Here is a 72,089-nt window from a genome sequence, read left to right as displayed (position 1 = left end):
CCAGTTGATGGTTTTATTCAAGGCCCACTGGGGTCTTCCCAATGTATGTGCAGTGGGCATGCCAGTACTGGGGATAATTTTTAATTCAGACTTATGGGCTTAATCCCTTTGAGCCTCCCACTCTTGAAGAATTCTCCCTTTATCTTCCCATCTGATCTTCCAGCTCTGAAATCTGTCTTCCAATACATCATGCCAATAAGCCTCTGTTTTTGTGCCACCTGAAATATGTGCAGGGTGGGGAGTGCCTTCTAGCAGACAGCAGCAGACTCAAAATATTATCCTTACACTTTCTGTCTGTGAAGAATAAAACCCTTCTAGTCCTTCTATCTGGTCATCACTCTCCATGCTTTCAAATACCTTTAAAAAATAGTTTGCTCACATTTTATAATTATCTGTGGGAGGGTTAGTTCTGCCATGACCAGAAGGGAGAACTACTTCCCCTACAGTCTTTTCTACTTACTTTTGATATTCTCTACGGAGGATAGTATAAATGATGCACATATTATTCCATCTTCAAAGAAATGTGTGGTACTCAGTCTAAAGCAATATTGTCCAACCTTAATCTACTATGGAGCGCCACCTCCAGAGATCCTATTTCAGAAGATTTCAAAAATAGTTCTGCTAGACTGATTAACAGACCTAAAATCCAAGTGATTTGTGCAGAAGTCCAAAAGTGTTGAAAATAATCTTAATAAAACTGTACTCTCTTCCCTCTAAATAGGGGGAAACATGAATAGTTTTCCTGGGAAAAAGTTCCTGATTCAAACCCACAATGCTTCTACTTGTTTTAGTAATGGGATGAAAGCAAAAGTACAAGAGGATTATGAAATTCCAAAATTGAAGAAATAATTAATATATTCAACTTCTGTAAATAAATCCAAGTTGTATCCTCTTTTCAATTAGATACATGTCATTGCTTCCTTAGAGTTCAGATAAATGTTATGGTTTTTTATCTTCTTTTCAACTAGATAAGTATCACCACTTCTTTAGAGTTCAGATAAAGGTCCCCTGTTTTTTTAATACAGAGTGAGGTTAAATCATGCCAAGATACCCAAAGGCACAGACCAGGGAGTCCTGGTACTAGTAATGTTTCTAATCCTTTAAAATATTCTGAATGGTAAATTTTTGTTCAAAGATAATTTTCCTGTTGGGTTCTTTTTTATAATTTTTATTTTATATTGAAGTATAGTTGATTTACAATGTTGTGTTAGTTTCAGGTGTACAGCAAAGTAATTCAGTTATACATATACATATATACTTTTTCTTTCTGACTTCATTTAGTATGATAATCTCTTAAGTCCATCCATTTTGCTGCAAGTGGCATTATTTCATTCTTTTTTATGGCTGAGTAATATTCCATTATATATATATATATATATATATATATATATATATATATATATATATATATACCACCTCTTCTTTATCCATTCTTCATCGATGGACATTTATGGAGGTTCCTTAAAAAACTAAACATAGAGCTACCATAGGATCCAGCAACCCCACTTCTGGCATATATCCAGAGAAAACCATAATTCAAAAAGATACATGCACCCCAATGTTCATTGCAGCACTATTTACAATAGCCAAGACATGAATGATAATTCTTTTAACTTCCATTATATAGATGTTAAAACTGTGGATCAGAGAATTTGAGTAATTAATCCAAAATTACACAGATATTCAGGGACAACACTAGTATTAAATTCATCTTTGTACATCCTAAGTCCTTGTTATTTCCAATCTACCATACTAATTTTTACTATCTTCCTTCCTACACCTGATTTTGCTCTCCTATTTTTTATGTTTTTCATATATGGAGTCATAAACCTAGGAACAATAATTGAACTCTCTTTTCCTCCCCCCTCTCTTTTTCCAATCAAATTCCAAATCCTACATTATTTCCCCCCAAAACTTGCCCTGAATCCTATTCATCCCTAGACTCACTATCATCTTTCATGTGGAGTATCAAAACAGCCTGTGCTACCTATCTTTGCATCTTACAGTCTTCTTAGCATAATCTCCTTTTAAAAAAAAACAAACAACAGAATCATTTTTTCTCTTCTAATTAAATATTTTGACTAATTCCCTATTTATACCTGATAATGTCCAAAGTCATTGAAATGGCATTAAATTTCCTTCAAAATCTGCTTCCTCTCTTCCTCTTCTACATTATCTTCGGTTTCTTCTCCTCATAACCCCTTCTTCCCACTAACTGCTTTAAAATTCTGATGATTCTGAAATAGGTCCTCTCACTGCTGAGTGCATTGTTTCAAATTGTTCTTTAACACTGTAATGTATTTTCTCTTTTCAAAGCCACTAATCTGATCCTATTTCAGCTCTCACCTAAACTCCATTTATTTCTGTGATTCTATGATTTTTTTCCACTGATTGTTTTCAGACATTAATAATGGGAATAATTATACCTTTAGAATTTCTACTCATGTTGCCTCTAATTTCCATGTTAAGTGACCATCCTGAGCTTTACATTTCTAGCCTTTCTCTTTTCGCTCATTCGCTTCTACCAAAAGGAGATGAGTAACTTTACTAAACAGTTAATTTAGTAGGAATAAACTAGGCATACTTGGAGAACATTTCTCCTTTCTTTGTGAGCTACCTGTCTATAAGAAGCAAGCATACTGCTCTGTTCCTTCTGTTACCAAACCTGGATTTGGGTCTGCTCACGTGATGCACAGTAAAGCCAATCTACTGACACTGGGTTGTGGTGAAAGAATGCAGGGGTCCAAGCTCATGATCAAAAGACCTGAACTTCCCAATGACTTTCAGGGAAGGGTTTTAAAGGCAGTATGAGGGAGAGGAGCTGCACGGTGCATGGTCAGCTTGTGCTCAATTCTCAGATTGATTGGTATCAAGGTGAAATTTCAAGCATCATCAATATTCCAGTTCAACCCCTCTGGGGTCTATGTGCTTGCAATTGGCAGTTTCATCTGGTGGGATCTGCTTCCTATAAAAACAACTTAAGAATGTGTGTCAGACCTTTATCTGTATCTTTCAGGGAACTGGGAGTTCGGTGACTCTGGTATGTGGCTGATTTATAGTCTAAGTTGTTAACCAGTTTCCCAGCCCAACAGTTACTCTTTTCTTTCTCCATCTTCATGTTTCCTAACCATTAACTCTTGAGCCAGTCTTTTGAGACTCAGGGAACGGCTAGGAGATTTTTACTTCGAAGGACAGCGACACAGGTGCTAGCATATGGTTTCACTTCCTGCTGTAAATTTTGTAAGAAAACTCCCCAGGTATGAAGAGCTGCACATATACAGCCCTGCCTATGATATGTGCAAATTAATGAACAGAAACCTCAATTCAATAGAGATGGGAGACCAGAAAGGGAAGCTGTCATGCCCTGCAAGTATTGCAGAACCCAACAGGAAGAAGAAAGACTCTTCTTTCCTCAAAAGGACTCAGCCAATGAAAAAGTCCATAGGGCTCTATAGCCCTCCCAACTTCCTTTTCCCCTCTATAAAGTGTTCTCCTTCCCTTGCCATGCAGGGACTTGCATGTGGCTAGCCGTGTTTGCAGACCTCAATTTGCAATTCTTTGTTCATCCAAAATAAACCATCTTTGCTGAGGAAATATATGGCAGTCTGCTTGTTTTAGGTCAGTATGTGGATGTTAAGACTTTCATTCTGGAAATCAGTATTAGGGATCCACTGGCACACAAGAGATGCCATATTCTCCAGGAGCAGCTTTACCACTAACAGGGTTGTCACTTTCTTCTTCATCTCTTCCTTTTGTCTCTTTTAATTGGAGAAGGGGTGTTAAGTCTTGGATTTTTTCAACCTCTAAAATAGTCCAGTGTCCACTAGTACCTCCAGTACTTTGGCTTTGTACATTATTTTATTTAATCTCCAAAACAGTTCCAGATGGTAGGTATTATTATTAATATTCTCATTCTACGGGTCATGGAACTGAGGCTTAGAAATGCTAAGTTGCTCAAAATCTCTCATCAAGTAAGTGGTAGATGGAAGATTGAACTCAGGTCTGTCTCTGAGCACTCTTCACTTCTACCCTATTCTGTTCCTAATTTATTTCTTCCTTTGTGCTTCTAGGAAAAAAAAAAAAACTATTCATATTTGCATACTAGTATATACTGTGCTTATTTTAAGGATTATCTGTTAATAATTTTATTCTCAGTCACAGTATAGTGAGTTTAAGGGAATATATCAAATCCTAAGAAGTATAGAATAGTGTTTCAGGAAATTTAACTCTGGAATCAAACTGCATAGCTTTAAATCTTTATACCACTTTTAGTTGTGTGACCTTGGACAAGTCACTTAACTAAGTCTTAGTTTCCATGTGCATAAAGGAACAGGCTCCCAAAACAGTGTTTGACATAAAGAAAAAAAGCAATAGATAAAAGTTAATCAGCACTGGTCCAGGTTCTGTTGTGTGTAGGCATGTAATATATGGTTGTTGAGTGTATAAATGAATTAATGGGACAACCATAAAAAGTCCACAGTGGTTTGTTCACACTAGGTTTTACTGTATATTCTACTGAGAACCTTAATTCAGTGCAGAGACTTACCAAAAAAATGCATTTATTCCAAAGAACTTATACAAAAATTAAATTAGGATCTCCTCTTTTGTTTTTAGTCTCGACTGATAAGCTAAACAAGAAATTGTCTTGATATTTATATATTTTCACAGTGTTTCATTATCTCAAATTATATTATCTGCTTTTATTCTCTGTCATTATCATTCATACTGTAGACACTGAATTTAGCATTTAACACATTGGTACTATTTACAAAATTCAAACAACACTCAACTGTAACAGATAGCCAAATGCTGAAGCCCAGAAAACATTCCTAAAGTGGTTCCTAAAGTGCTGTGAACACTGACAGTGTTACCATGGACAAGGGAAAAGCTTCCCAGGTCACATACTAAGGTAGAAAATATTTAAGTAGTGTTCAATTCTTAAAAGTTTCTTAAGAAGGCAATAAAAATTTATTTACTTTATGCCTATATATGAAGAGTTTCACAGAAATCTAAATTCAATCTGAAGACACAAATGGATTTTTATAAAAGCTAATGAGACTTAACTTTACACAGTTTCTGTTCTTTTTAGACAAACTATCCTCTCCTTTTGTTGCTTTACCTTTTGAATGTCATAAAACAAAGGTAATTAATCTCAAATTAATACTAAGTTTCACTTGTGTCTTACTTCTGTCCCACCAGTGCTACAATCTAGTGTACAATACATACAGGATCTAAGAATGACAAATCTACTTTTAATCAAATTCCCTCTACATTTACCTTTATTAAATATGAATTTTCAATAAACTTTTCTTGAAATAAGAAAATGAACATTTTTACATTTAAAAAGTACTATGTTTTCCAAACTTTGTCCATTAAGCACACACTTCAAAAAAAGAAACAAATGTGAAAGTACATTTGGCATATCATCTTCAATTACCTGAAAGAAACCTAGAGGAATTGATTTTGGAATATCAGCCCTTTGTCACCGATTTGTACCTTTCCTGGCACTCTCTTTCAGATCCTCCACAGGTCATTGTAATACACCAACAATAGTGTCTTTACATTCCTGCCCTGTAACCTGTGGCATATCAGCTAGAAGGCTTGCAGTAGATCAGACGGACTGAGTAAAGGTTCTATCCAGGGCAACCATTACTGTTTAAATCACAACCTTAGGTCTCCATCTAGTAAATGTGAAAAGCAAGTGTTTCCTCCTGTTCTCCCTTTAATCACTACCGTACTCTTAAGTCCTCACTATGTGCTAAGTATTGTGCTAAATGCTAAATTTTTTTATTATTAAATCATTTTGCTTATGGAGAAGAATTAGTGCATATAGTAAGAGATAATGAAGAGCTAATTTTCCTGTTCTCATACTCAGTGCATAGTCCAAATCTTAGAGTAAGCATTATTTATTTTAATAATTTTTTATTTTGTTTATTTTCAAACAAATGCAGGAATAGTACAAAAAGCCAGATGCCCTTCATCCAGATTCACTAATTCTCACACTTTGCAACATTAATTTTGTTTTTGTCTCTACGAATCTATTTGTTCATACACATATTATTTTTTTCTGAACTATTTGGGATTAAGTTGGGGGTATTGTACTCCTTTACTTCTCAATATTTCACAATGTATTTTCTAAGAACAAGCATATTCTCATATATAAGATACAGTGCAACTATCAAAATCCCCAAATTTAAAGTTGTTACACTGTTACTATCTAACCTGCAGTGCAGAGTCTCAAAGTATCCCCATACCCACACACATTACTAATTAATTACAGTGGGAAAAGAGTAATTTGACAGTGGAGACACCTGACATGTATCACACTAAGTGATGAAAATTAACATCATTAATATTGCCACAATTTGTGCACAAATCTGACATTCTGTGCTTTCTGAAATGATGACATAATACAAGTCTTGGAAATCCTGCCAAAAATGCAACCTGAATCCAAATATGAGAATATATCAAACAAATTCAAATTGAGGATTCTGCTAAATAATCTGCTGTATCTGTCAAACATGTCAACATTTAGAAGACAAAGAATAGGTGACAAATTGTTCCAAATTAAACACTTCCTTTTAATGAAGTGGTAATTCTTAGAAGTGCAGCTGTGATACTGCAGTTGTTCCCTTTATTTATCAGTGTATTATTGACTGCCTACCTCCTCCTCTTACTTTTTATTCTGGCACACTTTGTTATTCTTGTTTTTTAAATGGTTATCTTTAATTTGTTTAAATACCATTCTTTCAAATCCATGTCCTGACTTATATAAATGTTAGAGTTATAGATCCTCAAATATAAAGGAGAACATTTGGATAATTAATAGTCCTTCTTTCTCTATGTGTGTCAGTTGTATTGTTTTCTTTTTACCTTTTAAATTTAGATCATAACATTTATATTCTGTTCTCTAGCTATAATTAAGTTTATCAGGGTTTTTCTATATGTTACTTCTAAAAATTAAACATTGATAAATAGCATTTATAGTATTATAATTATATAAACATTATTCATTATAAAAACTAATTAATGTAATTGGATCAACTACCATCTGCCTTCTTCTGGGAGTTTCTCCAAACTTTTTTGTATTTTCTTATTTTTCTATGCTTCGTAGTTTTTATTTACTTATTTCTTCTTTATGTATTTTCTATGACTTCTGTATAACTTTTTAAGAGTGTAGTAGTTATATGTAATGAGTCTTCTGGTTTGAAGGAGAATCTCTCATTTTATATATATTATGCTATTCAATTTTCTCAAAAACTCAGTGATTCAACTATAAAGGAGCAGAAACTTAGATATTATTTACTTACTGTTTCTTGTTTTTCCTTTATAATTCTAGTATGTTCATCAATTAGACCCTACCTGATAATTAAGAAATAAAATAATAATATAATTAGAAATTTATTCACTTAATATGTTTTTAACCAAAAGAAAAATAATATATATATGTATGTCAGATACCTACAAGATGGCTAAAATGTTAAGGAATTTGTTGTTGAATTCCTGATATTGGGTCTAATGTTTCTAACAAAGTCTGTAGATTTTGTCAACTTTTTTTTTTTCATTATCTGATATAGACATGGACTCTATGTCTCTTCCCTCAACTCGTTTTCATCAATTCCTAAAAATTTTCCAATAGAAAAGAGAACCAGAGAGTGAGAAAGTTAAAGAGAGCAATGGAGGGCAGAATAAGAGAAAGCAGGGTGAACAGATAGATAGGTAGATAAATATTTATCAGACGTGGGTCACCACCAGTGGTTCACCACAGCTTTACTCTGATGTTAAACTTCAACATGGGTTTAATGTGAAAGCCAGTGGCACTCCTCCAAGAGTCTTGTAAAAATCTATTGGGCTTATGACTGAATTAACATCACACAGAGTTGGAGACCTTTATATCTTTTGAGGGTGACAGGGTCTTCATTTGTCAGTGAGTCATCGCGTCATGTTAGAAGCATGAAGCTGGTTGGAGGTATAAATATACTCACAAGGCTGGGTATGGACACTGAATAGAGGCGGTGGCCTAGGGCAGTTATTTAGCATTGTCTTTATTTGCTGGGTTATGGTGAGCACTGACTTTCTGTTAGATTTCACCAGTATAAGCCTCTCAGAGTGGAAGCATGAAGAGGAAAGAAGAGCCTTTCTTCTTCCCACTGCCTCTCAGTGTGGTCCCTGCAGTAGCAATCAGGATGCAGCCCTGAACTTATTTTTTTACTCCCACAATCAGCCCCATCATGCCCTCTCAGTTTTGAATGGATGTCAAAGAATTACATTTAAGCTAATAAAAATATCCATAAAAAAAAACAAGAATAACAAAGTGTGCCAAAATTTAAAAATGTGAAGAGGACGCAGTCAATAGTACACTGATAAATAAAGGGAAAAACTGAATTATCATATTGGCATTTATAAGAATTACCACTTAACCAACGGTTGGATAGCACCATGTCCTCAGAGGTCTGAGCCTCAACTCTAGAGACTGTTCTCCAAAGAATTGTTACTGCATCTATGTAAAATTATTCAAAGGGCATATTTAGTGAAGACTTTTTTTTCAAAATTTTCATATTATGGAGATTTTTTCAAACATTAGTGACACAGTAACAATATTTCCTTGGAAATTCTAAAATTTTTAGAGTAGTTTGGCTCCAAATAAGGTATTTAACTTAGTTCAAAGACTTTAATCCAGTTACTCAAAGGTGGCAGGTTGCATGGAGACAAATACTCCAGTGATGAAAACAAAGGTCAAATATCAAATTGAATTGGTATTAAATTTGTAGAAAGAGTGGTTTAAATGTTGATCTTCTTCATTCTGGGCTATCTTGAAAATTCACATATTATTGAAGTATTTCTATGGAAGATAAATGAAAAAATAAGTTCAGAGAGTTGTTTCTGAAACTGATTTAACATCTTCCAGTAAAGGGAATTTTATAACAGACTTCTTATAAAACAAAATTCTCTGGCATCTTTTATCTACTATAATTCTCTATCAACTATGTTACAAACAGGATTTTTATCTAATGCAAATAAATTATTTTACAAAGAAGCTAGCATGGTTTGGTGATATTCAAATTAATCTATTTTATTCTTTTTCTCTTTATGGGAAAATACTGCTAAATAAAATCTTAAGTGAAAATATCTCTGAAACCACTTTAAAAGTTGAAAATAAGTATACTATTACTCGGGTAACTGGCACTATTTGCACACTAAAATAAATATTTTCTATACTGCTCCAAAATTCCATCCATACTGCTGAATATATCAAATGTAGGGACCTATAAAATTATCAATTCTAGAGAAAAATGTTTCAACAATAAGTACTTAAGCAGTTTTGCAAAGTAAAGTTTGTTGAATTTTGAAGTACTAGTTTGATTATTGAAAGGATGAAAAGCTCATCTAAAAGTAAGCTAAACTCTTTAAAACTGGAAACATATTTTATCATTCTACAAAAGATGTGATGTGGTTTACAAAAATGCATTAAATATTTTCGAAAAGTTACATTAAAATATAAAGGAGTTTAAAGGAAGGAAATGTAAAAAGAAAGCCAATAAACCTAAGGATAAGGTGAGCACATAGGAATTCATGGTATTTAGTCCTATATGGTTTGCTAGAGATAGGCCAGTCATTTGATTAAACTTTAGTATTCCTTGAGCTTTTCCCTCTTTTTAGTATAGTCTGAGGATATTACCTCCAGACTCCAGTTAACCTGGAAAGCTTGTTACCTGAAACAGCTGTACCAGTCCCATTCAACTTGATTGCCAACTTCAGCTCGTACAGTCTGACCATTACGTTAGCATAAAAGGAATAAAACCAATAACTTTTTGGTGTTTTAAAAGCATTTCTACATTTTAAGCTAGCCTAGAATAATATTAGACTATGTAAATATTTGAAGTTCAAATTGTAAGGATATCCTATTTTCTGGCTTCCTTTTTTTTCCCTTTGGATACAAAATAAAGCAAAGAAAAAGTAGGTACAGTTCTGAAAATGAAGAGTCCTGCTTCACTGTTACCCAGAATATATTGAATAGTACCTGCCTTTTACCCCCTCCTTCCATCCAACAAATCAAAATGCCATCTTCAGAATAAATTTTTAAACTTTTAATAATTAAAAATTACTCTCTCAATGTTATTATATTCCTCATTCAATTAATGAATACTAGATTCTAAAGCTTGTTTTCTAAATATTCAGGATGGAGGAAAATAAATGAAGAGTGAAGATTCAGATATGTACAGTCAGTATTATATGACTATTCCAGTTGGGTGTAGAATTGGTTCCCCTTCTCACCTTAGGTTTCTCACAAACTAAAAATGTATACTAGGCTGGACTGTTGAACAAAACACAGTTTCAATGTTATTAACACACCATATAAAAGAACAGTAACCTCAAAGTACAAGGGTGGCCTATTATATGGAGATTGGGGAATGCAGTTTGGATTCCAGAGAAAAATGAAGCTTTCTTCTATTTACCCCCTCAAACACCCATCCACCAAATCCAATGGAGTCTAAATTATAGAATTCTCTTGCTACAAAAATGGGATCTGAGTTGCAGACATTTACTTGAACAGCCGCATGGAGGATTGCAGCAGCTAATAAATGTAGCAGAGCAGAAAGCAGAGGAGAGGAAAAGAGGCCTGGCTGGGCCTGTCAGAATCATAGCAGGCTTCATAGAGTGAGATGCAGAGAATTTCTGGTAGACCTGGAGGGTAAGAAACAGTCCACTGTTTGTTTCTGCTGTTTAGATAAATTACAAATTCATTTGCAACAAGTGGCTGGACCTAGAGAGGATTATGCTTAGTGCAGTAAGTCAGAGAAAGACAAATACTCTGTATTATAATGTATATGTGGAACCTAAAAAAAACAAACGTATGAATCAGAATAGAAGCAGACTCATAGATATAGAGAACAGTGGTTACCTGTGGCAAGAGGAAAGCAGGGCAGGGGCAGGGGGCGTGGGACAAGAGAGGAGCATGGGATTCAGAGACACAAACTATTACAGATAAAATAGATAAGCAACAAGGTTGTACTGTACAGCACAGGGAAATATAGCCATTATTTTGTAATAACTTTAGATGGAGTGTAATCTATAAAAATATTAAATCACTATATTGTACACCTGAAACTAATACAACATTGTAAATCAACTATTGTTCAATTAAAAATAAATCACATGGGGAGTGGGAAAGGTAAGCTGGGACGAAGTGAGAGAGTGGCATGGACATATATACACTACCAAACGTAAAATGGATAGCTAGTGGGAAGCAGCCACATAGCACAGGGAGATCAGCTCCATGCTTTGTGACCACATAGAGGGGTGGGATAGGGAGGGTGGGAGGGAGACTCAAGAGGGAGGAGATATGGGGATACATGTTTATGTATAGCTGATTCACTTTGTTATACAGCAGTAACTAATACACCTTTGTAGAGCAATTATACTTCAATAAAGATGTTAAAAAATTAAAACTTTAAAAATTAAAAAATAAAAATCTTTCCTACCTTTAAAAAAATAAATAAATCACTCTCCATAGGTATACACACTACATGGGGTATGTGTAAGTGGATGTCAGTTTTCACCAATTTCACAATCAAATCAATAATATTTCTTTCCATAAAAAGGAACAAGGGATTGTGGGGAAGAGGAATAGAGAATATTCCAGCTAATACAGACCCTCCTGAGGAATGTAGTTTAAGCCCCCTGCTCTCTAAAATAATGAAACATGAAGGAGGGGATGACAGTTCCCCACCCCTACCCTCACACACAACGACATGATGTTCTAATCAACTAAGTATATTTTGCATATTGGAATGGAGAAAATTATATTTTAAAATCCCTTAAATGTGTGAATATGTCATATTCCAGGGCATTTGGGGGAAAATACTTTAAAAACACATTTAACCTTTACTTATTTAAAATCAAACCTAAGAACTTTTAAAATGTCATTCAACTTAAAAAATAAAATTTTACTTGGTTACTAAGTAGACCTTCTAAAATATCATATTGCAACATTATTTCTTTTAGTAGGCCTGTTCCAAATCAGAATGTTCATTGTTTTTTAAGTGATGTTGACCAAGCCTTCTACCTTGAACTTTATTTTGTCGTTAACCATGAAATTAGGTAACATACAGGTGGGACTTGACATGCCACAGGAAAACCATGGTATCATGGGTCCTGGGCTCTTGTCCTAGTTCTGCAAAAAACTGCCTCAACTATGTATTGTTAGGCATATAAATATGGCTTCCAGTTTTATTGTTATTATCATTTTGTTTTAAATTAAAAAAATAATTAATTGAAGAGAATCTCTAAGGTCATTTCCAGTTTCAACACTTGGGTAGACATATGTGTCTTGATCATATTTATTATTACAAAATTGTACTTGATAATAGTTACTTGTTCATGTTTCTAATTTTTTCCAAGAATATAAAAAGGTTTAAAATAAGTTTTTTAAAAAATCTGTTTTCTTTCTAGACCTCCATTCTCAGAATTACATTCTTAGATTTATACTCACTCTCCCTCCTACCTAGTATCACAAAGGAGATATGGATCTGCAATGCACTTTTTTTCACTTAACAATAATGTGTATTTTTTCCTTATCTACTGTATGGGTATATCATGATGCATTCAAACATCCTTTTAGTTATTTCCAATTACTTTATATTATAAATTAAGCAGAAATGAACACTCTTATAATACAGTTTTTTGCTAGATTTTGATAAGTAACTCTTCAATTAAACTTATAATCCAACCATTAATGTACAGAACTCCTTGATAGCCATACTCTTACCACCACTGGGCAAGATTATATTTTCAAAGCTCTGCAAATATTATGAGGAGAAATGAAATCTCACGGTAGTTTGTTCTCTACATTTTATTGGGGAAAAGTTTATATATAAAAGTAATAAAATAGTACAATGAATATTCATATACCTATCACTTAAATTAGAGTTATTTTGCCTTATTTTTTAATTTTGAACCATCTGAAAGCTAGTTACAAACATGTAACTTCAGTCATAAATACTTCAATATGTGCCTCTTTTAATAATCAGAACATTGACTTATCACAAATTATAAAAGAAAATGAACAATAATCCCATATATCATTGATACCAATCTATATTCAAAATCTCAGTTGTCTCCAAAATAATATTTTATAGCTGTTTAATTCTAATGAGGATCAAACCAATATGCACATAATGTAAGCAGATGCATGTTTCCTTTGTCTCTGTTAATGTAGAAAAATCCCTGTACTTTTCTTTTTTTTTTTTTGAAGTGACATTAACTCTTTGAAAGTACCAGGCCAGTTTTCTTATAAAAATACACATTACTAGATTTATCTAAGGGTTTCCTTGTAGTGTCCTCTAAACCTTTATTCTCGTAAACTAAAAGTTAAATCTCAAAACTTAATTGGATCGGGTTAAACATGTTGTGCGTGAATATTTCATGGGCGATGATCTTTGTTCATTTTGTATCACAACAGGAGAATACTGTTGGTTGTCCCACTCTCAGTGTTATGATTAATCACACTAGGATCCAGACCTCTCCAATGTAAAGTTTCGGTGTTTCACTTGGAATTTAGTGAGTGATGTGTGAGGTCTTACTTTGATACCGAGCATATATTATTTCCCAAAACTTCACCTAATCACTTTCGTGTTTATTGCTAAGCCTTCCCTGAATCTGAATCTGTTCCTTCCCTGAATCTGTTATTCAAAGGCATGTATTCTTCTATATTTATTAGCAGGTATTTTTCTATAAAGTTTTCCCATCAAAGAAGATAATTTACGGGTTATCCTAAAAGGCAGAAATGTTCTTGATATTTTAATTACCAAGTTTCAGAAAAAAATTGTTATAATAATCTCTACTGGTTGCAAGTGAATTACATTGGTTTTGTTTGTTTGTTTGTTCACTTATATATTGTGGGAGTTTTATTACTGTTCACTAAAGTTACTGTGTCTCCCTGGTAGACAATTATATATTTCTACCCTGGAACTCATATGGGGCTATATTACCTGCTTTGGCCAATGAAGTATGAGCAGTGGTCCATTTTCCCTCTGTTGAAGTAATTGGCAACGTTGTGTCGGCTTGGCCTGAGAATAAAGACAATGTGAGACAGATGATTTGTAATGGATATTTTGGATAATTTATTACTGGAGAATAATCTGACCTGTTCTGGCTGATACAAATACATATTCATGGATTTTAATTTTTTTAGTTTCACTTTTAATTTCATTTAATATATATTTTTTGCTCATCTGGTCATATTTCTTAAATTATGAACAAACGAGTTGACACCTATTTTCTATTAGAAGTCAGACAAGAAGAAGCCAGCAAAGAGACTGGGTTAGGAGGAATTATAAATAGTATATGAAATGCTACTGAGAGACTGAGGAAAAGTAAAATTGAAAAGTGATCACAGGATTTGTATAATGGAAGTATGAAGCCCTTGAATAAAGCTTTTTTGTAGTGAAAAGTTTTGAGGAGAGAATTGACAGAGTGGAAGTGAAGACAGCTGGTACATATGACTGGTTTTGAACATTTTTTTCTGTGAAGTTGAGGAGAGAAAGGGTAGCTAGAGGGAGACTCGTGGATGGAAAAGGTTTTTAGTTTGCAAAGTAAAACAATGTTTCTGACACTATTAGTGAATCCACTTGCCAGATACCTAAAATTTGTCTTCAGGTTTTGATTTGGATTTTTTTTGCCTTGATAGATGAATAAAAAACAGCATGTGTCAAGTTTATTTATGAAGTGCAATCACCATGGTAGAAAAACAAAACTAAAAGCCTTGTACAAAGGAACTAACTATAAAAAATGTTAAATTAATCAATAATTTCTTACATTTTATAAAAGAGAAACCTTTTGAGTTAATATTAATTAAAACCCCTGTTTGTGATGGAAAACCATAAAGAAAGAAACTGATGTGGAACAGACCCCTCTTCTCACATCAGGAGAAAGGACTATTGAGTTAATTGAATGATAGTGACATAGTGTAGCCATAGTGGATGGCATAATGCATTTTGCTTTTCAAAGATACTTGGAAATTTAACTCCATTTTTTTCTGGCATTAGATTAGGTTCTGGAGATTTAAAGGTGATCAAGCATAGCCAAATTATTCTGGGCATGAATGTTGCGATAGCAACTTTTCCCAGGCAAATCCACCCTGAGGGAGAATGCCTAAACCTTGAGACTATTTTTTCCTGGAAGCAAGAGAAGAGAATGGACTTCATGTTACAATTTGATCTTCTTTCTTTCCCCAAAGTAAGAGGCCTATTTTCTATCTTAATATCCAGGTTTGAGTGACAGATATATTAATGTATTTGTGTTTCTTTGTGTTCGTATTTGGTGGGTTTACTCATAGTATTAATTCCTCTATTTAAAACAAGGGCCCTTGATGTAGCTCAAGATAAGGGTTGTTCTCTTTTTACTGGCTGTACCATTCTAATATACAATATTATGCTCTGCAACTTAAGTTTTCCAAGAATCTTCTGGCCACATAGGAGCCTTTTTCAGTGATTATTAGAATAATCAATGCTAGATGAACACAGACAAAACCAGTGTCTGTATTTTCTTACCATTTTCATTAAACATGAGGGAAGAAGAAAGATATTATTTATTCTTTGAGATGGGTATTTGAACTGAAAATCTTTTTAAGGCTAAAAGGATGAATAATGGTACTCTATTCCTTCCCAACCAAATCAATGTTTCTCACTCAGTTTTCCCATCTCCTTGTTCTCTTGACTATGTCCCAATAGTTGTAGCTTCTATGAAATCTCCATAGGTCACCCTGGTCCCTCAAGGTCATCTCAACTTCAAAGTACCATTGTTTTCTTCACTCACTTTTCTCCCTCTCCTTTTCCAATGAAATCCAAGTCCTCACTCACTAATTAGAAGAGTAGCCGAACAGACTTATATTGATGAAATTAGCTCAGTGTTAAATTCAGTTAGCTCAATGTTAATTCAGTGAAAAATCCCTAGTTTCTCTGTTATTCTTGCATGGCTGTGTTATCCTTCAGGAACCTGTTCTTACCCACAGATTTGCAATATATTAACCAATCAAAACTATATCCTTATTTATTTTTATTGGTTAATACTGTTTCTCAGACATGCTGAATACCAAGATATTGTGTTTATAACTTAGCTGTTCATTTAATCAACAATATTTCTTAGACATTTACTTTATGAAGATCACTCAGTTAAGCACTGGATGTGATTACAATAGGTGAAAACAAATGGAAGTATCTACTACCATTTGGGAATGAGTGATAAGTACTAATAATGAAGAAATACATGTTAATGTTTTACTGTAACTCATTTATTTAGATATTTATATGTCTGTTTCCCTCCTTCCACTAAGCTGTATGTACCTGTAAGTAAGAACTGTATCTAGCATCATTTCTCCCCCAGAATTTAATACAATGCTTAGCAAATACCAAACAAATGTTTGTTGAAAGCATTTCTGAATTGATTACTACCACTTAACATATGTATTAAAAATCACCTGAGGGCTTCCCTGGTGGCGCAGTTGTTGAGAGTCTGCCTGCCGATGCAGGGGACACGGGTTCGTGCCCCGGTCCAGGAAGATCCCACATGCCACGGAGTGGCTAGGCCCGTGAGCCATGGCCACTGAGCCTGCGTGTCCAGAGCCTGTGCTCCGCAACAGGAGAGGCCACAACAGTGAGAGGCCCACACACCGCAAAAAAAAAAAAAAAAAAAAAAAAACTTCAAAAAAAAACATCACCTGAAATAGCACATCCTCAAATAAAAGAGGATTTGACATTCAGATACACTTGTTTAATTCCTTTTTTTTCACTCTCTTCAATATAAAAAGTATAAACACAAAGATATAGCTAAATATAACACATAAACACCCATGCATAAAAATATATGCATATGCATTTGTAAAGCGTTTTATTATTCTAAACCCAGAGTCTATACTTGAGAGAATTATACTAATTGCCCTTGCAAAAATCAAGAAGAATATTTACTCAAGTAATCTGAAGATATTTAAGTACAAGTTCTGAGAATTATGAATACTGGCATTCATCTCTGGTATATCTGAAAGTGAAGAAAACAGTGGAAATAAATTTTTGCTGCCATGTTTAAGTTTAATGATAGTTATTAATGCTATTGCTTTTATCAGTCTTTGAAAGAAAATATTCCTATGAATATGCATCTGTATAGTTCATCTTTACTGAAAAGACTATAAACATAGAAGAAAACATATCATGGAATCAACAACAAACAACATGTACTGATTACCTAACAGTCTTTTAAAAGTACTTTCTACTGTAACTATTTAAAACATCCAGTAGCAATGAAACATTCCTGTAGAGAGTTTAGTTAAATTTTTACATACCTTGAGCATTGATTCTAATTTTTTCATGTTATGCCTCCATAAAATTATAGAATACACCATAAATAATAAAGTAGGAGTAAGTCTAAAATGATTTATTCCAACCTTCCATAAAGGAATTCCCTTTGTCGTACTTCTGCTGTGTGTTTATACAGGTTCTGCTTGAGTACTTAAACTTGTTACCACAAAAAACAACCAATTTTCACTTTTAAATTCCTCTAATTTTTAGTAATTTTTCAAATTATGCTAAAATGATCCTCATGTAACTGTTACCAGTCCCTCCTGCTAACACAAAGAGATTAAGTTGAAACTCAGTTTCTCAAAATGATTGTAAGATTCTCCATGAATCTCCTATTTTCCAAGCTAAGATTTCTTGTTCCTCCAAATATGTCTTATGATGAGCACTATTTTTAGTTTGTTCTAGTCTCACTGATAAATAAGTCATGAAAATTATTTAATATTTCTAAGAGGAAAAATAAAAAAAGCAATTACATCACTATTTAGTGCTAAAGAAAGGGAAAATATCAACTGCAATAATTAGACTATTATTTCCAAAACAGTGCTTTTTTGTAGCACTTGTGAGTCTTGTAAGAGCCACATGAATTGTCACTACAGAAAACACTTGATATCACTTAGATAAGACATAAAATATGGTTCACAGACAGAGAAAGGAAAGGTAATGTTGATACTGTTAGCAAAGAGAAATATGCTAAGAACTACTAGAGAATTTCTCTCTGGGAATTAAATTACTGAAAGAGTTTTACATCTTCATCAAAAATGGGACTGCAGCATACAGGATGAGGTAAGTCTGTGATCAAGAAATGCCTTTTTGTGTGTGTATGAAGTGAATGGAAATAAGCACCATTCAAAATAAACACTTTAATGGCCTTAAAAATATTAAAGTATCAATAAAACAAAACGTACCTACTAATAATTCACAAAGGGAGAGAAAATAACTTTTGGTTTACTAGAGAAAAAGTAAGAGGTTGAAATGATTTTAAAGACAAATTATGTCAGTGAAAGAATAGATGGAGAGTTGCTGAAAACATTTTAAAATGCACATGACATAAAAAATTCAATAAAAACTCCAGTTCAATAAAAAGTTGTCACAGATTAGAATGTCTGTCAACAGAAATTGTGTATCTAAGTCTTCCTGCACTGTACGAGGGGCTGAATATCTGCCCGGCCTAATTTGAATTTTATACGTGGAATGGGGATGAGGATAATGTTGGTAAGATTGAAACTAAGAGAATAGTGAGCAAAGTACGGTGGGTTAGAAGAGCGTGAGGTAGACAGAAGGTGGAGGGTGTAGCGAGGACTACCAGTGTCTTCATGGCATGGGACAGCCTCACACTCACCAGTGTGTGGAGGAACACCCAAGTCAGGTAAAGGAGGGCAGAGGATTAAAGAGTTATTGAGTGGAGAGGAGGTGGGTAAATTAAGTTGGTGTCTGCATCAAAGCCTGTTGACGAATACTGGCTAAAATGTAAAGGAGAGCTGCCAGACGGAGTGGACACTATCACCCCACAACCTGTCCAGAAACAGCCTTCAGAAGGGCCTTTTAGCAGCGTCTAAAGTGAAAGGTTGACTCACCAATAAAGCCAAGAATAGAACTGACCATAGAGTCAGGCTGTCAAGATTTGTATCCCTATGACCCTAGGCAAGTAATTAAAACTCTCTGTGCCTCGCCATCTTCATCTTTTGTGTGTGTGTGTGTGTGTGTGTGCGGTACGCGGGCCTCTCACTGTTGTGGCCTCTCCCATTGTGGAGCACAGGCTCCGGACGCACAGGCTCAGTGGCCATGGCTCACAGGCCTAGCCGCTCTGCGGCATGTGGGATCTTCCCGGACCGGGGCACGAACCCGTGTCACCTGCATCGGCAGGCGGACTCTCAACCACTGTGCCACCGGGAAGCCCTACCATCTTCATCTTTAAATGGAGCTAACAATAGTATCTACCACATACTGTTTTATAAAAATTATGTGGACTAATTCATGTAATATGCTATGGTAGAATATGGCTGATAGTAAGCACTCAGTAATTGTTGGTTTTCATTATATCGATAACTTTGCTTTCATACATGTGTAACAATTTCCCTTTCACAAATGGAAAAAATCAGTCCCAGAAAAATTCATAAAGATTACTAGTATTAGCCTTACATTACCAGAGAAACAACCTATTTTCTCAGGCTGACCTAATAGAATTCCTGGTATGTTTATTGTATTTCTGGAATATAGCCATTTTTTTTTTCAAAATCATTCTTTCTTCTCATCCTTCTTCCTTTTGAATTGTCTCTGAAACTTATTCTGAGTAGTGGACTGCTTGTGGTTCATCTAAAATTAGCCTGTCTCCAAAAATTTCTCATGGCAAGAAAAAAAAAGAATTTGTAACCATGTATGGTAATGGATGGTAACCAGATTTATTTTGGTGCTCACTCCTCAGTGTATACATACAAATGTCTAATCATTATGTTGTACACTTGAAACTAATATGTTATATGTCAATTATATCTCAATAAAAATGAATAGATATAAATAAATAAAACCAGCTTGGACTGCAGGTAAAAATAAAATAAAATAAGCTTATATCTCTTCTGGGAACAGAAGAGCTGAAGAGGATTTCAGCTGTGTTGGTATGAAAATTCCACAGGGTCAAGGAGATCCCTGAGAGCTTTATTAGCTCAGAGTTCCTGTCCATCAAAATGGCACATCTCCCCAGAATCCCCCAACACCTCACCCATGGCCTGTTGATGCATTTGTTTCCAATGTCTCCTTGACACATTGTCTATTAGGAACTCACACAATATGGTCTTGCAAATTGTTTAATTAGTTAGCTGAGCAGAAAATGTGGTAGCAAGATATAAGGAGAAGGCAAATTAAGAAACACGAGGAATAAAGGAACAGAGAATGAAGACAGGATGTTCTGAATGGCTACTGGATTGAGTCAACAAGTGGGAATACAAATCAGAGTGATGATGGAAACTGCACATTTCTTGAAGCTTTGTTTTTATTCGCTTTTGAAATCAAAATGCCTCCTAGGGTAGATTAGTTATTGTTAAAAAAATGTTAGAGATGCACAGTGTAGAGATTACACTCAACAGCACTGTTTTATAAATTTCAAAGTTGCTAAGAGAATAGATCTTAATTGTTCTCACCACAAAAAGAAAGGATAATCATGTAAGTTGATAGAGGTGGTAGCTACACTATGGTGGTGATCATAATGTAATATATAAATGTATCGAATCAACATGTTGTACATCATAAATTCACACAATGTTATATGTCAGTTAGATCTTGTTGCCGAACCCAGGTTTGGCTGCTTGCTGCACGACAGGCCAGTAAGTTGAGTGACAAGGTGTTGAGGCAAGAAAAGCAACTTTATTCAAGAAAGCCACATCAGCTAAGTGAGAAGGTGGTGGACGAGTGTCTTTAAGAATCATCTTAACATCTGGTTGCAGGCAAAGGACTTTTAAAGGCAGTGTGAGGGAGGGGGCTGAAGGGTGTGTGATCAGCTTGTGTACAGTTCTCAGATTGGTTAGCATCAAGGTGAAGTCTCCAGAGTCAACAATCTTCTGGTTTCAACTGATCTGGTGTTTATGTGCTTGAGGTCAGCAGTTTTCACCTGGAGTGGGTCTTCTTCCTATAAAAACAACTTAGGAATGTGTGTCAGGCCTTTATCTGTATCTTTCAGGGAACTGGGAGCTTAGTAACTGCTGTGTTACTGGTTTAGAGTCAAAATTGTTACCAACAGCTACTCTGTGTTTCTACATCTTCACGTTTCTAATTATTAACTTTTGCGTCAGCCTTTTAAGACTCAGGGGAGGCCTGGGAGACTAACGCTAAAGCCTTTTACTTTAAAAGACCGGGACACAGGCTTGTATAAGGTTTCAATCTCAATTAAAAAAAAAAAAACTAGACACAAGCATGTTTACAGAGACATCAAAAATTATATTTAAAGTTAATGCAGTTTATACAATGGAAAGAACATAAGTTTGGAAATTAGACATAGATTAAAATCCTCACTTTCTTATATTTCATTTACTTGGACAACTTAAAATTTCTGTATCTGATATCCAGATCTAAAACACTGGGACATTTAGCTCCCCTTTAGGACTGTTGTCAGAAATGAATAGGCAATAATATGTAAAACTGATAATAGTAAAACACTAGTTTCTTAAAAATAGAAACTGTTGGTTGAGCTCTTACTCTGTGCCCATTCCTTTATGTAAATATGTACAGTGTCTAGAATATAGATGACGTACAACAGATAGTTGCTTCTATTAGTTAAATACTAAAAATTTTTAAGAGTAATTTTAGGAAAAAGTATAATTCAGATTACATCAGTTTCACCTCTTGCATATATCAACTCTAAACTATTTAGAATCTTAATTCAGGCCCTCATCAGTAATCACGCAGATGACTAAGTGGCTGGCTCGGGTGTCTGTCCCTTTAGGCCCTTGTTCTTCCCATCCTTCACCTCTGGTAGAGCAGGGTCTTTAAGAATGAAAGCACATTATGTTACTTCAAAAATACTATGACATAAAGAGGCAATCAACATCAGCATGGAAAAATTGTGTGTTGTTTTGTGTGTCCTCTTCTTGGAGGAATATCAGGACCTAGGGTCTATAGGTTTTGCTGGCCTTGACCACAAGAAATGATACAGTATAAACCAGGGATCCTGAGGAAATAGAAAGAATGAGATATGGAATAAGGAAGACATATCAGTGATAAAAGGACTTATGATTTGTCATCTGAGACTGACTGTGTGTCTGAAGGTGATTATGATTGGCTGTAGACAAGACTGAGTCCTTCCTGGTTAATGTCCTGGACTTAAACACAGTAGTAGACTGTGTAACATACAATGGCCAGCTTGCGTTTGTGGGGTCTCTCCCTCGGTATTGTTGAACTCTGGTGTGGTAACTAACTACCTGAATCAAATTACAGTTGTTAGAAACCGTTAGAAGAATGGTGCATAGTATTAGTTGTAAATATAGTCTGAGAAGATATAATCCTATGACCCTCTTTGGAAGAGAGGAATCTGAAGGAGACAGATATCTTAGCACTAAGACAGCTGTAGGATCATTTAGACAGTGATCTTAGCACTAGGACAGCTGTAGAAGTGTAGGTTTTCTATCTAGAAAGCCAGCCAACACTATGCCTTTTTATATAAGTTTATTAGGATGATGATGCATATAGAGAATTTTCTGCATGAAATATTAGGAAAGGAAGCCTATGGTAAATAATGCCAAGACTCCACTAAGGATATTTCAGTGTCTCATTCCTGTAGAAAGAAAGAAACAGCATGTAGGCCATGGTAGAGTTAATAGAAAGATGGATTGTGCCCCACCCACCAAGGAACGAGGCTTTCAGTCTTAGAAAGGAAATAGAATAAGCAACCCAGACTCTCCACAGTGTCCTCAGATTGTAGAAATCCAGGGCACATGTAGCAGGTGCTTGGCTTCAGAGACCAACATGAAATGTTCCAGAGACTGAAAAGAAGATTATGGAGACTTTAGAGGCTTTCTCTCGGATTGTGGTAGACAGGTTAAAGTGCTCTAAAGTAAGTTTTCGATGGAGTAGAAAATGCCCAAAATGTGTTCTCAACCCAAGTTGTTTTCGATATTGTGTCTAAAGCTAATTTTGATAAAGGCATTGGGAACAAAGGGGGCTAAGGAAACCCACTGAAACTTGCAAAATAGAGAACCGACAAAAGAAAGAAGGACTAACGGCTGCACACCAGACAGCTTCCAGTCTTATGATTGCATTTAAGGGCATCATCACTTTGCCAGTGGCGATGGAGAGGTGGTATTGAGTGCGGTATGAGGATGCAGAGATATACCAGTGATCTTCCTCCAAAGTCATGAGAATTCTGCTTCTGCTCCATACATGACAGAAACTATCCATAACTCATTCAGGTACCTTCTCAGTGTCAAGATTTGTGAAGACTTTGATATTTTACCCTACTTTAACTGCTAAGTTAGTATCCCACGGTTTCATGGATGCTGATAGAAGACATGAAACTCCTGAGTCAGACGCAAAGAACTTAATCGCTCAGAGCAACAGCAGCAGCCAGAGTATAATCATTTCTCCCGCTGGTCCCTAAGCACAATTCCCAGTGTGTCCTATGAATAGAGTAAGGTGATCCCTAAATATTAAGTAGGTTGCATTAAATGTTGGGCTTAGGGAAAGGAAATCTTCTATAAGCTATACCAAGAATGCTTGGTTTTTGCTTTGGATAGACACCATAGCTAGCTTCCAAGGCTGTTCACTGTATAAACATCCTAGAAACGACAGTCTGGAGATAATGGCAGTCAGTGCTTCTCCTCGCAATTTATGCAGAAACACAAAAAATCCATGGAGAGTTTTTCCCTATCAATATCTACCTCTTAGTTCTATACCATTTTGTATTCTGGCACTTTCTGGTGAATACCCCACTGTTTTGGTCACTCTAACCATCAGAGGCTGGGAGCGAATCCACTCAATTTACCTCATACGTATTGTTGGTATTAAGGCTACTACCAACAGGACTCCAAGCAGTAGGATGACATAAACCTTTAGAATCACTCTTAGCCATGTACACCGGGCTCTAGACGCAACCAAATGAACAACTCTTATAAACCATCAGGCTCTATCTTAGATGGAGAATTACTTTCTTCTTATTTTTCTTTATTGACCTTCCCACCTTGTCTAATGTTCTAATCCAGGTACAGTAGATGGTTTTGTGATTACACAGAAATTGCCTTGACTTGCAAGGACAAAGTCTTGGTAATTCTGTTTTCAGTATCAAACTTGGACAATCAGTTGAATCTGACCCGAATGTCTTCCAGGGCCAAGATACTGTTATCAGTCACTTCAGATAAATCAGGAACACGTTTTGTACCACCATTTCTAATTGGATGACTCACATTATGGGGATAATTATCCACAGGTTGCACATAAATAACAAATTAGTTATTTGTTATTTGTTATAGGATCGTGGTTTGCCTCATTTTGGAGAAGTCTCCACAGTCATTTGACAGCTACATGATTTACTGGTGTTATTTCCTCCAACACTTGAAAGTCTCTTATGGCCATTCCTAAGGTGCAAACTACCATGTTTTCAGGGCAGAGGCACGTTAATGCTTGGCTTCTAAACAGAAGTACAATTCCTTAGATCCACCTGGTTCCCTGGAAAGAATGTTTTCTGAGGGACTGTTTGACAGCAGTCAATCCAACCTATTCTTTTTGTCTGTGCCAACAGCGGGGTGGTATTCATCTATTGCATGAAACCACTGAATAAGAGCTATGGAAAGGGGGGGAAGCGACATCTGAGGTGTTGCCAACAACTGCTATTGTTTTGTATGGGAAATACAGGAGCCAAGGCCATGCATCCCCTGTTGTTTTCAGTAGACTTTACAGTGAATTTAAGCAGAATGGCATTCGAATCATGGTCGGAGCCATGCAATAGGAGATGGAAGTCAGTTAAATTTAGAGCACTCTCCACTGCTTGTAAGCAGAACCCCAGGGTGGTTTTCTTCATGAGCAAGGATGTAATGATTCTGAAGACAAAGATCATTAATGTTCCTCCCCTCACAGTATCTCCCAGAGTCTGAGATATTCTCTGGGGGCTTAGGTGTTACTCTTCCTTCTTTGCCATAAAATTGCTGTGTCCCATTTCAGGAGCTATAACTTCACCCTTTGCTTAATTATCACCTACTTGTACCCAAACCTTTCATCCATAGGGGTCAGGTTCATAAGAGGCAAGGACATTTTTATTAAACTTACAACATCCATATGTATCCTATTCTGGTCGGCATGGACCACAATAGAGGGACTTGGTGAGTACTGACTACTGAATAGTAATAGTAGTAGTAGTGTCCTACTGACAAATGGCCATTGTCCTTCTGACCTAGGAATATAACAATCTAGGAAGAGTATGCCCGTGGTGAATTAGAATAGAGTTTGAGTCCCTTGAGCCTCATTTGACCAGGCTACTTCTTACAGGGTATATTAACTAGTCTGGCTTGGTGATGACATTTGGGGAAAGAAAAAGCACTATGGTCAAGAATGGACAGGGTAGAATGGAGCTATTCATAATAAGTCTATGTAACCCACCTTCTTGATCCTGATCAGTACCCAGGAAGTGGCCAAATGAGATGATCACTTGCTGGGTTCAGCCACATGCGTTCAGTGATTAAACTCTCTGACTAAAATTGCGGACCTGGAGTTGTAGAGGAAGAGACAGAATCATTTTGAGTTGAATTTTGAGGACGTTCTAATCCCTTACAATACCTGATGTCTGTGGATAGTGCAGAGTATGGAAAATCAATTGAATACGTTGATTATCAGCCTGTTGTTGAGTGGCTTTCATGATAAAGGTATTCCACTATCAGACTGTAAGTATTCTTGGTTCAAAAAGCCAAAAATACAACAGTGGTACAGACCGAACTTGAACAGCAGCTCTGCAACCGGAACGTGTGTCAGTGGTGGTGAGGCTGTACTGATTACTCCAATCGGGTGTCCCCAGTAGAGGATTTGCTGGGAATGGGCAGGACTCAATGTAATGTGGCCTTTCTCCACCTCAGAAACAGTCATGAAGTGTAGGACATGATGATGGATTCAGGCCACAATGGTGACACTCTGAGTGCTAAACATTCAATTAGCAGCTTCATTACTGTCAACCTTATGAGTGAATGACTCTTAACATGGGCATTTACATGAGGGACCTAGATGTTTTGATAAGGAACAGCTATTTATGTCCATAATACAGTACCCCAAAGAGGGTTGTTTTTAATCTGCCAATTTGTAGGAATGTACAAGCACCTAACACAAAAATTCCTAGTATAAATTCAGTTGTGAAATCAACCAAAACACTACGTTGCATTGTGCCAAAGGACTCACCCACAAGGTCCATTTAGCTTCTCTTCCCTACTGTGAACTATGCCCAAACCCCGTTAGCTGGATTTGGGCACTCCCTCCTTCCAAGAGCCGAGGTAGGATTGTGACTTGAGCATCAGTAGCCAGCAAAGCCAGTGAAATTTGACTCTTTCCACTCCCTGAAATACCCCAGCATGCTTGAATCTGGTTTCCCTTTGGGGACAGGGAACCTTTGGCCCAATCACTAATTCTCTTTCTCATTAAAATGCCTGAGTTGGAGGTAGAGGTGGAGAAAAAGATCAGGGGATGTACACAAGGAAAACTACTCCTTACCTTTAAAATTAGGGTCACCTTTATCATCAGGTTTAAGTGGTATGATGGTAGCTTGGGATTCAAATAAATGAATTGCCAATATTTTCAGCCTGCTCATAGGTCTTTGTTAAGTATTGTATTCCTAATGACTGACACAATCTCATTCAGCCTTGGAGGACATATTCAGTGACCACAGCCAAAGTACTGCTGTTGGGTATGCTTGGTTTGTGTGCTTTAGCCAAGCTAGCTTAACTCATAGAGCAGCAAGTTTTAAAGCAGTTCATCTTAATCGGAGGCATTTTCTGCTCCATTGTCATAATAATAGCCTTACAGTTGCATCTCGTTTTAATATAGGGGTTAGGGAATTTTTCCAGAGTAGTGGGGGTTACTTCAAGGATTCCAAAAATTTCTTTGGGTCGGTGATTTATTTTCCAGTGGGTCATGTTCCTCAAATCCAATCAGGACAGTAAAAGCATGAATACTAGTCAATTACTCATCTGTAGATTCCCACAATAGTGCTTCTATCTCGGGGAAATCTCCCTAAGTGGGCCAAAGCTGTTTTCTAGTAGTCAGTACCCACTGAAAAACAAACAGACTACTGGAGACCCTTTACTCTTGTCTTCAAATGATTCTAAGGCTGGCATGATAGACCACAAGAGCAGCTGAGCCAGGAGATGGCACAGCTGTTGCTGCTTTTTCTTCACAAGCCTTACATACTCTACCCCAGCATCATTTACCATGGGAGCTCACCAAAGTATTATTGATTTGGCTTGTTAATGCCTATAGGGGTCATAAATGCCCTGCTTTTCACGTTCAGTGAATGTACAAGTGTCTATAACTGTGGTCAGAAAGTGTTAGAACAGTCTGCCTGTCCTGGGTTAGTCTTAGTTGTTTCAGTGGGATGGACCGGAGGCTGCCTGTCAGAATAGAGAGAAAATTGCCTTTCCCAGAGGAGAGTCAGCAACAACCAGGGTGCCATTTGGGCAGGTGACCTCGTATCTATTCCCCTATCCTTAGCCTGAGACCACCTCCCCACTTCCTCCAAATTTAACAGGCAATAAACTGAAGAGCCATTTTTTTGCCCCATAAATGATATTATTTGGTCTACATTTTTGCTACGGATAAATCTCATTTATCTGCCTGTGTGGCCATTAGCTTCCTTTCCAGAGAGCTACGTCTATGTTAGGATCCCATTCTCATCACCAAAACTGTCAAGATCTATGAAGGTCTCAGATTTTACCCTACTTGTAATCTAAGAAGTTAGCTTACCACAGTTTTATGGATGCTTGTGGGTTAGAGACAAAGAATTTATTCCTCACAGTGACAGCAGTAGCCAGCATATTAGCATTTCCTTGTGACAGTTCCCCAAGCCCAAATTCCCACAGTGTGGTGCATAGACATCCAGGCGACACCTGCACCCAGAGTGGGTTGCATAAGGGGAGAGTAACCCAGGACTCAGAAAATCTGAATCTTTAATAATGGGCAGAAAGCATGCCTGCTTTGTGCTCCATAGAAAGTATCTCTACCTTGTAAGGCTGTGAATAAACCTGCACTTTGCTTCAGAGAGAAACACAATATCTTCCAAGGGTGTTTGCTATATAAACATCATTTAAACCATAGTCCAGAACAAAGACACTCAGTGCCTCTACTTAGAAGACATGTAGAGATGTGAATGACCTATAAAGAATTGTCTGCCAACATTCAAAACTTAAGTGTTGAGAACCCATTGCATTTGAGCTCTTATTAAATGCATTGAGAATATGGTGGTGACTCATTTAGACACAATTTTTGCCTTCATGGAATTTTTACTTTAAAGATAATGGTGGTGGTGGTGGCGGTGTTGCAGCTTGTGTGTGTGTGTTGTGGGGAGTGACATAATAAAAGAGAACAAGTGAATCCATATTTATATACATGGCAATGCGGATTGATAAGGAGGTTTTCACATAGCAAGTAAACAGAACTGTTACTAAGCCCCTAACTGACTAGTGCTTCCTGCAGTTTGGCATGACGGCAAGCACCAGAAAATGCAGCTACACACTGAGGTAAGATCTCAGGAATTGCTACCTGAAGAAAAGATTTTACTTTAAAGACAGAAGTTAGCAAACTATAGGGAAAAGACTTTATATCTAGAAGACTGTTTCAGGTATCTGGAATTTGCCATTTGTAGCCAGAACCTGGAACCAAGCAGAAAAGTAATGGCTTCATGAAACTTTTCTACCTAATTACAGACACGGGCCTGGCAAGAGAATGGGGGAGGTAATAAGCCACCCTAAACTGGTTTCAGCCTGCTCACATTATTTAATGAAGCTCCCCTTCAGAGAAATGCATGAGGGGGTAAAGGAGCGTGGGAAGGAGAAATCATTAACACCTAAAGGATCAATTCCCAGTGACCCAGTCTTGAACCACTTTCTCTTCTGCATTGACTCCCATGGATCATAATGCAGAAACTTTTGAGGTTAAGACTGTGGAACCTGGGACACTGTTTTCTATGGATAGGAATTTGGCTGACTAATGCTAATGGCTGCAGTGTAGACAAGCAGAGACTAAAATGATGAGCAGGAAAATATTTCTGTCCAAAGTAGACAACAGCTCCCCACTTGGGTGTCAGAAAATCATCCCTGTGTGAATGACCAGTAATGAAATGAGATGAACATCTCCATGGAAGATGCTAGATCTTCCCTGGTTACAAGAGAAAGATGGTAACCCTCAATCCCTCCCTCTTCATCAAGGTTAGAGCCAATAATATTCTCTTTTACAATGGCACATGGGTTCCATCAAGAAAAAGATAGCTGGCCAAGAAGGGGATTCTCAAGCTCCTTCACTCCCTCTGTTCTTCCTTAACTACCCCTGGTAGAGTTGAGGAGATTTCGGCATAATGATACAATGGATTTGTGTTATGAGAGGTGATAATTCCTGGTGATGGAGGAGTCTGATTGCTTGGTAAAAACTAACTGAAAAAAACTAAGAATACAGGGTTAGCAGCTTTCCTGGTTTTGGCAATATGGGTGAAACAGTGAGATGAAGTCAGAGCTCTAGAGCAAGGAGAGAGGGTACAAGGGAAGTAGGGAGGGCAAGATGACACAATGAAGGACCTCTGGGCAGCCATCTAAGGGCAGTCAGATTGGAACTTTAAACAAATGTTTTCCGCCGCGAATCATGTCTTAACCACCATAACTTCAATGCCTAGAACTATTTTACTAATAGTTGACTACAACAGAACAACCATTCCAGCACTTAGGAAACACTTTGGTCTCATTGGTATGAGAGACTTATTTTGTTTCAGGCTGCACAGCCTGTGGGATCCTAGTTGCCACACCAGGGATTGAACCTGGGCTACATCAGTGAAAGCTCCGAGTCCTAGCCACTGGACCACCAGGGAATTCCCAAGAGATTTTTATTTTAAAATGCTTTTTCATACTCAGGATGGTTCATGATTATACATCTTTACATTATCCCTGCTTCATGTTTCCAGGATTCCATGTCTTTCACATTATCTTCACTTTACAGTTCTGAAACGTAATATAAATGTAATAAAATATAAATGTATTATTCCAATAGCTTTCCTTTAGAACAAAGTCCATAACATAGCCTAGCATGTAAGGCACTCTGGCCTATTGCCCTTGTCTTGTTCTCGTCTCAATTCCTGCCACTTTCTTCTTCACACTTTATATTCCAGCAATATTAAATGGATACTGGTTGATACCAATATTACTTATCCCTAAACTTCCCCAGAGTTCACAAAAAGAGGGCTTGGCCTTCTTTAGTACAATCTTCTCTGCAAAAGCTTCTTTGGTCCTCACAGGTAGAACTATTCATGTATCTTCTTTGCTAAGTGTCTGTCTTATTTATTCTTAGATTATTGATTTTACATTGTTTTAACATTGTTGTTTCAGTTTTTTTCTTATAAGGGCCTTGAGACTTTTGAGGAAAGATGCTGTGTCTTATTCAGTTTTATTTCTATGATGCCTATATTTTTACTGGTGAATGATATTTTGGATTGATTTGAACTTTTGATCAAGATCTACTAGTAATCAAACATTACTTTTTGCGACATTTCTATATGCTCTGAATGGAGAAGTGTAACTCTGATATGTAAATCATCTACCTCATTCTAATGAAATTAACACTATATATTGGTTAAAAAAAAAATCAGGAGACAATTACAACTGAAAAGAGACCATAATTGTCAAATAAAATTGAAACAACCTAAAAGATGCAATATTACACTTTAGAGTAAATAATTGAACATAGCACTTTCAAAATATAATAAAAGCAAGTTTCATTCATGTTATTACTCTCTATTAAGATAATAAAGCCCATTTTGAACAAAAATAAGGAAAATTTTATTAATAGTTGACTACATCAGAGCAATGATTCAAGTAGACATCGGAAACTGCTTTGGCCTAATTAGTACAAGAGATTTCTATTTTAAAATGCATCGTCATACTCAAAATAGCTATTTACTCATTTCTTCATAATATATACTAAGGTAAGCCCTGACCTCCATTAACATCAAAATCAGTGAATAGAAACACTGACAAACATTTTTCCTGCCATTTAAGCAAAACGGCATCTTATTTCCTCTTAATTCTGTGAGACACCCACACAACAAACTGGTACTTTGAATGCTGATTGAGCTAAATAACATAAGATGGGCAAACTTACAACTTATTTCAAAATGAGGCAAAGTATTGGCACTTAATTGAAATGTTTTCAGAATATTTGTGGAATTAAGAAGACACTCAAGTCAGCAATAGGCAAAGCTGCAACAATTGGCTAAGGAAAGCAGAAGACAGTTAATGTAGGCGGTATCAGTTTTAAGTCGAAGTCCATCAAAGCCAATGAACTCATGCCAAAATTAAGTACAAATACACAGTGCATACATTAAATAAATTGTTTCTGAAAAGGAAAAGTAATCGGTGTCAGCTGGACTATTGAGAGAAAAAAATACTGGTGAAAACAGGGCTCAAGGATGATAGAATTTGGATAACAATAGGGAAAGGATACTTTTAAAAGAATTAACTGCATGTACATATAAAACAAATGATGAATTAGCTTGACAGAAGATATATGTAGCTAGGATAGAATTGATATTGCAAAGTTATGGTAGTCATCTGTAATTTTTTTACTGAAATCTTATGAAAGAATTGTTAGTGAGATTATTCTAGCAGCAAAATGCACAATGGACTGCCATAAAAACAGACTGGCATATAGACAAAAGAAGATAAATGAGTAAAGCTCATGCAATAATACACAAGGAAATGAGGCAAAAGCAGTGGTAATGGGAACAGAAAGAAAGGGCAAATGTAAAAGACATCCCAAATTAAGAAATTATTGAATCAACATAACTGACAAAACTATGAGATTTAGAGAATTAAAGAGAGGAAAGAATCAGATGCCTAAAAATGCTTACTTTATTAAAACATAAAAATGAAAGCAGTATAATGAGTAGTACAAATAGGAAGAAGTACAACTCTTGGTCATTTAACAAATAGAGATTTGTACCTGTTGCCTGCAAACTGATTAGAGACAAGAATATAGGACTAAATTCTGAATCTGGAAACTCTTCTTCACTTCTCACAAAATGTTTAGTGATGATCACACTAAAGTAAAATGGAAAGTCCATGAGTTTTTGAAATATTTTGGTATCTCGCTATAGCTGTATTATTGTTGTACAAAGAACTAATGTGATCTTCAGCATTCTTCCTAGAAATAAAAGGTCTCAACAAAATTCTTAGTAAATGCACACTTAGGAACTTTCTTTTATAAGAATCCGGTGGGGCGGGGCTTCCCTGGTGGCGCAGTGGTTGAGAGTCTGCCTGCCAATTCAAGGGACACGGGTTCGTGCCCTGGTCTGGGAGGATCCCGCGTGCCGCGAGCAGCTGGGCCCGTGAGCCATGGCCGCTGAGCCTGCGCGTCCAGAGCCTGTGCTCCGCAACGGGAGAGGCCACAACAGTGAGAGGCCCGCGTACCACAAAAAAAAAAAAAAAAAAAAATCTGGTAATACTGAATATGATGATCACTTTTATTTACATTAAACAATGCCATATAGTGTCTGAATAAAGTATGTGCCGAAATCCACTGACGGTATTCACCAACTACGTCAGCGGCCTTTTTTTCTTTTTTAATTGCAGCCTAGAGAATGTGGTTGAAGAAAAGATTATTTATTTGAACAATTGATCCTACAGGAGCAACACATAGCAGAATAAATTTCACGAACAAAAATCATTAATCAGGATGAAGTTAAGAGTAATCATAAAACCATTATTCAACATCTGATAGGTTAAAAGCAATTTGGATTATTATAGTGAAAATCACCCTCTAGCTTAGTTGTGTGTATGTGTGTGTTTTTAATGTATCACTGAGAATGAATTTTGTTAGATATCATCTTCTGAAAGAGAAATATATTTTTTATAGTCCTTACATTAGAAAAGATGCCACTCTGGGGACTCACTCGTTCAGCCAAAAAGTCTTGTTACTCAGAGTGTAGTTCAGAGACCAACAGAATCTGCATCACTCAGGAGCTTTTTGGGAAGTGTAGAGTTTCCAGTTCATTCTGGTTCCAAATGACTGAATCAGAATCTGCTTTCAAGCAAGATCCCTTCTGGATTTCTATGTCCATTAAAGGTTGAAAAACACTAAATTAGCCTTATATAAACTGATCCGTGCAATTCAGTTTTGCAGGTTACATTCTGTAAGATGCATGATGATTCAAATTTAAGGTTTTATAGGAATGATGTTACGGAATTTATTTAATGCTAGAGGAAATGAAACCAATGTTAATCAAAACCTACTCTGTGCCAGATATTAGGTTAGACATTTCCAAATTTACTAATTCATTTAATCTTTACAATACTCTTTGAGGTAAGGGACACTATTTCCATTTCTCTGGGCATGAAAACCAACCTCAGGTTAACTATCTCATCTCCTCCACGCAGTGGATTCTTTCAGTAAATACTGAGCATCTCGTTTCTGCAAGTCCCTGAGTTAAGTCAGCGGGGAAATAAAATGGGCATGGTCCCTACTGTCATGGAATGTAATACAATATATTTTAATTAGACAAATGCTACGAAAATACGAGGCCTCTAAGAGCGAAACCTAAACTTTTTCAGAAGTTGTATAGGGAAAACCTGTATTTGGAAAGAGCATCAAAAGTGATTGCTGAGGGACTTCCCTGGTGGTCCAGTGGTAAAGAATCTGCCTTACAATGCAGGGGATGCAGGTTTCATCCCTGGTCAGGGAACTAAGATCCCACATGCTGTGGGGCTACTGAGCCCGCACACCTCGACTAGAGCCAGCGTGCCGCAAACTACCAGAGCCCACACGCTCTGGAACCCGCGTGCCACAGATAGAGGGAAGCTCGTGCACCACAACTAATATCCCGTGTGCTACAACTAAGACCCGACGGAGTCAAAAATAAATAAATAGATAAATAATAAATAAATCTTTAAAAAAAAAAAAAAGTGATTGCTGAGGAACACAGTTTTGTCAAGTTGGCCCTGAACAAAAGGCGAGCGTGTCATGGAGTTTAGGAAGGGGATCCAAGGGGCAGTTGAGGCTGGAACATGGCAGGAATCCTGCAGAACTTTGAAGAACAAGGTGCGGAGGTTGGAGCCTACCCAAGAGTCGAAGAAAGCCACTGGAGGGCTTGAAGCTAGAAAGTGACAAGCCCTGATCCACACTTGGCAAAGCTCCTGCAGACTTACGCCAGGGCCTGCGGGCGGGTGGGTTTATTAGGGCCACTCCCCTAGGCTGCCTTTCTCCACCCCGGTCACCGCCTCCTGCTCCTCAGCTGAGCTGTCCGAAGTGGGTGGGAAGTGAGCGAGAGGGGCGGGGGAAAGAAAAACATTCTCCAAAAACATTAAAAAGAAAACATCCCCCTGGGCAGCGAGTGCGCGGGAAGTTGAGCGCGCGAGTTCCGGGCTCCCCGCCCGCCCCCCACGCCGGCCGCAGCCCGGGTGAGCCCCCAGCCCCTGACCGGCCGCCGCCCACCGGGCCGCGCCCGTCCGTCCGTCGGTCCGTCCTCTTCCCCACCCCCATCCCCCCCACCCCCGACCTGCCCAGGGCGCAGCGCGGGGTCTGCAGGGAGGAGAGCGGCCGGGGTTGGTCAGGGCACGCGCAGCCCGCGGAGCCCCCGGCCGCGCCCGGCCGGCGGCGCCTGCACGACCAGGTCCCGGGCGGTTCGGGGCTCCGGGGCCCCGCGCCCGCCGCCCGCGCGCCGCGTCCCGGGCCGCCGCCTCAGACGCCACTTGTGGAATTCTTTCCCCCGGCGGCTGTAACTTTAAACCGGCCTGAGCGAGGCCTATTTTTATTCAGAAACCAGCGACCGGAGAATGGCTGTGGAGAACGCTGAGATGGAGGGCCAGCCCGCCACTTGAAGATTCTTCACCAAGTGGCTGGGAAGGACGGCTTGACCTAGGAATCTTTCTTTGAGATTTCAAGGTTCTGTCGCCCCCTCCCAGGGTTGGACGGACTGGTTGGGGCTTTTGACTGAGGTTGCTGCCCGAGCCTGGGGAGCTGTACGTGAATGAACCGCCTCGCCTGGCCTCAGAGCACTGACTCTGAGGCCACCACGCTTGAGCCCGGGCTACCCTCCTGCAGATGTCACTCCCGGAGCTCCTTAGGGACCGGCTTGCGGCGGTGAGGAGCCAGGAGATGCATGTAGCAGCCAAGTACCGCCAGGCCTCCCTGTACGTGGGTGACCTCCACGCGGACGTCACCGAGGACCTGCTGTTCAAGAAGTTCAGCGCTGTGGGGCCCGTGCTGTCCATCCGCATCTGCAGGGACCTGGTCACCCGCCGCTCTCTGGGCTATGCCTACGTGAACTTTCTGCAGCTGGCGGATGCCCAGAAGGCCCTGGACACTATGAACTTTGACCCGATAAAGGGCAAATCCATCCGTCTCATGTGGTCTCAGCGTGACGCCTACTTGAGGAAATCTGGAATTGGGAACGTGTTCATCAAGAATCTGGACAAATCCATTGATAACAAAACCCTTTATGAACACTTTTCGTCTTTTGGGAAGATCCTGTCCTCCAAGGTGATGAGTGATGATCACGGCTCCAGGGGCTATGCGTTCGTGCACTTTCAGAACCAGATTGCCGCCGACAGGGCCATCCAGGAGATGAATGGGGCACTGCTTAAGGACTGCAGGCTGTTTGTTGGCAGATTCAAGAGCCGCAAAGATCGGGAAGCCGAGCTCCAAAACAAAGCCAGTGAGTTCACCAATGTTTACATTAAAAACTTCGGAGATGACATGGATGATGAGAGACTGAGGGAAGTTTTCAGCAAATATGGAAAAACCCTGAGTGTTAAGGTGATGACAGATTCCAGTGGGAAATCCAAAGGCTTTGGCTTTGTGAGTTTTGATAGCCACGGGGCTGCCAAAAAGGCTGTTGAAGAAATGAATGGAAAGGACATAAATGGACAACTGCTTTTTGTAGGCCGGGCACAAAAGAAAGCAGAACGACAGGCTGAGTTAAAGCAAATGTTTGAGCAGCTGAAACAGGAAAGATTTCGGCGGTGCCGGGGAGCAAAGCTCTATATTAAGAACCTGGATGAGACCATTGATGATGAAAAGCTACGGAGGGAATTTTCTTCATTTGGATCAATTAGCAGAGTTAAGGTAATGCAGGAAGAAGGGCGAAGCAAAGGGTTTGGCTTGATCTGCTTCTCCTCTCCTGAGGAGGCCACTAAAGCAATGACTGAGATGAATGGCCACATCTTGGGCTCCAAGCCGCTCAACATCGCCCTGGCCCAGAGGCCCTAGGAGAGGAAAACTTAATGCACCAGCCAGTGTTTGTAGCAGCTTGGGGGATGTCAGTGATCTCTGCCTGAATCGTCCTCAGTAAATTTCAAATCCCAGCTGATGGCTGCTTAGTTTAGTAAACATTATGATCGATACAAAGCTATTTATTTTTCTTTGGAGGAAAAATAAGTGAATCTTAGAACCTTGGTTCTTTTATAGAGGCACACCATCTAATTATAATATGGTATCTTTTTCTGATTTTGTTGTAGTGCTCATAGCAATAAGTATAATTAGATACATATTTACTGCATTTTGAATGAACTGAAGTGTGGTAATTCTTTGCATTTATTGCATACTTTTTCTTATTTTAATAATATTGCTAGCTTTAATTTCTTCCGTGAAAATATGCCCAAAGTAGTTCTTATACCCGAGGATTGCAAAGTAATTTATTTTTACAAACAAATTTTCTAATTTCTCGTCAATTTTTTTTTAAAGAAACCAAAGTTTAAGAATTGCTACTACAAACTCAATATCTAATTTCATTTTGAATTAATGTTTAAAATACTAGGAAATAGTTGAATTTCCTTTCAATTTATATCCTGAAATGGTGTTTTTCTGATGGCTGAAATTAATGATGGAGTTTTTTAATGTTGCCTACAAATGTGCTTTATAGGAAATTTTACCATTCTTTCCATTGGTTGACATAATCCAGGTGCTTGCTGGTTATCAAAATTGTGACTTGAATAGTAAAACCTTAACTTCCACATTCCTTAGGTTATAAGCCTGTATCATTTCAGGTCAAAAAGTTGGCCTAGTCTTAATTCTCTTCATACATATACGGCATAAAATTATGCCTTAAGTTTTGAACCAGGTACCAACATTATAAAAGTCATATATAGAAAACATAGACATTCTGTTTAACAACTGTGTTTTCTAATCTCTGTTATATGTTGTAACATGTAGTGATATTGTCTCAGGGCTCAGAACAGTGAGTTTATGTTTATGAACTCCACGTCTCCTTTTATTAGACCGTAAGAGCTATGTAACCCATGAAGGCTCACTTGTAGCCTTGATTGATCAGAAGTTCACTAATTGATTTTCTGATAAACTGAAGTTACATCACTTAGCCTGCTTTCCAGCATGATTTTTATTTCAGTCCCATTCCCAGATCTCTTCTTCTCTCCTGCTTTTCCTCTATATTACTCAGCTCCTCTATACTTTTTAAAAAGGTTTTTATTATACTGACTTTTACTGTGTGCTGTTTGAAATCCACTTTGGAAATAGATGCAAGAGTTATTTATTTACATTTAAGTAATTACTTTTAAAATTCTGATTCTCTCATACCAAAGGTGTCTAGAAAATAGTTTTGTTGTTGTTGTTTTATTTTTTTTTTACTCTGCTTCGTTGTTTCCTGTAACCATATATTCAAGTCTTCTGTTTCATATATTACCAGTACAAAAGAAATATTAAAATATTTCCGTGGCAATACTTTAGCTATGAAAGAATGAGAAAATCTGTTTCTGTTTATTTTTGTATGAACTATATGTATATTCATTGCACATTTTCTAAATTTAAAATCTCTTTAAACAATGAAAAATTATGGACAATGAAAAAATTACGGCAACACATAATCCTATTATGCAGACAGATCTTCTGTTACAGTTTCTTGCATCTCCTCCCAAATTTTTCTCTATACTTATACACATGATTTAACAAAAATGGAATCATGCTCTAAACCTTGTTTGAAACTGCTTTCTTAATTTGACAGTACGCCATAGTCAACGTCCATGACCACAAATAATTATTTGCACTATAATTTTAATGACTTTTATCTTTCCTTTAATGTTTGTACCATAATATAACAATTTCCTCTTGATAAAAATATAGGTTGCTAGATTGGTTCCTCCCTTTTTTTTTTTTCCTCTATCATAAACAACTTGGAGATACACCCTTTACAAACTCTTATATGCTGATGTATATAATTATTTTCTTCAGAAAATGTATGATTCATTGGAATTAATGTTTAATATTTAAATTGCCCAAATGCTGTTCAGAGATTTGTGCCACTTAACATTTCTGAGTATGGAGGATGGCTCATTTCCATATACTCTAAGAACAAAGGATTTTGTTTAAGTTGTTATCTGATTCAACATGACATGTAAAAACAATATTTCATGGTTATTTATTTTACTTTTTTATTACCTCAAAAGTTAAACAGCATTTCTTGTATTTACTGGACATTTGTATTTTCATATTTTTGAAAACGATCTTAGTCTATTTTCATGACTTTAGTCTGTTTTCCTGTTAGGGTAGTTTTTATTTATATGGATTTGTTAGCTTTGGTTGTTTTTTTTTCCTGATATTCCCATCTTGTTTATAGTTTTGAGGGTCATTCCAAAGTTAAATTCAAAATTTGCAATCTTATACTTTGGTGGCTTTAATGGTATGTTTCAAAACACTTTGAACACCTCAAATATACAACCCCCTCATACACACACACAATTCATCTGTATTGTCTTCTATTATTTTCAGAGTTTCATATTCTCAATACTCTCTAAACAAAACTTTTGTGTATACAGTATCTTATACACAGCCTATACTAAATATTTTTAAAGTGTCTTGCTTTTCAATTCTATTAACATGCCTTGGTAAATACTGATTTACTGTAAGAGTCTATTTGAAATCCATATGTCAACTATAACTCATTGGCTCTCTGAATTACTATGTTGAGAAGTATTTACCTCCAAATCAGAGAGCTTTTAAGAAAGGGTGCCAGGAAACAGGACTGGGAAGTATAGTAGGTGTGTCAAGCCTTGACATCTCTTTCTGGATAATCCACTCTATCAAAATGTTCAAATATTTGAACAATATTTCACAATGCTTGTAAATGGATTATCAAGATAATATCAGGGAACTGAGTTCATCATTCTCTTCACACATGCACGGGGATTTAATAGGACATAATACCAGATGTTTAGATAAATTGTAGCTATAGCTTCATAATGACACAATAATATGCCATTTTAGTAAAAATTACTTATTTTTAATATTTACCTTAAGAAATGACTGTCAGTTTACAAAAAGATATGATCCTGTAGATTTTCTTGATTATATAAATTTGACTTATTCTAAATTTTGTATGTGTGTGATTCTATCAAGTCATCCTAGTTGGCAGTAGAGGTTCAGGCATTCACGAAACTTTACTCTTTTTATGTTCAAGTGCCTTGATAAATAAAAAGAATCTTCACTTTCTGATAAGCATTCCAGTAAAAGCTAATTTACATAGAGATGCCTTGAGTCACTGCTTCTGCTCTGCCTTCTCTCTCCCCACACACATTGCCTGCTTGCATGTGCAGCCAATTGAATAGAAACGTGCCTTTTAAATTTTTATTTTTAAATTTTTAAATGGAAATTTATACTTGGTAAAAATAAGCTTTTTAAAGTGGTTTTAGTATTGGTATTTTCATGTTCTTAATATTTGTATAAATCCACTGAGAAACGATCAAATAAAGTCGAAATCTTTCAATGGTGTCCAGAATTTTCATGTCCAAAAATGATTTTTATTTATTTACTTTTTAAGTTTTTCTAATTTTCTAGCAGTCGGTTTCTCGTAGGAGTAAATTGAAAACAACTTGCGTTTTTAAATGAAGATCCTCATATTTCATGTTTTAGAAGACCAAGTCCCATGTGAACTAGTATTTCTTTTTTAAGTTACTCATAATTATGGGACCATGATTGAAAAGAACCTCTAATACAGACCAAGTTTTCATGAGAAATAATTCACTAAAGATACTTTTGAATTTAATTTTTAAAGTAAAATTTAGCCACTATTTTGAGGTTTTAGAATTAGCTTACTTGTATTATATTTGGAAAATGTGCCTCATAATGTAATTATTTTAAGTAAATAATAAAACAGTAGATAGAAAAGAGAAGTTTTAAATATACATTTTAGAAAGTAGAACAAATTAAATATCCTCAGAATATCTTTGGCTTCAAGGAATAGAAAATCCACCTTACCTAGAAAAGGAAGCTGTATTTAACAAAATATTCAGAATTAAGGTATCTTCAGGCAAGGTATATCAGAACTTCTACATCAGTTCTGCTGGAGTCTCTTGGCTCTTCACCCTCTGTGTCTTAGCCTCATCATCAGGTTTTCAAGATGGTTACAGGAATTCCTGTCATCGCACTGAGACACAGCAGCATTCAGAAGGTAATACCTTTTAACAACTTTCCCCCCTCAGTTCTCATTGTCCATTACTGATATGTATATTCAACAAGATCTGCCACTAGAATTGAGAAAGGAGTCAACTTTTTGTGCAGAATGAGCTTATGGTTGGAAGGAACTTGAGTAGGAATGGGTGTAGGAGTATGCATCCACTAAACCCTGGATATTTTTCATCATTTATATCTAATTTTTAATTTCAGTACTTAATGGATACTTTCTTTCTTCTTTTAATATTAGCTTACAAATAGCTCTTAAAATTCCTGCCTACAAATCATTTTCAACACTTGAGTCAAACTGGTGATTTTCCTCTCCCTCAAGTTGTACAATCATAGGGAATAAATTGTGCAATATATTCTGTATAAAATTGAATCCATTTTTGTTTAGTAATGGGACTTGTGATTTTACATGTCATGCTTTATTAGGTGTAAATTAGGCATCTCCTGAAAATTCTGCTGAAATGGGCAGATTCAATTTAGTCACCCCAATGGGCTTCCACCAAAAATAATTATCAACAGATTACAAATGATCAAGTATGTTTCAAAATAAATCTACATTTAATAAGATATTAGTTCCTTGAGTTCTATTTTAAAGTAATCTAAACCAAGTATGTTTTCACGCATGTTAGATAATATTTTAGAATCGTAGCACTAGAGGGAAGGAATTTACTATGTATATCACCAACTAGTGTGATATTCTGTATAAAGAATTTTTTAAAAATAATTTCTACTGACATTGTAACAGATAAATTATAAGAAAACATCTAAAAAGTTAGGTGCCTACAAAATGGCCCCATTGTATAAAACTAATGTAACCACAAACATAAATTAATGGGTACTCATTTTCTTTACTAAAGGATTTATATTAGGTCCTTTAGTGCATTAAAATTGTAAGAATTAATAAAGTTGGACTTATCCAAACTTTTCAATTTATTTTTTTCTGTATTACACAAATGTGGTATAACCATCACATATTTTAACCATGCAACATAAACAAAGGAACAAAAAACAGATGTACTAAATTCCGAGTTACAAATATGCTCATATTTGAATCTGTTAGGGTCTGATTATTTTGCAAGTTTGTTCAGAGGAAATATTTATAGCTACTGTTGTTTTTGTCTCATGGTCATGTCTTGTCTTAGAGTTCACAGAATGCTTTGAACTATATTGAGGTTCCCCTGAATGACACAGTTGAACCCATCAAGCAAGAGAAGAAAAATGATCTTCTTCGTAGCATTCTTTGCCATAGTAGAGAAGACACTTAACTTCTGAAAGATATTGGCAGTTGATACAATATCACATCAGAATTTGTTAACCCATCTATATTTACATCACCTTAGATATTAAAAATATCCCCAGTTTGAAGTTCTGCCAAATACTAACAGCACATTTGAGTTCCAAAGGCAATTTCACTGAAATGGTGGATGTTATTATTAAATTTTATTTTTTGCATAGAGTGAATATTGGTTATGTTTCACTCTGTTGTGTGTGTGAGTTTTTTAAATCAGTATTTCCAATGGTATTTTCTTATCTCAGGAAACCATATCTGACAGTCTGTAGTGAATCACAATTTTGATTTACATTCCATTTCATCTTTGTACATGTGCCACTGGCATACCAATGCACCACAATTTTGACATATTGCCAATTCTAGTTCCTTGAAGTTAAAGTAAGCCTTTATAATAGTAATGCCAGCAAATCTTTGTTAATCAAAAAAGTGCCTCAATTTGAATGCAAGCCAAATCTTAGAATTATTTTGACACATCATTATTTTATTGAATTACCAAGGGAGGTGTTAGAAATGAAAATCTAGTATTATCCACTATTCACTTATACTTCCTACATAGTGCTTATAATAAGTGACTTTTTTTTTTTTTTTTTTGCGGTACGCGGGCCTCTCACTGCTGTGGCCTCTCCCGTTGCGAAGCACAGGCTCTGGACGCGCAGGCTCAGCGGCCATGGCTCACGGGCCCAGCCGCTCCGCGGCATGTGGGATCTTCCTGGACCGGGGCACGAACCCGTGTCCCCTGCATCGGCAGGCGGACTCTCAACCACTGCGCCACCAGGGAAGCCCAATAAGTGACATTTATATTTTATAGATTATAATTGGTAAAGAGCGATTGGCACTGAGATTGTATAGTAAGCTCATTTTTATTTTTATTTTAACCAAAATATATTGCAAATGCAAATTTTATTATGTTATTCTGCTTCAGAACCTCCCATAGCCATCCATTACTTTTAAAGTCAGGTGTGAATCTTTACCATGCCTAAGAGACCTGCATTTTTATGGTCCTTGTGCATCTTTTAGTCCAATTCTTACGCTACAGTTTCCCTTGGTCAGTGTGCTGGAAATAAACTGTTCTTATTTCAACTCCTTTACCTAATCCCTGCCTCACTGAAAACTTTAACTTTTTATCAGATTGTATGCTATTGCAAGGGGTAAAAGAATCTTCCCACTGGTTTATGAAAAAAAATGATGGGATTTATTACCAGATAAAAGTAAGTAAGCGATCTTTTCAAAATAGAGGTACTGTTTTCTTTTCTTTTTTATTTTTTTCTTACAAGTGTTAAGGAAGGCTTTCCAAAGGCTGTTATACTACAGACGCAGCAGTACCTTTTTGAAATTAGACTACATGGCATAGCGCTGTAGGGAGATAAAAAGCAAGCATTTACAAAAGGTCAAGGAGGCTCATCTTCAAACATTTAGAATGTTATTTTTAAATATCATCCTCCTCATCATCATCGTTACTATTTTAAGTAACAACTCATTCTCCCTACCTACGCCTTTTCATGTTTTAAGGCATAGATTGGATATATTTCTTAGTGGGCAATCTGATATTATTCTAGCAGGAGCACATGATGGAAACTGACCTGCCTTAGTAAGAGAACAAGTAAAGCAAGTCGTAAGTCCTTAAAAAGATAAAGTATTGGGTAGAGAAACAACATTCAGTAGCAAATCGTTGCATCTAAATGAAATCTATTATTAGGGATCAGTTCGGGAAGTGCTCATATAGAAGCAGCAGAGAACTAAGAAAGCATGGGCAAAAGCGATTAGGGAAAATCTGCATATTGATGGGTTTTTATTTAGTTAGTCATTTTTTTAGTTAAAATTTATATTAAATATACAACTGTAGAAGTTTTGAGCATATAATGTGAAGAATAATACAAAAACAATTATATTTATGTAACTACCACTCAAGTCAAGAAACAGAACATTACCTACACCACTCTTCCTCCCTCCCGATCACTTTTTTGTCACACTTACTCAAATGTAACCTCTATCTTGACTTTAAACTCTACAGATTAATGTTAGGTACCTTGAACTGTTTTCAGATAGATTCATAAAGCATGCATCTTCTTGTGTCACTTTCACTCAAGATATTTTAGTGAGATTCATACATTACTATTTAATGCAGTAGTAATGTGTTCATTGTTATCATATACTATTCTATGGTGTGACTATATTACAAATTACTTATCCTTTTACCATTAATGGACATTTAGGTTGCTTCCATATTGGGGCTATAATGGACAATGCAGCTTAGAAAATCATCATAGATGCCCTTTTAGATTGAGTTATAAATCACATACCATAAAAGTAACCATTTTCAAGTGTGCAATTCAATAGTTTGTAGTATATTCAAAAGGTTGTGTGACATCACCATTATCCGATTCAGAATATTTTTGTCTCTTTAAAAAGGAAATCCGTACACCCATGAGCAGTTACTCCTGTTTTCTCCTCCTCCCAGTGCCTGGCAACCATACTCAAATTTATGTCCTTAAGGATTTTCCTGTTTTGGACATTTTTTATAAATGCTGTCATACAATGTTACCTTTTGTGTTTAGGTTCCTTTGCCTAGCTTAATGTTTTAAAGTTTTGTCCATGTTGCAGCATGTATCAGTACTTATTTCCTTTTCATGCCTGAATAATATCTATTTGTGGGGATATGCCACATTCTTTTTATCCATTCATCATTTGTTGTACACTTGTGTTGTTTCCACTTCCTGACTTTATGAATAATATTACTGTGACTTTGGTTTACAAGTTTTTGTGAGAATATATATTTTCAGTACTCTTGTGTACTCATAGACAATGGTATATTCTCTTTTTCTTTAGAAATGTTACCTCTTATAAGAGTCAAATTTTGGTTTCATTAATTTTCCCTATTATTTTTCAATTCTTTTCTTTTTACTGTGTTTTGCTTATTTCTGCTTTAATCTTTATTATTTCCTCCTTTTTGCTTGATTTGGGTTTATTGTGCTCTTCTATTTCTAATTTCTTAAGGTGGAAAGATAAGTTATTCATTTGAAATCTTTCTTCTTTTTTTTAACATAGGCATCTATGGTTAGACATTTTCCCTAGGCATTGTTTTAGGTACAATAAATAGGTTTTGTTATGTTGTGTTTTCATTTTTCATTGATCTCAAATTATTTTCGAATTTCACTCGTGATTTCTTCCTTGATCCATTGATTATTTAGGAGCTGTATTTTTTTTTTAACTTCCATATATTTGTGAACTTACCAAATACTGTTCTGATACTGATTTCTAGTATCATTTCTTTGTGCTCAGCAAACATACTTTGTGTTATTTCAACACTTTTAAATTTATTGAGACTTGCTTTATGGCTAACATGTGATCTATTCTAGGGAATGTTCCATGTGCACTGTAAAAGAATATGTACTCTGCATTGTTGGGTATAGTGCTCTATAGATGTCTTTTAGGTCTAGTTGGTATATAGTGTTGTTGAAATCATCTATTTTCTTGTTGCTCTTCTGTCTAGTAGAAACATATGGAATAAGCAAGGAAAATATCAGTAAGAATATTGTATCTATAACACAAATGGACCTAATTGTCATATGTAGAAACAATAGAAAACAACTTCAGAACTCATTTTAATTTCAAGTTCAAGTAGAATATTTTCAGGAGTTGATCACATAAGGAACTATAAACCTACTTACAAATGTTTTCAAAGGACTAAAATCACATTGAATATACCTGTTGACCATTGTGCAATTAAAATGCAGATCAACAACGAAATATAATTAGAACATTATTAGAGATCCAGAAATCGTGAAATATGATCTAAAATTACAGTAGAAATTAGAAAATATTCTGAATTGAATAATAATCAGTATGTAGTATATCAAACCTTGTGAGAACACAAGTATGCTTTGTGATTAATTTATAGTCTTCAAAATGTATATATTAGAAAAGAAAAAAAAGCTGAAAAGAATAAGCTAAGTACCCTTCTCTAGAAATTGAAAAATGAAATTGAAAATTAGAATGACGTAGAAGAAAATATAGAACAGAAATTAAAGAAATAGGGACAAATACAATAAAAGGGATCTCAAAAAATTTTAAACTAATGAATTTAATAAACTACCTAATAAAACTGATTTTTTAAAGTGATAAGCACAAATAACTAATATTGGGAATGAAAAAGAAAATTTCACCACATAGTTTGTAGGCATTACAACCTTCATAAGTGGATATTATAAACAAATTTATGGCAATAAATTTGAAATTTAGATAAAATTTTAAAACTTTGATTAAAGTAACTCACTGAGACTGATAATAAGAATTTGGAAATATTAATAATCTCACCAATATTAAGATAAATGAATCAATATGATTAGATCTTTCTTGAGAATATCCAAGTGCTAGATGGCTGGTGAATGTTAAAAAATATTTAAAATCAATTCCAATTAAAAAAAATCTTTTCAAAAGGACAAAAATGGGTACATCTCGTAACTCATTTTATGAAAACAATATAACCTTGACACCCAAATGTGACCTGGATAAAAACTACTGGGCACATTAACTCATCAGCATAAGGACAAAAACATTAAATAAAATTTTAGTTAACTTAATCCAGCAATAATTTTAAGAATATATATAGAACATCAAGTTGGTGTTTCTTCCAGAAAGGAAATCTTGTTTAATTAACATTTAAAATCAATTTTACTCTTGGAGAGGGTGTGGGGAAAGGGAAGTCTCCTACACTGTTGCAGCCACTATGGAAAATAGTATGGAAGTTCCTTAAAAATCTGAAAACAGAGCTAACATATGATCCAGCAATCCCAGTCCTGGGCATTTATCTGAAAAAGACAAAAACTCTAATTCAAAAAGATACATGCACCCCAATGTTCATAGCATCACTATTTATAATAGCCAAGACATGGAAGCAACCTAAGTGTCCACCAACAGATGAATGGATAAAGAAGATGTGGTACATATATACACTGGTCTATTAGCCATAAAAAAAATGAAATATTGCCATCTGCAGCAACATGGATGGACCTAGAGAATATCATACTAAGTGAAGTAAGACAAAGAAAGACAAATATTATATGATATCACCTATGTGTGAAAACCAAAAAATAATACAAATAAATTTATTAACAAAACAGAAACAGACTCACAGACATAGAAAGCAAACTTATGGTTACCAAAGGGGAAAGGGGGGGATGAATTAGGAGTATGAGAGTGACAGATACACACTACTATATATAAAATGGATAAACAACAATGATTTACTGTATAGAACAGGAAACTATTTCAATATCTTGTAATAACCTACAATGGAAAAGAATCTGAAATATATATATATATATATATATATATATATATATACACACACACACATCAATAAAATAATCACTTTTACTACATTAACAGAAAAAGAAACTTTAATGATTATTTCAATAGTTGCAGAAAAAGCATCTGCAATAATTTAACATTCATTCACATATAAAAGCTTCATAAAAAACTAAGAATAGATGGAGATATTCCAAAATCTGATAAAGCATTTTATTTTTTTAGAATTTCTTAGGTGCCTAGGGCAAGGATTCAGGAGTGAGGGATTCACTGGGAAAGTATTCCAAGGAGATATTGTTAGGAGAATGAAGAAGCAGTATGGAGAAGGAAAATTTTAAGGAAAGTTATGTGCAGTCCCAGACTAAGTCTGGGAGTTCTGGACTAAAATTACACAGTCTGGACTTTTGTATTTCTCTGGCCCAAGTCATTGGCTACATGTTTGCTTCATCGCCTAATAGTAATTCTCAACCATGCCCAGGTACAAGAAATTAGCTGCAAAGCACACCGTAAATGAGCGGTGGGTACAAAACTCTATTAAAAACGTCTGAGAGGTTCCAGTCTGGCATATAAACGTATCAGAAGTTGCCAGTCCATTAGAACAACAAGTAAAAAGTTGAGCATACAGAAAAATCAACAACTTTTCTTATATCCATCAGAGGAATAAGGTTACAAAGTAAACCGCTTCCCCTAAAATTGGGGAGACAGAGATACAGAGAAACACAGATACTGAAGCAGAAACCCACAAGCAGAAACTTGTGCAGAAAACCTGAACTGCAGGAAAACCTGAAAGGTAATTGAAAAATTGCTGGAGGCTCAGTTTGGACATGCCTGAGAGATAAAAACCTCAGGGGGACCCAGTCCCTATGTGGGGGCAGAGGGTACATTTTTGTGTGTTTTACCTTCAGGAGTTTTATCAGATTTTCACAGTGAAAATCAGAGGAAAATCCCATCATGCTTCCATCCCGGGGAGGGGAAAAAATGTAACTTTGAAATAGAGCATTCTGCTCTATATTTAACAAGGCCTGACCTAAAAAGAAACTGTTTTGTAAGAGTCTAACATTTTGAGGTATTAGTAGAGCCTAACTGACATGGGGGGAGGAAAATAGCCAACTCCAGCCCCATCTAGGCATCCTGTACCACCTATGCAAGTGAAAAATTAAAAACAGCCCAGGGGCACACGCTTACTAAAAGACTGAGGTCTAATCATAGGACTATGGAACACTTCACCTCCCACACCTTCCCACTGCAGTTCTTTTTACAGAGTACATCATGTCCACCTTTCAGCAAATGTTATAAGACATACTAAAAGGCAAATTACACAGTTTGAAAAAGCAAAACAAGCATAAGAACCAGACCCAGATGTGGCAGGAATTTTGGAATTATCAAACTATGATTTTAAAACAACAGTGATTAATCTCGTAAGAGTGTTAATGGAAAAAGTAGACAATGTGCAAGAACAGATGAGTAATGCAAGATTAAATAGGTAAGGTAAGCAGAGAGACAGAAATGACAGGAATCAAAAAGAAATGCAAGAAATCAAAAATACTGTAACAGAAATGATTAATGCCTTTGGGCTCAGTAGTAGAGTAGACATGGTTGAGGAAAAAAAACTCTGACCTTGAGGACATGTCAATAAAAATTTCCAAAAGTCTAAAATGAAAAATATAACCTGAAAAAAATAGAATATCCAAGAAGTGTAGGACAAGACAAAAGGTGTAATATATGAGTACTAGGAATACCAGAAGAAGAAAGAGAGAAAATAACAGGAAGCAATAATGACTAAGAAATTCATAAAATTCATATCAGATATACTGAAAAGCTTTTTCACAGCAAAGGTAACCATCCACAAGATGAAAAGGAAACCTACAAAATGGGACAGATTTTGCGAATCATATATCTTATAAAGGGTTAATATCCAAAATATATAAAGAAGTCATACAACTCAGCAGCAAAAAACCAAACAATCTGATTTAAAAATAGGCAGAAGATCTGAATAGATATTTTTTTAAAGAGGACATACAGATGGTCAACAGGTACAGGAAAAGATGCTCAACATCACTTATCATCAGGGAAATGCAAATCAAAACCAATGTGCAATATCACCTCACATCTGTTAGAATAGATATTGTGAAAAAGATAAGACATAGCAAGGGTTGGTGACAATGTGGAGAAAAGGAAACCCTTGTGCCCTACTCGGGGGAAGGCAAATTGGTGTGGCCATTATTGAAAACAGTATGGAATTTCCCCCCAAAATTAAAAATAACACTATCATATGGACAAGAAAAGGGAAAAAAATGTATACAGATTGGGATGGAAGAAATAAAATTATCTTTGTTCATAGATTATATGATCATCTATGTAGAAAACCTGAAGGAACTGACAACAAAATTCTTGGAACTAGTAAGCAGTTATAGCAAGATTGTAGGATACAAAGTTAATATAGAAAAGTCAATCAATTTCTTACATGCCAGCAATGAACAAGAGGAATTTTAAATTAAAACACAATATTATTTACACTGATAACCCCCAAAATGATACACTTAAGTATAAATCTAACAAAATATGTACAAGATCTATATGAGGAAAATTATAAACTCTGATGAAAGAAATCAAAGATGAACTAAATCAATGGAGAGATATTCCATGTTCATGAATAGAAAGACTCAATATCGTCAAGATGTCAGTTTTTCACAACTTTATCTGTAGATTCAGCACAATCCCAATCAAAATCCTAGCAGGTTATTTTGTGGATATTGACAAACTGATTCTAAAGTTTACATGGTGAGGCAAAAACCCAGAATTGTCAGCATAATATTGAAGAACAAAGTTGGAGGACAGATGCTATTCAACTTCAAGACTTACTATTAAGCTGTAGTAATCAAGACTGTGGTATTGGTGAAAGTATAGACAAATAGATCAATAGAATGGGATAGAGATCCCAGAAATAGATCCATATAAATACAGCCAACTGACTTTTTGATAAAGGAGCAAAGGCAATAAAACAGAGAAAAGATAGTCTTTTCAAGAAAGGGTGCTGGACCTCCCTGGTGGCGCAGTGGTTAGGAATCTGCCTGCCAATGACATGCCGCAGAGCAACTAAGCCCATGCGCCACAACTACTGAAGCCTGCGCTCCTAGAGCCCATGCTCCGCAACAGGAGAAGCCACCGCAATGAGAAGCCTGTGCACCGCAACAAACAGTGGCCCCCACTTGCCGCAACTGGAGAAAGCCTGTGTACAGCAACGAAGACCCAACGCAGCTAAAAATAAATAATTTTTTAAAAAAGAAAAATAAAGGGTGCTGAAACAACCAAACATCCACATGCACAAAAGTGAACCTAGACACAGATCTTATACCTTTCACAAAAATTAACTCAAAATAGATCATAGACCCAAATGTAAAATGCAAAACTCTAAAGCTCCTAGAAGATGACATAGGAGTAAGTCTATAGATGATCTGATGATCTTGGGTATGGTGATGACTTTTTAAATATAAATCTAACGTCATGATTCATGAAAGAAATAGTTGATACACTGGACTTTATAAAAACTAAATATCTCTGTTCTGTCAAAGACAATTTCAACAGAATGAGAAGACAGTCCACACACTTGGAGAAAATATTTGTGAAAGATACATCTGATATCCAAAATAAAATTCAACAACAAAATAATAAACAATCTGACTAAGAAATGGGCAAAATACCTTAGTGGACACCTCACCAAAGAAGATTTTCAGAGGGCAAGTAAGCATATGAAAAGATGTTCAACTTCATACGTCATGAGAGAATTGCATACTAAAAAAAGGAGATACCAATGCATACCTATTAGAATGGTCAATATCCAAAACACTAACAATACCAAATACTCATGATGATATGGAGTAACAAGAACTTTCATTCATTGCTGGTAGGACTGCAAAATGGGACAGCCAGTTTGGAAGACTGCTTGGCAGTTTCTTACAAAACTAAACATACTTTTTATCATACTCGGCAATTGCACTTTGTTTGGTATTTACCCAAATAAATTGAAAACATGTATCCACACAAAAACCTGCACATGGACATTTATTGCATCTTTATTCATAATTGCCAAAACTTGAAAGCAACCAAGATGTCCCTCAGCAGGTGAATGGATAAATAAACTATGGTACATCTAGACAATGGAACATTATTCAATGTGAAAAAGAAATGAGCTTTCAAACCATAAAAAACATCGTGGCATCTTAAATGCCTATAACTAAGTAAAATAGACCAATCTGAAAAAGCTGCACATGGTATGATTCCAACTCTAAGACCTTGTAGGGAAAAACAAAACAATAGAGACAGTAAACACATCATGGGTTAGATGGGCGAGAGCCCAGATTATGGCTTGTCTTTCTGTTGATATCTAAAAACTTAATCTTTTACATTATATCTACAATCTACCTGGATTTTTCATTGTGATATGAATTCGGAAGTGATCTTTTTTTTTCCATTTAGACATCCAGCAGATTCAATACTACTATTTATTGAAAAGTATAGACATTTCCCTGCATTACTCTGAAGTGCTATATTGTCATAAATCAGATGCCCATATTTGTTTTACCAGGTCAGTCTCTGGATTTCTATTCCATTAGTCTAGTTGTCTATCATTTACCAGTGTCATATAGTCTTTATTACTTTATAATCTTTATATCAGAAAGAACAAATCTTTTCATCTTATTACTAAAGAGAATCTTGATTATTCTTAGCTATCTGAATATTCATACAAATGAAAAAAAGAAACTTTTACAATTTCATGCATATATTTTTGCACATGTGTACACACACATACATACACACATATTCCTTTGGGGAAATTATTGTGATCATATTGATTCCGAGCTGAAATCCTTACAGTATAGTCTTCTAACCCATGAAAATGGATATCCCTTTATTTATTTGTGCTCCTTAATTTTAAAAATAATATTACATAGCTTTTGTGTAGAAGCCTTGCATATCTTTCTTAGTCTTATTCCTAGCTGTATGATATTTCTGTTGTTATAAGATGTTTTGTTGTTATTTCTTATTTTTACTATGTTTTAGTAAAATATTTTTGTTATTCTAAAAAAGTACATAGAAATATATTTACTTTTAACATAATGACTTGCTATCCAACATCATTGCCATACATAAATGATTATCTATTTATATGAACCATAATATAGATTATAACCATTTACCTATGGTATACTGATTTTTCTCTCTACTCAATTATGTCAACTGAAAAAACTACAAGTTAATGCATTTGTAGTTTCTAATGTGCCAATATTTAACAAGTAACATATGTAAGTATATAAATTTTAAAGTTAGTATTAAAAACATAGTTTAAACAAGCTGCTATTCTTTTTCTAATTTGCCTCTTCAAGTTGTGGCCATGAGATTACCTGAGGATTCTAGGTCGCTATTCATCACATGTTTCTCTCCAAAACACACCAGTAGCAGAAATTTCCCCTTAGCTTAAACAACTTTGCATAGAGCTTTGTATTCTTCAGGAATCTGGATTAATTTGGAAAAAGATTGCAGTTAAGACCATTTTCCATTTGCAGTTTTCTATTTGATTCTTTTTCTCTTATTTGATATATGTTCTTAAGGTATTTTCTTTGCATGTTACTCTGCAGCCTAGGATTACCATCATCTTCTTCCAATTTGCTCAAGGGAGTCCCATTTTATTAATTCTTTCTCAGAAAACTGTACTGTCATTTTGGTGACATCACAACCAAACAAAGGAAAACAATAACAACTTGAGTGTACCAAAGCTGGCATTGCACATATTTACTTAACCTTTTAATTATTGAACCTTATTTCTTTAGGAATCCCACAAACCCATAAGTACTTGTATTTTATCTTAGAAAGGGCATGGGTATGAAAGGAGCTATGTAAACTATCACTATAACTTGTAGTATGTTCTGAGGATCAGAGAACATCAACATTGTTTAAAATAAGTACTTTTTGCTCCCTCACCTCTCCTGAACAAAGCAATAGGCAGTTTCCTGTATGTGGCCAAGTGTTAAACTCATGGGCATATTATGTTGGCCACAGCTACTAAACAATGACAGCAAACAGATCCAGAAACAGCGCTCTATAGGCTGACTATTGAAAATCAGCAGTAGGCAAACAGAAGAGATCTATCCAAATATATATCTTTTATTCGGGTGGTGACTGGCTGAACCAATCATATCTCAGTGCTTTGAAGTGTGCATACAGAAGGTACAGATGGTAATGAGATGCAAATCCTGAGAGGCACGAAAAAATACATATAGAAGTCAAGGTAGAGAATTTACAAAACAAATTAAACCAAAAGTAAACATATTGGTATTTTCACTGAATAAGAAGTTCACATCACTGAAATGCAATGGAGTAATAATCTGATCTTGGGATTCACTGATTCTAATATATGTTCCATAATCAATTATGCTTTAGTCTTGTAGTACCTGCTAGGGGTGCACAATCTTGCTAAGGTACAAGAGGGAATAAAAACAAAAAAGGGCAATGTGTAGGGAAGTGGATCAATTATGTTGCTAATGCACTAAATTGAATGAATAGGAAGTTAGAATTATGTAGAAGATAGGAATTAGGGAAGAAAATATATTTTCAAGGTACTGATAAGTATAGCCCCTTCCATGATAATCTTACAAATGTGTGAGAGGGATCCACTATTGTATTTTTATTCTTCACTGGGTTTGGGAACATTAATTAAAGTAACCAAACAGCCACACTTCAGTCTGACAGCAAGATGACCGTTGCAGCATAGTTTTTCAGTCTCCTTTGATATCCAACAAAAATGTAGTAATTACTATTCTTTAACAACTAGGCACCTCTGTTATCAGCATCTATGTAGAAAAATTTAAAAGACAATAAAGAATATTCTGATAGCCTTGAAGTAGGGGAAGTGAAAATATTTATGTCTGTACTTCACATGACATTTTTTCAAACCCAATAGAAAGGCAACTGAGTCTTTTGGGTAGAGGGGGGTGGGTGGTAACACAGGTTTTGATTGACAGTTGAGTGGAGAGGACTACTGAAAAGAAGCAGTTCTGAGGCAGTCTAGACCCTATGACTCTTGAAAGTCAACAGTAAAATCTTCCTTTCTGACCAAAGTCATGCACTGAGGAGAAACTTTTGTGAGTAGAATCTAAATGGAGTAAGATAGGGACACTAGGGCAAAAGAAAGAAAAGCATAAAAATCACGGAGGACTGCAGTGGAGGAAGATGTCAGAAAACATAAGAAAATTAAAAATATTTTTCTCCATGGCAATACAACAAGGAGCTTTATAACCGTGAAAATAGGAAGGCTATTCTGACCAATTCTCCCATTAAAATAGAATAGGAAAACCCATCTTCTGTGACAAATAAATGAAGGTAAAATTTAGTCCCATACAATGACTTTCCTGGAAAAAATAAAGGGAACAATTGTATTATTTGGCTATGGCTGCCATAACCAAGTACCACAGACTGGGTAGCTTAAACAGAAATTTATTTCCTCATAGTTCTGGGGGCTAGAAGTTTGAGATCAAGTTGCTAGCAGGGCTGATTTCTTCTGAGACCTCTGTCCTTGGCTTGTACATGGCTGTCTTCTTTCTGAGTTTTTACTCGTCTTCCCTCTGTCTCTGCATCCTAATCTCTTCTTTTTATAAGAATAAGAGTCATACTGGATTAAGGCCCACCCTAGTGACCTCAATTAACCTTAAAGACCCTACAGTAGCATTCTGATGTACTGAAGGTTAGGACTTGAGCATATAAATGGGTGGGTGGGGCGGGGAATTCAGCCCTTAATACTGAGTAAACAGGATAACATTCTTACAATGAAAGCATGCCCAAGAAACATACACAAAAAACAGATAAAAATTTTACCTTACTCTTGCAAAATCAGTTAAAGGTTTAGAGAAGATGTTAGGAACTATGAAAAACAGCATCAATCAACTTTAGAAAAATCTAGAAATTATATTGGACAAGATAATATAAAAAGGTATCTGATCATGTTAGAAATTAGTGAACTCTAAAGAAAAAAATATGGAAATGAAATTTAAGCTATAAGGGAAACCATAATGAATAAGTATGTAGATAATGTCAAAAGGGGAAAAATACATTCAACACTATTAATATATACACACATATATACCTGGTACCTGGTAAAATCAACCTAGAGTGGTTGAAACCTAACACCTTGAAATATTCAAGCAAAATTATTGTACTTCAGAGCAAAAGGAAAAACATTCTTTGAGCTTTCAGACAAAAAGTTCAAATCACTTATAAAGAAATCAAATTGACATCAGACTTTTCAACAGTAATGTTTTGTTCCAGAAAACTATGTAAGAGTCTAAGGAAAGAAAGTATGATTAAAAGGTATTATATCTATCCAAATTGGCCTTCTGGTGTAAAGGCCATGGACAGATTTTAAGAACATGACAGAACACAGGGAATATTGTTTCCAAAGTTTTTCCTGAGAAAATCTACTAGAAAATTATCTTTAGAAAATGAAAACAACTGAGGATATCAACTTGAAACTGGAAGATGATAAAGTATGTGAAAGTTAAATGCTCTGACATTTTAGATAAAGCAAAAGTGGTTTAGAAAATTGAGAGTATATGAAAGTAGAATCAACTCGCTAAGTGCCTCTAAGTATTAACTGGGAGTAAAAGACTTTACTTCAATTTGGATCTGGAGGGAAAGGGAGAGGAGAAGGAAGAAAAAGTTGCTAGTTAAATTTAATATTGTTCATAGAGGGAAACAATGGACTGAATTAAAAAGTGCAAAGACTAAGAATATTCTAAAAACTTTAGTACTAAGGTAACCATTAATCTAGAATTGCAAGGTTTTCTAAATATTAAAATATATGATGAGAGAATAAATGACCACATATTGATATACCTATATGTGAATAAGACTTTAAAATATGAGATTAGAGGCTATATATATTAATTATAGCAATAAGTAAATGAGCTTAAATCACCAATACAAAGAAAATATTTTTATTACCTAAAATTTATGCTCTATACAAGAGACAAACCTAAAAACAAAAAACCTTCAAAAGTGATAAAAATAAAAGGATACGCCAAAATGCATTTTTCAAACACAATTAAAACAAAGTAGAGGTTAAAATCTTGATATCTGAAAAGGTAAAACTTAGACCAAAAAGGTAGTATAAAATAATAAAATTACAGTTTTTTAAAGTTAAAAACAATATTGCTTAGTGAAACTGTAGCAGTCATTAATTTTATGCAAACAATAAAATTATTCTTATTAAACATCAATTACAGCAGTGGCAAGAAGAAATAAGCAAAAACAATCAATAAAAATATAATTGAACACATCTCTCTTGATCCAAGGCAGATCACATGAGCAAACTTTGTAAAGACATTGAAGTACTGAACATTTATCATCAATAACTTAGACCTTATATATTGAAATCTTAGTCTAGATAGAGGTACTACGCTTCTTTAAGTGCAAAGAAAATGTTCATGAAAATTGACCATTTTTATGCCACAGAAGAAATCTTAATACATTCCCAAAAATAGAAATAAAACTCTCTGAACTCTTTTCAATAAAACTAGAAATACATAATAAAATTGAAAAACATAAAATTCTTCTACCTAGAAACACACAATGTTAACTCTTGGATGAAACTGGAAATAGACATCAAACTGCAACATGCCTCAGAATTTTAGCAGGACATAATCAGAATCTGGAATGCAACTAAAGTAGTTATCAGAGGAAAGTGAATAGCATTCAATTATATCAATAACAATTAGAAAAATAATATAAAATAAATACTAAATTTTTAAAAAGTTATTTAAAAGCCAACAATAAAAACAAAAGAAAACAGAAAGAACTTGAGGGAATTGTCACCTAAATTAAAATGTGCCTTCAGTTATTGGTACTAAATCTGTGAAGAAACAGAATTCCTACCCTCATAGAGCTTTCAGACAACTTGGATGAAAAAGGTCAGTTTAGGAAGACAGGTTGTTTTCTTTTCCTCCCAAAGTTACAGTGTTCAGGTAACAATTACTAACACAATATGGTTGCAATTTGACTATACATACAAATCTTTAATATTGAAGTATTTGAGATTTATCAATAGAGATAGTGCTTATCAATAGCCACAAAATAAATCCCCCATTCCAACACAGTTTCCTCATATTAATAATTTGCAATATATTTACAGTATATTTCAGGAGAGTAAGTGTTTTTCTTTCCAGAATCTATTAAAATACTTTTTCCCATGCATCCATATTTGTAAGAACAATTTGATGAATATGATGGTTTCTGCTTGATCAATATTAATTTAAAGCTGCTGGATATCCTTGGAGAGCTAATTAAGAAGGTAAAAATTTTTCCACGTTAATGTTTTCAAGTGACAGTAGATTTAAGAGGTAATGAACATTATTTACTTAAAAAGAAAATGTTTTCCCTTATGCAATTACTGTTAGAGGAATCATTAGCTACAACAAAAGCTCTATGAGTCAGTTCAACATATGTCTCATTCTATAATTTATACTTCTTCTTAACAGTCTGTGATCCCTTGGGTCAAGATTACTTTAGAAATACAAAGAGAACCCCTAAAACTAAATAATTTCTATTATATAATGAACATGTAAATTAGCTGCTAAATTACTTGTATTTAATTAGTAATTTTGCATAATGACATACATTCTCTTTGGGTCTCTTCAGACTCTGACAGATAACACTTTACAAATGTTACTTAAGTTCCAATTACAGCACAAACCTTTTAGAAATGTACTATTAATCTAAATATGCAAATGTGAGCAATTCTGGTATTCCTTAGGCAAACTATGATTCAACATTCCTGCGAAAGTATACCTTGGCTCATTCTGAATTCAGTGTTTTTGTTTCTTGTTTCTTACATGAGAGACTAAAAATGTCAATTTTTTAAAGTTCATAAGTGGATAACGTGTACAATTTTTAGAATCAGCTCATTTCACTTGTAGTTTAGAAATTAAAATTTAAAAACTATCTTCTGATGTAAAAGTTCTTTTGGTAGTTACCATTAAAATAACCATGTAAAACATGGCTGCTGCTAATCACATCACAGCAGTGTTCCACTTGAGTTGTTCTAATCTTGTCATAGTTACTTTGTGTCTTAAGCTATGACATGGAATTCACTTAGGAGAGCAATACATTTAACTCAAATAAAAAGGATCAAAATATAAAATATGGGGCTTCCCTGGTGGCGCAGTGGTTGAGAGTCCGCCTGCCAATGCAGGGGACACGGGTTCGTGCCCCAGTCCGGGAAGATCCCACATGCTGCGGAGCGGCTAGGCCCGTGAGCCGTGGCCGCTGAGCCTGCGCGTCTGGAGCCTGTGCTCCTCAACGGGAGAGGCCGCAACAGTGAGAGACCCACGTACAGCAAAAAAAAATATATATATATAAAATATGTGTTTACTTAATAGATATTAATTGAGTGCCTACAGTGTGTCAGTCTAAATCTTGGGGATGGAGCAATGAGGAAGGCAGACAAGGTTTTCCCTCTTTAAGAAAGTGCAAATTCAGATTATGTGTGTGTATAAGGGAGCATGTTATGTGTGTGAAGCTGTTATGTATGTGTGTGGAGGGGGGAGGAAAATAGATAATGGATGACTAGGGGGACAAAATAAAAATATATGATCAGAGTTTATAAAGTGATGTAGAAAAAATAAACAGGGTTATTTGATAGAGAGTGACTGGGATAAGGTGTCTACTTTAATAGGGCCTAGAATCCCCTTCCATTGTACACATAAATACAAAGTAGATTTTACACAGCTCTCATGTACATCAAAGGTAAATACTGGGTAAATTTTGGGGAGACTGAACTTTGCTTTGTTTGGAAGTTAACCAGGAGTTGTTTAACATTTTGAAAAATCATCTCATCCTTATCCTTAGTAATACAATTTGTGATATATGCGTCATCAATAAGGTCCCTGCACTGGTACACTTGTATCAGTCTGTGATTGCACTGGTACAATAATGGTGATTTTAGATCTTATTTTAAAATGATAAATATAAAGAAAAATTATCTACATGATTCAGTTGAATTTTTTTTTTTTTTTTGTCGGTACACGGGCCTCCCAATGCCGTGGCCTCTCCCATTGCAGAGCACAGGCTCCGGACACACAGGCTCAGCGGCCATGGCTCACGGGCCCAGCCGCTCCGCAGCATGTGGGATCTTCCCGGACCGGGGCACGAACCCGTGTTCCCTGCATTGGCAGGCGGACTCTCAACCACTGCGCCACCAGGGAAGCCCTCAGTTGAATTTTTGTTGGGTTTTATCACTTCATTCCAAAATGAACATCTTGGGTACATTTAATCTACTGACAATTTTTTTTCTAATTAAACAGCGAAAATATCAAGAATAAATGCAAATTTTAAAAAGAAACACATTAACCACACAATTCTGAAATTTAAAGACATTTTTGGAAAGTATTGTGCTGTCATTAGGATATTTAAAAAATTTTTAATCCAGAATGATCAAAGTTTCTTTTTTTCTTATATAAAGTACAAATAATACAAAATATGATGAACTATGCAATATTAGAGAAAAATTTATCTTACCAGCTATATGTGAAGTTATTTGTATTGTGATGATAGTTCAAATCTAATAATTTACATCTTTTCATTGAACAAAAATACAGTTTTCATATAAATCAATGAGAAAGCAAAAATAAATGAAGTATGTAATAAACTGAAGTTACCACATGCACAATTCCAAAGGAATGAAAAAATAATAGAGGAGATTTCATTTAGAATACCAGACTGTAATACACAGTTTGTTAACATTTGAAACCTTTAAAATCAGTTCACAGGAAAAAATATTCCCTTTTCAAATGACACCGCTTGTACAACAGATGGAATACTAACTTGGGATAGTGGGTAACACAGGTTTACAGCCAACTTAAAAAAGAAACACCAGGTGTTTTAGCAATTTATTGCATTATTCATCAACAGCACTTAGTTGCCAAGAACTTTGAAAAAGACTTACAAATTCAATGAAGTTACTGAGCTATTAATGCATAATGTATAGTAATGTATAATAATAATCAGTGCAAAATGTATAGTAATTTCTGGAATGATAGATTATTTGGTAACCTTTTACTTCCACATTGAGCTACAGTGACCCTTCAAAGAAACTTTTAAAATATATTTTTCACCATTTTATTGTAGATTTTTTTAATTCAGTGAAAAATTAAAAATTGACATTAAAATACAGCAAATGGTATGATAATTTTTTCAGATATATATGCAAAGTTAAAAGAAGTCTGTCTTAGGCTACATGGAAATGAGGTATATCTCACTAAAGTGTAAGGAGTGATCAAGGAATTCTAAAAACTGTACATAGTATAAAAGTAGCCTTACTCATGAGAATTTTTAAGGTTTCCCATACTGGTTGAAATTTGATGCGGATGTATTTAAACAAAATGATTTGGAAACATATTGCTATTATTTGGTTGCTGTCAAAAATTAATTATGATTCTAAGGGTCAGCATGAACTTGCAATATTGAATTTATCTGAAGTGAATGTGGAATGTGCTAACCAAGAATTTGGAGGAAGAATTAATTGATTTAGAAGATGATTTTATGGCATAGAATGATATAATGAGTTGAGCTATAAAATCTTTTGGGTCCAGTTAAGACTTTCATGCTTATTTCTTTAGAAAGAATTACATATACATATAAATTACATATACAGGGGGCTTTCCTGGTGGCGCAGTGGTTGAGAGTCCGCATGCCGATGCAGGGGACACGGATTCGTGCCCCCGGTCCAGGAAGATCCCACATGCCGCGGAGCAGCTGGGCCCGTGACCCATGGCCACTGAGCCTGCGCGTCCGGAGCTTGTGCTCCGCAACGGGAGAGTCCACAGCAGTGAGAGGCCCGCGTACCGCAAAAAACAAACAAAAAAACAAACAAAAAGTTACATATACATTTGCAGCTATATATTTATATGAAAATAATTTTATGTTGATAGTGTACTTACTGTAACAAAAGCAACTGCAAATATGTAACAGGAGATTTCAGAAGATTGGCAACAGAATTATTTTTTAAGAAAATTTAAGAACGTTAAATTAGCAGCAACTCATGAAATGTTGTGATTATATTGAAATTCATTAATAGAATTTGTTTTAAAATATTTAATACAATTTTCCTACTACATATTTTTTGTTTTTATCCAAGAATGATAAATCCATGTTATGTAAATTACATATCGAAATTATTTATTATTTTTCACTTTCCTTGCTTTCCAAATATAATCCGATACTGACACAGATGCATGCCTCAAACTTTCCTACAGCTTTTTGTTTTATTATTTTTTATTTATTTTATTTTATTTTTTTGCTCACTTCTCCCTCCCTTCTCTTCTCTCTCCCTCCCTCCTTCCCTCCCTTCCTTCCTTCCTTCCTTGCTTCCTTCCTTCTTTCCCTCCTTCCTTCCTTCTTCCCTTTTCCTTTCTACCTTCCTTTCTGTACCTCTTATATGGACAACTCTACTAGCCTTAAATTATTATATATATATGTAAGCATTGAACCACTGCATTTTTTCTTGCTCAAATTTTACATTTTGAAATGCATTTTAAATAAATAAATCACCTTTCTTGCTATTATCCTTACATTATAATTCGATTTATAAAATATATTTTAAAATTAAGGGTTCATAAGTTAATTATCTGTGAATTTAGTTTCAGAATATTAAGTGGAAATTATAAAATTTTATTATAAACATGTTTAAGCTTAACAAAGTTAAGAATTATTGATTTATATAATCTCTACATGTGTTAAAATACAGGTCTGTTTTTCATAAGTCTCCAATATAACAGGGGATGAAAAATAACAAAATTTTAGTTCCTTTCATGTAGAATTTTTGGCCAATGTAGCAACTTGACTGGGTGTGGCATCTGAACTCCTTTTATATTGTTCTGCTGCCCCTTTCAACATGGCTTCCAATGCATTGTTATTCTAGTTCTTGTCATCCCATCTCCTTACTAACTAGGAAGGAGGAGGGAAAGGAAAGAGGACAAAAGGGGAATATGCTTATCTCTTTTTAAAGCACCAGCAAATTTCTTTATATGGGCACACATGTTCTAAATTAAAATTATTTTTATTACTAAAAAAAGAGGAATATAATTCTTGCTGGACAATGTAGTTATTGGGAAACACTTAGCTGACACTGTAGCACCCAAATAAGTTAATGAGCAACTTGCAGGTAGGTTTGTGTCTTGTTCTTTCAAAAGTATCACCTAGAACAATACTTACGCATACATAAGAAGTAAACACTTGTGTAAAAAATGAGTGGTATAAAAAAATAAATTATACAAAGAAAAGGTCACTCAGAACTTAATGAGAGTTTAACAAGATAAAGACTTGATGATAAAAACTTTATTTTCTTAATATGGAGTAATTCCATTCTTTTTATTTATCAACATTGGTTGATTTTAAATACCACAAATGTGCTCCATTAGAGGACCATCTGTGGGGTTATTAAACTTCCATGTTTCTAACAATAGTATTCAAATGAAGACATCTGTATTTTTATGAACCATCATTTTCTTTTCCTTTGACTTTTTAGTCATCATCTGCTTTTTTAACCAGTAGGTGAACTGGTTAAAAATAAGTTACATAAGAAATTTTCTAGTGTTTTTTTACTTATCCCTGCCTTTTCCAAAAGTCTCTATTTGAAGTGGTTAAAAGAAAGAAAAAGAAATCTCGTATTTAAATAAAAAGTGCAGAGTATTTGCCAAAGCAATATAAAGTAAATGTTGATTGTGCAACTGTGTTTTTCCAGAATATCCAAGTTTGGCTGTTAAAATAAATATAGTCACTATTGACATTAAAAAAAGAATTTGGTACACTTCATCTTAACCCACACAATTGGATTAACTCTTACCTCTGACAAATTCAATGCCCTGATGCAGGAATCTCTCAGTATATGTTTGTAAATTTGATCTTTTTAAGACTGTCACATGGAACCTGAGTATTCAAGTATTAAATCTTTTATCACAATTAAGAGGGAACTGTTGCCTTATTTTTTGCTCTGGCTACAGCAATATTGCCTCCTATTCTGTTTAACAAGTGGTAAGCCTGGATTCTGTTCCCTATTCTTAAAACAAGATGACACAGCTTGACTATCCATCCTGCTATCACTGAGTCTTATCTTTCCAGATATTTACCCCATGAGTCTTGGTTTCTCAAATGGCTGCCCTACAGAAACGGACAAATTTTTATTTATCTCATTCAAGCAGTTCTTTATGTGGGTGTCAGAAGAGTGATTGAGGCACTGTGGTTGCCAATATTTTACAGATAATTCAGTGAAAAGTTTATATATATATTTTTTCTTTTCATGTTTATCATATCCTTTTCCTAGATTTCTTACACACGATCTTTTGGGGAAATGAAGGGCAGGCAAAAACTTGATAATACAAAATACACATTTTAAAAATTATATTTCTCACCTAGTGCTATTTTTCTTAAGCAATACTTATTTGCCTTGATTCTCATCTTTCTTAGAAGAGCACTCTCAAGGGAGACTTCTAGATCTCTTGTATAAGCATACCCTTGGTAATCAATTCCAGTGGCTCACCAAACATACCAAGATACATCTGAATCATAGATGAATCCCTCTTAGTTTATCCAGCTGAGACACTGGCCTTATGAATAATCAGCATGTCATCAGTATATGCTCATGCCTAACTGAAAGTCTAATATAACAACCGAGAAAAGATTAAATACCCTAGATACAGTAGCATGATTATTATGGAGAAGTATATTCTTAATTTTTTGTTTGTTTGTGCTAAGAATTCACCCTAGATTAGACCTTTTTGATGAGAGCAATATGGTTTCTTAATTCAAAAAGAACCTCTTATACATACTGGATTCTCAGCAATCTCGTTATGGTTTTGTGTTTGAATTTAGGAGGATTGTATTTGCTATCATGGATATTGGAATCTAGATTCCAGTCACATTTCTGCCATTTTCTGTCTGGGTTTACTATATGAAAGCTTTGTTAAGTTTTAAGAGTTTCTATTTTTTTCTTTATAATGTGATACTAATTGTGCCTAGATCTGAGAGTTGATGTGAGAATTAAACAAGGGAAGGTAAAGAAAAAAATACTTTGCATAGATAAGTATTCAGGAAATTGTAGTTACAGTTATTGTTATTAATTTGAGGAGATGTCAGTATTAGTTTGTTGATTAATATATATTATTTTCATTAGAAAAATCTTCTCCAGAACACTGTATTATTATTATTATTATTTTGGCCTTTAAAATAAAACAGCCAGGGCTTCCCTGGTGGCGCAGTGGTTGAGAGTCCACCTGCCGATGCAGGGGACGTGGGTTCGTGCCCCGATCCTGGAAGATCCCACATGCTGCAGAGTGGCTGGGCCTGTGAGCCATGGCCGCTGAGCCTACGCGTCCGGAGCCTGTGCTCCGCAACGGGAGAGGCCACAACAAGTGAGAGGCCCACGTAGCGCAAAAAAAAAAAAAAATAATAAAATAAAACAGCCAGTTATTTTACCAGCAAAATGGATTTTTTCGGGAGGAAATTGCAATTCAGAGCAAGCAAGCTATAGCAAGAGCCAATGACAAGTCTAACAAGCAAAGAATAGGAATGCTACTTTATGAAGAAAAAAGAGGAAATTGGGAGGGGTTGTATTGAAACAAAGTTCACTTATTAAAAGTAAGAGTTCAGGATGGTGTAGCACTTCCCGCTGGCTGGACTTGATGCTGGGCAAGGAGAATTCTTCCTGTTAGGGTCTATAATTAACGTCTTCCTGTTGGGGTCTGTCACTGATGTGAAATGGTATTGCCTGAGGGATTCCCCTTCTGACCTCCTGACTCCATTTTATTTTTTTTTAAATAAATTTAATTTATTTTATTTTTATTTATTTTTGGCTGCGTTGGGTCTTCGTTGCTGCACACGGGCTTTCTCTAGTTGCGGTGAGCAGGGGCTACTCTTCATCATGGTGCGCGGGCTTCTCATTGCAGTGGCTTCTCTTGCTGCAGAGCACGGGCTTTAGGCACGCGGACTTAAGTAGTTGTGGCTCGGAGGCTCCAGTAGTTGTGGCTCGTGGGCTCTAGAGCACAGGTTCAGTAGTTGTGGTGCACAGGCATAGTTGCTCCACGGCATGTGGGATCTTCCCGGACTAGGGCTCGATCCCATGTGCCCTGCATTGGCAGGCGGATTCTTAACCGCTGCACCACCAGGGAAACCCATGACTGCATTTTAAATGAGCTTTCCTTTATTCTGTTTCACACATACATGTAATAAAATATAGTGAACATAAAATTCTGAGCAAAATAGTTTTTCATATAATTACCTAAGTGAAATCGTAAATATTTTGGAAGTTAATTTATAATCGCACCTATTAGAATTACACTAAAAATGGTAATTATGCAACAGAATGAAATTGATGTGTTAAGTTTATTGTGGTGATCATTTGCCCTATATAAATGAATCAAATCATCACATTGTACACCTTACACTTACATATGCTATATGTCAATAATCTCAGTAATGCTGGGAAAAAAGATATGAGGGGACAAATTCTATGTATTGTTCATCTCTATAATAAATTCTAGAAATGTTTTTAAAAACGTTTAAAATTTTTAAAAAGGAAAACGATGGAGGCAGAGTTTTGAGTGATGTGTTTATAAGAGTGCCTGGGGCCACCAGAAAAAAGAAGGATCCTCCTCTGGGTCCTCTAGGACAAGCACAACCCTACTGATAGCTTGATTTTGGACTTCTGGCCTCCAACAATGAAAATAAATTTCTACGTTTTAAGAAAGAAAGAGGGCTTCCCTGGTGGCGCAGTGGTTGGGAGTCCGCCTGCCGATGCAGGGGACACGGGTTTGTGCCCCGGTCCGGGAAGATCCCACATGCCGCGGAGCGGGGGCCCCGTGAGCCATGGCCGCTGAGCCTGCGCGTCCAAAGCCTGTGCTCTGCAATGGGAGAGGCCACAGCAGTGAGAGGCCCGCGTACCGAAAAAAAAGAAAAAAAGGATTGCAGTAACCTATCTAAATGGTTAGCATTCTACATTTCTGAGACTCACTTGTTTCCAGAATGCAAGCATATGACTGACATTTTTACTGATTAGATAGCTTCCTTATTAAACTTGGGTGAGGAAATGAGCAAAACCGGGTGGCAGCTATACACTTCTTTCAGCGAGCGTACAGGGGTTATTCTAGGGCAGCTGTGTGGCATTCATGGAGCAGCTGGTCCTGAGAGTCATATATGCAGAGGGACGCGTGACACAGGCATTATTGTCTTAGCTGGAGAAATCCTGCCCTGTGGCTAGTTGTTTCCTAGATTCCATGCATCTGGCTGCTTTGTTCCAAGCTGTGAAGTACCCAGGACTGACTCTATCAAGCAGTCCTGAAAATGCTCTGAGATGTCTAAAATTCTCTAAGAAATCCTTTCCTACTTAAATAAGTCGTAATGCAATATGTAAGAATATTTGCAGATACATAGATTTATACCTCCATTTCTTGATTTACCTAATTAAGCAGCGACCATTGACACCCTGCTCTGAAAGATGGAATGCTTAGCACAGTTATACAATCTTCCAACTGATTTCCTCTTTCCTCTTACAAATATTTCAGAAAGGTGTGGTTATTTTTTGGTTAGCCTTATAATTTTAAATTACATGATACAGGGTATAGAGTTATTAAGTTTCTTTCTGTGTAACCTTTTTATACATAAATATCCCAACCTCTAACACCGTATCATTATTTTTTTTACTTATCAGGATTTATAACTTTTACCATAAACATGCACTGGATAATTATACATTAAATTCACAGGAGTAATTATTTTTCATAGCCAAGCTAGGAGATACCACAGGAACAAAACATATATATATGTGTGTGTATATATATATATAAATATATATATACACATATACATATGTATATATATTTAATGTGATAGCACATTTATATTAACTTAAGTGCTGTACTTCATATGCCACTAACTTGATGTAGAGATTTCTCTCCTAAAAATCTTCAATAAATTAGGAACAAAGGAAATGAGGCCCACAATTGTTGAAATATGAGTTACATAAAGGCCGTTTTATACTGACAACTACCTTTTGATATTCCTTTATTCATTCATTCACCTTCTCATTTATTCTACTAAACTAATGTTCCTTTTCTGTGTGTGGTGGTGAAATGAGTTGAAAGGGATTGAGGGAGTGATATTTCTTGGAGTGAGGGATATTCTGTATAAAAGTTTAGAATATCCATGGGCCTATATAAAAGATTTTTTTAAAGTGATTTTAATGTGAGTGATACTCTGAAGGTTGTGACTGATTATCTGAAGATACTGGGAAACATTCCTCCAATGGGATTCTTATAAACATTTTATAACATTGATGTTATATTGACTTGTTAGACATCTTGTCTAATTTATAGCCAGTCCACCCTATTTTAGGCCTTGAATAGCTATTAACATTTAGAATTTACAGATAAACAGGTAATAGATAAAATAATCTAATCTGATTATCCTTTACCCTTGTACAATGATCACCTTATATAGAAATGCTTTTCTTCTTCAGCATAATTATCTGTTGAAAGAGTCATTTTCTTAATCACTGTCCTATAAGAGTTTCAGGTAATTATTGGGGGAAAACTGCTTTCTTTTATCAAAGTTGTTTCTCAGTGAGCAATGATCACCAGCTAATTAGAGATTTTTTTCATTTAGGTGAATGGGTGTCGGTTAAGCAACACAAGCCAATATTTAGGTTCATAATTCCCCATCAGAAACTATAAAAAATTCAAAGTACACTTCAATAACTCAATTATACAAAGTGTACAATATAATTAAGTTACTGTATGCTCTACCACAGAAAGATTTTTTTTAACTGAAGTATAGTTGATTTATGATATTGTGTTAGTTTCAGGTGTACATCAAAGAGATTCAGTTATTTTTCCAGATTATATTCCACTATAAGTTATTACAAGATATTGAATATAGTTTCCTGTGCTATACAATAAATTCTTGTTGCTTAGCTGTATATAGTAGTTTGTATCTGTTAATTGCATACTCCTAATCTGTCCCTCCCTCCCTCCTTCCCTCTCCCCTTTAGTAACAATAAGTTTGTTTTCTGTCTGTGAGTCTGTTTCTATTTTGTATATAGATTCGTGTTATTTCTTATATTCCACATGTAAGTGATATCATATAGTATTTGTCTTTGACTTATCTCACTAATCATTATATTTTCTAGGTCCACCCATGTTGCTGCAAATGACAATATTTCATTCTTTTTTATGGCTGAGTAATATTTCATTTCACATCGTTTTAAGCCAATCATCTGTTGATGGCCACTTTGTTGTTTCCATGTCTTGGCTATTATAAATAGTGCTGCAATGAACATTGGGGTACATATATCTTTTCAAATTAGGGATTTTATTTTTTTCTGGGTATATAACCAGGAATGGGATTGATGGATCATATGGTAACTCTATTTTTAGTTTTTTAAGGAACCTCTACACTCTTCTCCATAGGGGCTGCACCAATTTACGTTCCCACCAACAGTGTAGGAGGGTTCCCTTTTCTACACACTCTCTTCAGCATTTATTATTTGTAGACTTTTTATGATGGCCATTCTAACCAGTGTGAGGTGATACCTTGTAGTTTTGATTTGCATTTCTCTCATAATTAGCAATGTTGAGCATCTTTTCATATGCCGCTTAGCGATCTATATATCTTTTTTGGAAAAATATCTATTTAGGTCTTCTACCCATTTTTTGATTGGTTTTTTTTTTTTTTTGATATCGAGCTGAATGAGCTGTTTGTATATTTTGGAGATTAACCCCTTGTCAGCTGCATCATTTGCAAATAATTTCTCGTGTTCTATAGGCTGTCAAAAAATTACAGATTTTTTATGTTCTATGTGTAGCTTGGTCTTCTTAATCTCTAACCTTGCCAGTTCAGTTGTTGGTACTGATTATCTCAACTATATTATAACAAGGATTATATGAGGAAACTTTGTAAATTGTAATATTTGCATCACCTTGATAATGTTTAGAAACTTATTTTTTCCTCATGTTCAATGGCTAAAGAAGAAGTGATCTCAATATGATCAAGTTGATGCCAAACATCTAAACATGGAACCTGTTTTTGACAAAATAAAGCTCTCAAAAATAGTACACACTTTCCTGTGAGGTTTATCTGATAATATATCTGATATTTTTTTAAAAATGTGTGTGATATTTATGTTGTTCTGTTTGGTTCATGTGGTAGTTCATGTATAAGGTGGGAGAATATGATTGACAATGTAATTGAGAATTTTGGGTATAAAAAGAGTGGGGTTTCCTGAATGGAGTCAGCAGTCAGGAGTTTCATCTCTTTATATTACCATATTTTGTCTAGGGCACTCTTTTTATTTTATAGTAAAATAAGAAGCCAAGCAGAACAATAGAGACATTAAATATGTTGGATATAAATAAAGGCAAGATAAATTTTAGAAGACAATAAATACGGATATGGGTAATGTTGAAATAGAGTTCACCATAAAATGTATGTCATAATATATTATTCAAATTATCAGTTTCTTATAGAGTCAGTAATTCATATGCAAACAATTTTTACTTTCACACAGATAATTAAAATGGATTCTGTTTGTTGTGTGAATTTCCTTTCTCCTTGATTCCAAATTAGTTCCCTCAGAGGGCTGGTTCATTTTTCTGAGACAAAACAGGATTCACCATCTTCCTTTTTCCTCCTTGGAATAGGCTGAAATTTTAAAATTCCCTTTTAGTTCAGCCACTAGTAATTTCACCTATGAAAGCTTTAAAATATTCAGAAAATTGGAAAGGCTCATTAAGAATAAAGAAGTTTGTATTTAAATAAACTAGAATATTGATTCTGGAAAAATTATCTAAACATATATAATCTTTAACTAAGGTGATTTTTATTCACATTAAATAGATCACATGAACAGTAAAGTTGAGTTTGGACATAAAACCTTTGAACATTTGTTGAACTCAAAATTGTGACTTGTTTTTTTACTCATTAGACTAAATACTAATTTGTTCTGTAAACTTTATGAAAATTCATGTAGGTAATACTCTTGGTCTATACTACTGAAGAAATTATCTGTGGGGTGTATTTCAAAAGAATGTGAATGTTCTGAAAACCAACATCTGAACATAATCTCCAAGTATACAAAGTGATGATTTAGCATATTTAAAGTACTAAGGAGGTGGAAAGGTAGAAAAGTGACAATTTTTTCTTTTTTTTTTTTTTTTTGCTGTTGGTGTTTTATTTGTACTTGATTTTGAAAATAGAGTAATTAAAAATGAGGGGCAGACTATAATCAAAATGAGTTAGAAGGAATTTTGTTATGTTAGAATGAGTAAGGATAGTTGTTTCTCTTGTATTCATTTGTGGAACATGTAACAAGGCTATTCTTCAGATCAAGAATTTCAGTGAATTGATGGGCTACAGAATTCAAACAGTACATTTAATGTATGTGCACATGTAACTTTATAGCTTATTATAGAATTCTTTCAGTCTAATTTCAATTTTCTAACCCTATTCATTCCTATCTCATTTTTTCTATTTTTTATATAATAAAGCTTGGATGGCACTTATCTGGTCCAAAGGTTATTTCAACCCTTTCCAACAAATGAATTAAAGACTTCAACAAACAAAACCTCAGTTGCATATCATTGCATCTTTATTTCATGCATCAATTTACCTAATATCCTATAATTATGTGAATCCTTTAACTTGAATTGGAGAAGAACTTGAATTAACTTGAATATGGAACAACATAATGTTTTGTTTCATTTTTTTTCTTTCTTGGGAACTCTGTGAATTAATTATGTAAATACACAGCAAATTTGAAACTAAAAGTCACAAACCACGTCTTTTGTCTTTTTTCTTTTTTTTTTTTTTTTGCGGTACGCGGGGCCTCTCAGTGTTGCGGCCTCTCCCGTTGCGGAGCACAGGCTCTGGACGCGCAGGCTCGGCGGCCATGGCTCACGGGCCCAGCCGCTCCGCAGCATGTGGGATCTTCCCGGACCGGGGCACTAACCCGTGTCCCCTGCATCGGCAGGCGGACTCTCAACCACTGCGCCACCAGGGAAGCCCCACAAACCACGTCTTAAAATCTAGACATAATTTTCCCTGCCGTGATAGGATAGAAGCACACTTTATTTTGAAATTAAGATCGGTAATTTACCAATACGATAAACTTTTCTGCAGTGATATGAGGGGATCTGGATAGTCAGATGAAAATTACAACTTCTGATTTTAATAAAATTATTGTTAAATTCCTTTGTGGAAACATTACTCTCTAAAACCTTAGGCTTGGTGGCTTAAAACCTCAGGCGTTTATTTTGTCACAGTCCTGGAAGCTAGAAATCCATTATCAAGGTGTCAGTAGGACCATGTTTCGTCTGACAGCTTTAGGAATAACTCCTTCCTTTCCTCCTCCTAGCTTCTGGTGGACCCTGCGACCCTTGGCATTCCTTAGCTTGTAACTGCATCACCCTGATCTCTGCTTTGTCCTCACATAGGCTTCTTCCCTCTGTATGTCTCTTTTGATGTGTCCTCCTTTTAAGGACATCAGTCACTGGATTTAGATCCCAGCCTAATCCAGTATGACTCCATCTTAATTAATTACATCTGCAAAAACCCTATTTCCAAATGAGGTTACATTTTGGGGTTCTGGTTAGATATGAATCTTGAGAGGACACTATTCAATCCACTACAATTACCAGATAAAAATTTTAGGTAAATGTATTATATTTGTAGATCAGAGGAATTATGTAAACTGAGCATTTGGAACAAGTAGAAGACTGACAAATGGATGATAGAGATGAATGAAATGGAAAATAAATCTAAATATAGTACTGACTTCATTTTGGGAGGGACCCTGGCTGTCTGTAAGGCTAGGTTTTTTTATAAAGTGTGCCCCTGTACCTCCAAATTTCTGACTTGACTGACAACTCTGAAGTCATCTTGTCCATTCCAGCCTTCAGTGTGATCGACAATGGTTCTCATGCTGGCAACAAGCT

The 72,089-nt window shown here is 35.6% G+C and overlaps 2 protein-coding genes and 1 pseudogene across 2 annotated transcripts; all 3 read left to right on the top strand.

Annotated features, from left to right (window-relative positions):
• The first annotated feature begins 34,063 nt into the window (after positions 1 to 34,063).
• On the top strand, positions 34,064 to 34,851 carry LOC136123260 (proline-rich protein HaeIII subfamily 1-like). The gene is made up of 2 exons (XM_065877284.1): positions 34,064 to 34,097; positions 34,190 to 34,851. The coding sequence occupies exons 1-2, from the start codon at positions 34,064 to 34,066 to the stop codon at positions 34,849 to 34,851; spliced, it is 696 nt and encodes a 231-aa protein (XP_065733356.1).
• A 248-nt stretch (positions 34,852 to 35,099) lies between these two features.
• Positions 35,100 to 36,281, top strand: PABPC4L (poly(A) binding protein cytoplasmic 4 like). The gene is given in 2 exon segments (XM_065877283.1): positions 35,100 to 35,450; positions 35,538 to 36,281. Coding segments are annotated over 2 exon segments (1,095 nt in total).
• A 35,567-nt stretch (positions 36,282 to 71,848) lies between these two features.
• Positions 71,849 to 72,089, top strand: part of LOC136123325 (alpha-enolase pseudogene) — a 1,046-nt pseudogene continuing 805 nt past the window's right edge.

Source organism: Phocoena phocoena, chromosome 5 (assembly GCF_963924675.1).
Source record: "Phocoena phocoena chromosome 5, mPhoPho1.1, whole genome shotgun sequence".
In the NCBI taxonomy this organism is placed as follows: Eukaryota; Metazoa; Chordata; class Mammalia; order Artiodactyla; family Phocoenidae; genus Phocoena; species Phocoena phocoena.
This window is presented reverse-complemented; position numbering and strand designations above follow the sequence as displayed.

Excerpts from the sequence above, each read along its gene's own strand:
- LOC136123260 (XM_065877284.1), top strand. The coding sequence starts at position 34,064 with ATGGCAGGAATCCTGCAGAACTTTGAAGAACAAG. Across the intron at positions 34,098-34,189 it reads GCAGAACTTTGAAGAACAAG|CTCCTGCAGACTTACGCCAG; the intron begins GTGCGGAGGTTG and ends CACTTGGCAAAG.